We start from the raw sequence: 72,089 nt of genomic DNA on the forward strand, positions 1-72,089 counted from the left end.
TATTTATTCTTACATTAGGTTTCTATTGCTCGTAGCTTGTCTGTTCTCTACCTTGGACGTAGCTTTGGACTAAAGCTTCTGCTAAATGACTGAATGTAAATGTAAATTTGTGTCATACCTTTCCATGAACCATGACGTGGAAACGAATTCCATACACCTTAAATAAAGTCCTGTAGTCATGTCCAGTAGCATTCTTGTAATAGCGGGCATATCTGGAGATGTAATCAGCGCTTATGTTAATATCTACAATGTGCATGATACAAGGTGATGAATGGAGACAAACACTGCTAACAGTCTGAATGCCCTGAGTCAGGTCGGAGGCTCTACCTGAAATTGAAGGTAGTGATAGAGTTGACGTTGGTGTTCAAGTCCAGACGGATGAAGCTGTATTTGGGATGGCACTGGGACGAGCCAATGTCTAGATTGCAGTTCCAGTTGATCAGGATCCCAATCGCCGCACCCTGAGAGGACACACAACTTTGGTTAGCGGCCCAGAGAAGAGCTGCTCAGTTGTTGTGTTTTGGTATTACACACAAGTGTGCAGCTCGTGGGTGTGGTGGAATTTTCTACAGTGGAAAATTGTATTTAATTTCAGTGGCATGTTGTTGTTAATCAGCTATATGAGTATGTAGCTATATTATGTGTCCTATGTTTTGTGAGTTTGAGCTGTACTATGTTCTATGTATTTGAGTGTTAGAACATATCCCATCACATCGAAATCTCTGCCCATATTAATGACCACAATCATAATATGAATATAGATTCTAGATAAGGTCAGGTAGATCTTCCTCACAGAATTATTATCATATTTAGAATCAGACGTTTCTGATGTTGGACCAGCACTGAAATACTGTGGCAGCATATGTTTCCTTTTGCTTATTCTTACTTTCCGATTAAAAAGGGCCATCTCAACTATAGCGCACAGTAATGTGACACTAAATCTCACATGGATCTCACTAAATCTTTCATGGACGACCTATTATATGAGCTTGGTAACACTGTGTTGATTTGTGTTACCTCTCAAACCTAGTAAAAATGTATTTACAAGATTAAAAGGAAATTAAAAAACTAAGTCAAGTCATCAAGTTATCAGGTCATAGACAATGTCAGTGTACTTTACCTTCCACTTGTATTCAGGAGTTATTACTGCATTAGTTATTACTAGTTAAACTGATTTAAAAAAAAATTATACTCACTGCTTGAGCCATGTCCTGAAACCTGTGTCCAGTTTTCCTAATAATATCCCCCAGCCGGAAGATGGGACAGTAAGGATGAACCAACTCATCGTAGTTGCAAGTCGGTAAATAACTCTTGTCCTGTGTCTCACGGACGTTTGATCTGTAATCAATGAAGGACTTTATTTAGCCCCATATCTTATTGTGTGCTCATTCGAGAGAATAGCTTTGAGCCACTGCATCGTGCCACCAACAAGATCACATGTTCATGTTGATCATTTTTTCCCCAGAACTGACTAGACCCTTGACTTACTTTGAGAAGTTGAATCTTGGAAATCTGACGAAGTTCTTGATATAGATGGTAAAGTTTTCAAGTTTCCCTAGCACACTGACATAAAGAGAATGATGATTGTCCACAAACAGTTTTCCTTTCATGTATGTTTCTGATACAAACCATGGCATTCACTTATTCATGGACATGAGCAAACAGTCTGCTTTACAACAGTAATCATTTCATGTAAACAGGATTGTTTGATGGTCACTCTTGGTGAATTGGTCTACACATATTTCTAAGTAAAAAGTTCAGTGATGTACTGTATATTTCTACATGTATAAGTCCTCAGTGAAAGTAAGTGTTGCTGTAGTAAAAAGTGTCTCACTGGGATTTCTGATTCTCTTCACCTGGACACCAGCCATGTATTTCACATGTCCCTTTGACATTTCTTGCCTTTGTCAAGCACCGACCAGTCTTTATTCCTAAAGTATAGATATGTGTTAATTAAAATATAACACATTCACCTAAGCAGATAATGATTCTGTAGAAAATAGTATGCTATTTCATGTTTGCTGTTATTACATAAACAATAAGCGGCTGGACATTGAGCAAAAACACAACGAATGACTTTATACCCCACCAGATCCAGCCAAATACATTTTCCTTGAAGGTAAAGCACTCCTTTCATGTTCATGTAAAAGCATCTTTCTTTCCTGTTAGCAACCTATGGTGACTTGGCTTGTTTATTACGACTGAATAGCCTTATTACACTCTCATAATATGGTACATCCTTAGTCATACCATGACCAGCTCTAACTGCCTCTCCACGTGGGCAGTCAGCATCGTCCCTACAGCGGCCATCCGGAACCGTATCACTCTGAAAGGATAACAAACGTGAAGCTATTTTAACCTGTGGGGCAGTATTCTAAAGAAGAAAGCAGATAGAGTTGAATCAGCCAGGGCTTTACTGGTAAGCCATATGAGGTGTAAAGGTTGGTGTGGGAGTGTTGTTGAAGAGCTTAAACTGGCTCAGACACTAAGCAAAGGAGACACACAGGTAGATCTGCATTTAAATCTTAAACCACTATGCCTCAGCTCAGTTTGACAGTTCTCAATGTAAAATGTGTGGAACCCTACCTGTCTGCTTTATAAGAGAGACACTTACTTCTGCACAGTTGTCTAATGTCTGATTGGGTATCTCTGTGACATTGGTTGCGATGAAAAAAGTTGCTGCACCCTGCAAAGACAAAAATGGAGAAAATATCTGTCTTCAACAGGGCAATATATTTGAATTTATATATGTTAGGCCTGTAATACTATTAAGAGATAATACAGAATAAAAAGGTAGAGCAGGCAAGTGTAATAACATGTCACAAGAGAACTACATCATTGCCATATGCCTGGACTCACATGATGTGGAATTACATAGTCCTCCGGTCCCCACAAACTGAGTCCTGTGTCGATGGAATTGACTGGTACAACTCCCTTCACTTTGGTGATCACAGAGCTCTGCATGGACTCCTCTACTTTTTGATAGCCCTTCTTCATGACAAAAACCCACCTAGGCAAAAGATAAAAGACGACAAATTTATAAATCAACAACGAGAAAGATTACTTCATACCACCGCCAAGAAATATCACTTCATATTACATAGAACGTCAGTTAGCTATCCGTTATCAGTTAGTCCGTTCATCAGTTGGAACAAACCCAAACCCATTGATGAGACAACCATTACGTTCTCTCTCCGATACAAATCAGTGCAACTCACGCAAAAAGTAGTGTTACATTAATAGATCTATTGTGTTACTATTTGACCAAAGGAAAAAAAAACAGATGTTAAACGCGTCGACTATCACCCTGCAGGTAAGTTTACCGCGTGTATGTGCTTACCCGATTATGTATCCGATGATACACAGCTGAATAACTCTGTATAATATGCCAACTTTGTTTCTTTGCAGAATGACATATTTTTCAGTTTTATAATCAAACCCAGTGAAAAAGAATTTCGTACACCTTGACTCAGGCATGCTCGGCGATGGGATTGCATTGACATTCGTTGTATATTCGATTTTGAACTTTCGATTTGATGTCGACAAGCATCTTTTATTCAGTCAGTCCGTAGTTTACGTAGTTTGCGGTTGTGGTGTCATCAGAGCGTCAGCAAACTCAACATGCAGCTGAAATGGAAATGGAGAAGACAGAAATAAACTAACGTTATATTTTTCGCTTTATCGGTAAGGCTATGTAATCGTTTAACTCAACTATCTGATTAACAGCTACGTGCAGCAGGTCTATGTCCTTTACTGAAGACTTGGTAGTGTGAGCATGAAATGGAGATAGCTCTTGTAGGCAAGAATGTAAGTGATGAATATTGACACCATGGTCCTCCTTACCTTCCTTGTGATGCGCCTGCTATTTGTCTCATGCACGGAAGACAAATGTTTTTATTCATGGCTAAACTTCAACCATAACCACTTGGTTGTGTTGCAGTGCTTTCTGTATTTGTGGATAAAAAAAAAAACCCAATTTAGTGTTTTAATTGCTGCATATTTGTGGATCATAATAGGCTACGTGCATTTACAAATTATTTTGAGAATAAACGCACCCATATAATCCTATGGTTTGGGTGGTTGCCAGAAGCCGCATGGTTCCCCTCCTCAAACTTTGCTTTGTACTCAAATAAAAAAAATAATACTAAGGCAAGTGGAACTCCATTCTCCTTCTTTTTTTTTTTTTTTTTTACAAAGTGGGGACACATTTTTCAAAGGTTTTTCTGTATTCTTTAGCCATGTGTATAGTTCAGACAACCTTCAGACACACTGCTTGGGGAGCAGTCATGGCAGACTGCCATGGAAGGAGGGTATGGAAGGAGCCCACGGAAAGGAAGAGGGTAAAGTACTCTGACCTGGTTGCGGAGTGCAGGGAGAACGGTTGGAGTACGCAACCCTTCCCAGTGGATGTTGGCATGTGGGAGTTTGTGGGAAGCTCAATGACTCGCCTATTGAAAGCCACCAGAGCGCTGTCTGAGGAAGCAGAGAAGGAAAGTTTTTGGCTTTGGTTGAGGAGGCGATAGAAGTCATGGGAAGCCAGCAACTCCTGAGGAAGGCTAGCTGCGGGGGGTGACCGGGAGACGTCCCTGTCTGCAGCTGATGACTCCACAGCTAGCCTAATGGGCACCGGCCGAGGTGCGGCAGGCCTAGAGCCTAGCAGGTGTTACCACCTACCTGTTCACACAAATTACTTACCAACAGAAAGCAATATATTCCACAACAGTAAACATAATCTGATCATAATTTGCATATGGTAATAATATCTTATCTTCCTAGAGAGGTTGCTGGCTCACATGTGTGGAATTTTTGAAGGATCACCCCCCATTGTTATAGTAATTCTGTATACATGTATGTTTTCATGAAACTTGGTGGAGGAGTGAAAATGGGCCAAGAAAGAACTCATTACATGCTTGAGCGGATCGGGTTCAAGGGGCCGATCCAGGATTTAATTTTCCACTTTCTGTAACATTGTGAGATGGGGCCTTTGGCCTTGGTGGAGTTCTGTGCTCTCCTAATCCCCTTCAAGTATTGATTATTCAGTGCTATTGAATATGAAACTCTGAGAGATTTGGTGAGAGGCGTGTGACTTTTAGTGTCACTTACGTGAGACATTTTGCAAATCTGAATCTCACGGATGAAACGTGAGACTTGACAGATATGCCAAAGGTTTGTGGTTGTCATGCTCACAACAACATCCTTTCACACATAGTTGAGATGGCCCTTTGGACACAATTGTGAAAGTAGACAATGTATGTGAAAGCAGACAATGTATGTGAATCTCTCTCCTGTGAGGGGAGAAGAGGTTTCAGAAGTGTAAGGCGCTTGGGTTTTAGATTTGTCTTTCATGTGGGTTGTTAAAAGCTTTGTGGAAGTCTAGTTGTTAAGATCACTGCTCATTATTGTGTTTAATTTAGACCACACCTTTATGGCTCTCTTTGAAGCATGGCCCTTTTTGTGCAAATAAGCACATGCACTGCCGTTTCCGCCGTCCTCAAACTAGGACAACTAGGCTGTTAAAGCAAAGCGCTGAATGGTGAAAACTCTGATACTGAACAATAAATTGTGTCCACATTTTCTCACTTGGTAGAGTTTTGAATTTTAGTCTTTTGTTTCAACCCTGTTGATAACCCGGATGACATTGTTGTTGATGCAAATGGGTTTTTATGTAACATTGTTATGTTACCTCATAGTATTCATAGTTTATTGTTTATCGCAAAGTGTAGCTGTTATTGCAGGGCTTTCTCTAAAACACACATGGATAAAGAAATACATGCCCTTAACTTGAACTTTATAATGTTCACCACAACTTCCTTTCACACATCACTGCACGCGTCAAGTGAGAGTTGAGCTGTACATCTGGCAGAGTAGGTGCAACGTATGACCAACTGTGAAAGTTGTAGGTTTCTCTTTCATTTAACAAAGGGCTATTTAAAGCTGTGTGTAAGTGTGTAATTGTTACAGAATCACTGCTTATATTGCTTGTGCATCAACTTCACAGCAACAGCCTCACAGTTTTGCAATTTCTTTTTAATTGTGTAAATATATTTTTACTAAGTTTTAAAGGTAACTCTAATGAGCACTCAAATCAACACAGTGTTACCAAGCTAAAGGTTCATTTAAAGTTTGTGATTAAACTAATTATATATTTCACAAATGTTTTCTACGGCCTGCATTCTATCAACGAATGTTACGAGATGAGGTTACTAAAATATTCTGCATGTCTACTCAGTTTTACAGTGCTTCCCAAGTAAAGGTTTGAAAAGAACTTCAAGCTTCAGACTTTCTGTTATATTAGGGAACCTGTTATCTATCTGCAGAGCAAATGTCAGGCTCATACAAAAACATTAACATGAATTACTTGATGCTAATACCTAGCGCGTACCTGGCTGAGGTTTGTAAAAGACCATAAGGATTGAACCAAAGCGGACTGGAGGGTCTTCTAGTTCGTCTTCTCTGATGAGTGCAATTTTCAGCTTTGCCCAACACATGGTCGTCTGATGGTTAGACTGAGACCTGGAGAGGCCTACAAGCCACAGAGTCTTGCACCTACTGTGAAATTGGACTCATTAGAGAAGACGAACTTAGGGACCTCCAGTCAGCTTTGGTTCAATCCTTATGGTCTTTTACAAACCTCAGCCAGGCAAAGTACAACGTTGTCCCGGAAGAAAAACTTGCTTCCTTTTGCTCTGACAATGTTCCCCAACTCTGAGAAGTGTTTTTTTCCAGCAGGGTAATGCTCCATGCCACACAGCCAGGCCAGTAAAGGTGTGGATGGAGTACCACCAGATCAGGACCCTGTCATTGCCAGCCCAATTTCGAGACCTGAATCCCATTAAAAAAACTCTGAAATGTGATCAAGAGGAAGATGGATGGTCACAAGCCATGAAAAGAAGCCGAGCTGCTTGAATTCTTGCGCCAGGAGTAGCATAAAGTCACCCGACGGCAATGTGAAAGACTGGTGGAGAGCATGCCAAGACACATGAAAGTTGTGATTTTAAATCAAGGTTATTCCACCAAATATTGATTTCTGAACTCTTCTTAAGTTAAAGCATTAGTATTGTGTAGTTTAAAAATGAATATGAGCTTGTTTTCTTTGCATTATTCGAGATCTGAAGACACTGCATCTTTTTTGCTATTTTGACCAATTGTCATTTTTCTGCAAATAAATGATCTAAATGACAATATTTTTATTTGAAATTTGGTAGGAATGTTGCCAGTAGGTTATAGAATAAAACAAAAATGTACATTTTACTTTAACACATACCAATAAATAGTAAAACCAGAGAAACTGATAATTTTGAAGTGGTCTCTTAATTTTTTCCGCGGCTGTATATATACAGCCGCGGAAAAAATTAAGAGACCACTTCAAAATTATCAGTTTCTCTGGTTTTACTATTTAACGTTGTACTTTGCCTTGTACTTTGCCTGGCTGAGGTTTGTAAAAGACCATAAGGATTGAACCAAAGCGGACTGGAAGGTCTCCTAGTTCGTCTTCTCTGATGAGTCCAATTTTCAGCTTTGCCCAACACATGGTCGTCTGATGGTTAGAGGGAGACCTGGAGAGGCCTACAAGCCACAGAGTCTTGCACCTACTGTGAAATTGGACTCATCAGAGAAGACGAACTAGGAGACCCTCCAGTAGGCTTTGGTTCAATCCTTATGGTCTTTTACAAACCTCAGCCAGGCAAAGTACAACGTTGTCCCAGAAGAAAAACTTGCTTCCTTTTGCTCTGACAATGTTCCCCAACTCTGAGAAGTGTTTTTTTCCAGCAGGGCAATGCTCCATGCCACACAGCCAGGCCAGTAAAGGTGTGGATGGAGTATCACCAGATCAGGACCCTGTCATGGCCAGCCCAATTTCGAGACCTGAATCCCATAAAAAAAACTCTGAAATGTGATCAAGAGGAAGATGGATGGTCACAAGCCATGAAAAGAAGCCGAGCTGCTTGAATTCTTGCGCCAGGAGTAGCATAAAGTCACCCAACGGCAATGTGAAAGACTGGTGGAGAGCATGCCAAGACACATGAAAGTTGTGATTTTAAATCAAGGTTATTCCACCAAATATTGATTTCTGAACTCTTCCTAAGTTAAAGCATTAGTATTGTGTAGTTTAAAAATGAATATGAGCTTGTTTTTTTTGCATTATTCGAGATCTGAAGACACTGCATCTTTTTTGCTATTTTGACCAATTGTCATTTTTCTGCAAATAAATGATCTAAATGACAATATTTTTATTTGAAATTTGGTAGGAATGTTGCCAGTAGGTTATAGAATAAAACTAAAATGTACATTTTACTTTAACACATACCAATAAATAGTAAAACCAGAGAAACTGATAATTTTGAAGTGGTCTCTTAATTTTTTCCGCGGCTGTATACTACCAACAATGTGTTGGATTTTACCGTCAAAATTACTTACTTCGGCTATTTTATTGGAAAAGTAGACAGGTCAAAGAAAAAGCTATCAGAACTTGGATATCACTCTGTGTTTGTTAGTTTGTCAGCAGGATTATGCTAAAACTATCTGACTGATTTTCATGAAACTTGATGGAGGAGTGGAGCATGGGCCCAGGGAAAACCAATTGAATTCTTGAGCGGATTGGGATTAAGTTTGTACTTTCACAGAATAAATTCAAAAGTTCAGAACATCCAGGAAAAAAGAAGGTCTGCCAGGGGAAAAAATCCATGGATTTTTAACACAAAACAATTCAAGCAAACAGCTCAAGCAGTTTAAGGCTAACATGCACAAAATAAAAAAAATCACAGGCAGGAGCAATAAGTAACTCCAGCTTGCTAAATGACTAGTCCACAACATACTCAGTGATGAGATTTCCAGAAGGATTATTAAGGTAATTAGTAATGTGACTGTCTGATTTTACTTGTCACACTAAATCACTTGTCACACTAAATCACACACTACTGATTTTACTTGTTACACTTAATCACTTGTCACACTAAATCACACAATACTGATTTAAATTGTCACATTAAATCCTTTGTCACTAAATCACACAATACTGATTTTACTAGTTACACTAAATCTTCCCCAGCCCTTCTCTAATTGTTGATTGTCTTCAAATAAAGATTATTGAGTTTTCATTCACATGTTTTCGACCACAGTATCACATTGCAGCTGCAATACAAAGTCCTTGAGAAGCATGAAGCGGCCATGTTGCATTGACGCCTGTTATTCAGGCTGAAGCCTCCGCGTCTTTTGAGGAGTCTGCCTGTCGCTTCAGTTTACGTGATTCTTCCTCTTGAACTCCATCTTGTGTACTAGTATCATTCATAAAATGCATAAGAAGAACAGGATATTTTCTTCAAGTACAGGTCAATACCAGTAATGTGATTATATTAGGGAAAGGTTATTTGTGCTGCTCAGCATTTGACTATTTGTATTCCTTGTTAGAAAATGAAAAGAAAAGGCAATTACATGTTCCTGCCTGATTTAAACCTCTTAACCCTGGAATGTTCACAGCATTATGTTGCCTATGTTAACACACATTCACACATGACAGTGACACATTGGGCTTAGCAAAGGAAGTATACTCTGTTATATTGTATGATTTGAAAATAAGGACAGTACCTGGGGGGATCAGCTAATTTTCCAATTTTCATGATTTTCTGAATGGAAATCCAAAGTTCACAGAGGAAACCCGCCTAGAGAATATAAGTGATGTGCATCTGTTAATATCATTGTTAGGCATAATCACAGTTTCCACACTAATATAAGTACAGAGTGCATTTTGAGGGCTATACCATGAGGCAGTACAATAACGGAAACACGTGAGCCCCCCCGCAGAATAACCCTGAGAGACCCCCCCCCCCCCCCCCCCCTAATATAGGCAAGATATCAAAACTCAAGCTCCCTATTTGCAGCGGGCGCGCCCGTCTGTGACCTTCTTACCTATGTCGTCACGTCACTAACCTAGCTAACAAAGAAAGCACAATTAAATATATTTTTCTTTATTTCTATATCAACGCTAGTGTGCATCCAATGTAATTAAAAAAATAAGGGGCGGGGGCTGTGGGGTAATCTCTACGGGTCTGCTGTGAGGGTAGTGAGTCCAAAACTCTAACTACTGGTACTGCTGACCTCTACTGGTTATTCAGTCACATTACATCTGGCATCCTGAAACAGTGACATCATGATTTCATACTTACTGCACCCAGTAGACCAATTCCTGATCCAAAGTTAACAAAGGTGGGGATGATACTGAACTTTCCTGCCTATGGAAACAAGAACACCAGTGTAATCAATTTGCACCAGTGTTCCCTGCTTTACAACAGAAAAAAAGTATTTATGTCTTACCTTTCCATGAACCATGACATGGAAACGAATCCCATACACCTTAAATAAAGTCCTGTAGTCATATCCAGTAGCATTCTTGTAATAGCGGGCATATCTGGAGATCAGCACTTATGTTAAAATGTACAATGTTCATGACTGAAGGTGATGTCAGTTCTGCTGAATGGAGGCAAACTGCTAACAGTCTGAATGCCCTGAGCCTGTCCTGAGTCAGGCAGGAGGCCTACCTCAAATTGAAGGTAGTGGTAGAGTTGACGGTGGTGTTCAAGTCCAGACGGATGAAGCTGTACTTGGGATCGCACTGGAATGTCAAAGTGTCCAGATCGCAGTTCCAGTTGATCAGGATCCCAATCGCTGCACCCTGAGAGGACACACAACTGTCTTGGTTAGCATCCAAGAAAAGAGCTGCTCTGTTGTTGTGTTTTGATATTACACACAAGTATGCATCTGGAATGTGTGGTGGAATTTTTCATGGTGGAAAATTATATTTATTTCAGTGGCATGTTATTGTAATCAGCTGTATGAGTATGTATCTACAGCCGCGGAAAAAATTAAGAGACCACTTCAAAATTATCAGTTTCTCTGGTTTTACTATTTATTGGTATGTGTTGAAGTAAAATGTACATTTTTGTTTTATTCTATAACCTACTGGCAACATTCCTACCAAATTTCAAATAAAAATATTGTCATTTAGATCATTTATTTGCATAAAAATGACAATTGGTCAAAATAGCAAAAAAGATGCAGTGTCTTCAGATCTCGAATAATGCAAAGAAAACAAGCTCATATTCATTTTTAAACTACACAATACTAATGCTTACACTTAGGAAGAGTTCAGAAATCAATATTTGGTGAAATAACCTTGATTTAAAATCACAACTTTCATGTGTCTTGGCATGCTCTCCACCAGTCTTTCACATTGCCGTTGGGTGACTTTATGCTACTCCTGGCGCAAGAGTTCAAGCAGCTCGGCTTCTTTTCATGGCTTGTGACCATCCATCTTCCTCTTGATCACATTTCAGAGGTTTTTTATGGGATTCAGGTCTCGAAATTGGGCTGGCCATGACAGGGTCCTGATCTGGTGGTACTCCATCCACACCTTTACTGGCCTGGCTGTGTGGCATGGAGCATTGCCCTGCTGGAAAAAACATTTCTCAGAGTTGGGGAACATTGTCAGAGCTAAAGGAAGCAAGTTTTTCTTCCGGGACAACGTTGTACTTTGCCTGGCTGTTTGTAAAAGACCATAAGGATTGAAAAAAGCGGACTGGAGGGTCTTCTAGTTCGTCTTCTCTGATGAGTCCAATTTTCAGCTTTGCCCAACACATGGTCGTCTGATGGTTAGACGGAGACCTGGAGAGGCCTACAAGCCAGAGAGTCTTGCACCTTCTGTGAAATCGGACTCATCAGAGAAGACGAACTTAGAAGAACCTCCAGTCCGCTTTTTCAAACCTTATGGTCTTTTACAAACCTCAGCCAGGCAAAGTACAACGTTGTCCAGGAAGAAAAACTTGCTTCCTTTTGCTCTGACAATGTTCCCCAACTCTGAGAAGTGTTTTTTCCAGCAGGGCAATGCTCCATGCCACACAGCCAGGCCAGTAAAGGTGTGGATGGAGTACCACCAGATCAGGACCCTGTCATGGCCAGCCCAATTTCGAGACCTGAATCCCATAAAAAACCTCTGAAATGTGATCAAGAGGAAGATGGATGGTCACAAGCCATGAAAAGAAGCCGAGCTGCTTGAACTCTTGCGCCAGGAGTAGCATAAAGTCACCCAACGGCAATGTGAAAGACTGGTGGAGAGCATGCCAAGACACATGAAAGTTGTGATTTTAAATCAAGGTTATTCCACCAAATATTGATTTCTGAACTCTTCCTAAGTGTAAGCATTAGTATTGTGTAGTTTAAAAATGAATATGAGCTTGTTTTCTTTGCATTATTCGAGATCTGAAGACACTGCATCATTTTTGCTATTTTGACCAATTGTCATTTTTCTGCAAATAAATGATCTAAATGACAATATTTTTATTTGAAATTTGGTAGGAATGTTGCCAGTAGGTTATAGAATAAAACTAAAATGTACATTTTACTTTAACACATACCAATAAATAGTAAAACCAGAGAAACTGATAATTTTGAAGTGGTCTCTTAATTTTTTCCGCGGCTGTATATTATGTGGCCTATGTTGTGTGAGTATGTATTATGTGGCCTATGTTGTGTGAGTATGTATCTATATTATGTGGCCTATGTTGTGTGAGTATGTATCTATATTATGTGGCCTATGTTGTGTGAGTATGTATATAATGTGGCCTTTGTTGTGTGAGTATGTTGCTGTACTATGTAGTATGTATTTGAGTGTTAGAGCACATCCATATTGGAATATGATTATGAGTGATTCTGTAACAATAACACAAATACACACAGCTTTTAACAGTCCTGTGTTACGTGCAGGGGTGTAACTATAAGGGGTGCAGCAGGTGCGGTTGCACCTGGGCCCGTGGGTCTTGGGAGCACGTAGCCGGGTCCCATTAACATATTTATGTCAATCTAAATAGTCATGTTATATTGCCAAAAATTCCGATGTGTACCCATATTCAGTGAAATAATTATACTGCCAAAAATAGATACAGGTAGGTTTGTGACCTACCATGAAAGTTTCAAGTGTTAAAGGCTGATTATGTAAGTGGGGGGAGGGGGCGTGGCAGCGGTGGTTAGTGACCTACCTTGACAATTTCCCTTCAGTGTTATAGGCTGAATATGTGCGCGGGGGGAGGGGGTGTGGCGGATACAACCTACTATAAGTCTACTTTACCTCCCACCTGTATTCAGTAGTTTATCACTGCATATTACACTTGTCAAACTGATACGAAACGTATACTCACTGCTTGAGCCATGTCCTGAAACCTGTGTCCAGTTTTCCGAATAATATCCCCCAGACGGAAGATGGGACAGTAAGGATGAACCAACTCATCGTAGGTGCACTTTGGTAAATAATTCTTGTCTTGTGTCTGAAGGATGTTTGATCTGGAATCGAGAGGGGAGTTTTGAGCCACGGCATCATGCCACCAACAAGATCACATGACTCCATTCTTTCCCAGAACTGACCAGACCCTTGACTTACTTTGAGAAGCTGAATTTTGGAAATCTGATGAAGTTCTTGATGAAGATGGTAAAGTTTTCAGCTTTTTCTAGCACACTGACATAAAAAGAATGATGATAGTAGCACAAACAGTTTTACTATCACGCATGTTTCTGATACAAACCATGGAATTCACCTATTAATGGACATGAATAAACAGTCTGCTTTACAACAATAATAATTTCATATAAACTGCATTGTTTGATGGAAGCTCCTGGTCTATTGGTCAAAGACCATTTCTTAATTTACCAAGAAAAAGTTTAGTGATGTATATTCTCACATGTATAAGTCCTCAGTGAAAGTAAGTGTGGTTGTACTTAAAAGTGTCTCACTGGGATTTCTGTCTCTCTCCACCTGGACACCAGCCATGTATTTCACATGTCCCTTTGACATTTCTGTCCTTTTTCAAGCACCGACCAGTCTTTATTCCTAAAGATATCACATGTAAATAAAAGAACTTTCACCAAATCAGACAATGATTCTGTTGATAATAGTATGCTATTTCGTGTTTGCTGTTATCACATAAACAATAAGCAACTGGACATTGAGTAAAAGCACATCAAATTACACTATACCCCATCACATCCAGCCAAATAAACCTTCCTTAAAGGTACATCACTAATTTATCTAATCTAATTACACTCTCATAATATGGTACTTCCTTAGTCATACCATGACCAGCTCTAACTGCCTCTCCTGGTGGGCAGTCAGCATGTTCACTACAGCGGCCATCTGGAACCGTATCACCCTGAAAGGATAACAAACATGAAGCTATTTTAACCTTGGGGGTAAGTATTCTTAAGAAAAAAGCAGATAGATTTCAGTCAGTCAGGGCTTTACTCGCTAGCCATATGAGGTGTAAAGGATGGTGTGGTACTGCTGTTGAAGAGCTTAAAGTGGCTCAGACGCTGAATCACAGGGAAAGGTGGCCATCACGGTACATAGTTATTAGGGCTGGGCAAGTTAACTCGTTTTATAGCGTTAACTCATCAATTATTTAACGCCAACTATTATTTTATCGCGCATTAGCGCAGGCTTTATTATTTATTGTACTATTGTAAAAGTCTGTTGCTCACAGGCTTTTGTTTTTTTTAAAGTCTGTTGCTGACTGCTGCGGAACCGAAGAGAAAATAATTGGCGAATAAAAAAGCATGGAGAAGGGTACGGAGCTTTTACATGGCCATTTTCATTTTAAAGTTCTTCCAGACGGCAGAGTCGACAGAACCAAAGTTATTTGTAACCACTGCCAAGTTGAATTTTCTTAACTTCCAGTCTAAAATATCACCTAAATGCAAAACACACAGTTGATACCAGTAAATAATTCAACGAAACAGACAGTGGAGTGCAGCAGAGTAACTGCAGTAAACCTTTTGGTGCTACTACACTCGAACATTAATGCCCTGGCAATGGCAATTTTTTTTGATAACATTATTTAAGTTGAGATTTACACAAAGTATTTATTTTATTTAACTGCTACTATATAAAAATGCTGATGTTAAGTGATTTCAAAACAGATTTTATGGCACTTTAGTTCATACGGCAGTACATTTTAAATAACAGTGTCAAGTTCTAGGAATTGACAAACTGCACTGAAAGTTTTTTCTGGTTTCTCACTCTAACAGGGACATTTGGTACTGAACATAGACTGGTTATGCATTGTTGCCAAGCCCTAATAATTATATTTGTTTAGTAACTACCTCAGTGGACATTCAATATGTTTTCATTTATCAGAAAAAATCTCTTGTTATGTATGTGTTAAAGGTGCAGTGTGTAGGATTTAGGGGGTCTATTAGCAGAAAATAAACGTATGATTGTCTTTTTAAATGTGTAAAATCACCGGAAATTATTTTGTTAGCTAAGAACAAGCCATTCATATCTACATAGGGACAGATCATATTCCATTAAAGCCACCATGTTGTGCCACCATGTTTCTACAGTAGCCCAGACAAAACTGGCTTAAGAGAGGGATTTTCACTTTTTTACAAGTGGTTGAAGAAGAAGATGAAGAAGAGGATGAAGAAGATGAAGAAGAAGAAGAAGAAGAAGAAGAAGAAGAAGAAGAAGAAGAAGAAGAAGAAAAAGAAGAAGAAGAAAAAGAGATTTCAGTGGTTGCTGGTACTGATTAACCATTTTGTTTTATGAGAAATTTCAGAACACAAAGTTTGACAAAAGAAGGATCATTTAGTGCAGGGGTTTTCAACTGGTTTTGTCCCAGGGACAACCATTCTGACTAGAAAGTAATCCGCGGCCCACAGATGTAGAGGGAGGGGAGACGTGTCAGTGTGATATCTGGGTATGGTAAAGTCCACACAGCCTGTCTATTCGTGGCGAAATGGTAGACAGCGACAGTATAATATCATTCTCTGAATCAAGCCTTGCCCTGTACTTATTCTTCAAGTACGTCAGTGTAGAAAAAAACACTCTCACACAGGTAGATAGTTGGAAAGGGCAAAAGACACCTCATTACTTTTGCAGCAAGTTCTGGAATTTCTGTCTGGCAACTTATCCAGAACTTAAGATATATGAAAATCACGCAACATCTGTTGCATGAACTCTTGGTGCGTTTCCATATACCGCAATAGGGCTGAAACACACCAAACGCGTTTCTAAAAACGTGACGGTAGCAAAACCATTGTTTCCCATGGTGCGGCGCGCCTCTCAATCATTTTTAGGTGCGCTTAAATGTTGAAATATTCTCAACTTTTCAGCGCAAGGCACGAAGGCGCACCGCTCATCAATGTTACACTCGGCCAGGCAGGTTGCGCAAGCAGCTCTGCTTCATAGGTGCAGGGCAAAACAGCCTGGTGCGCCTGCGGCTGTTTTGGCTGTTGCACTTTGCCAAGAAGTTTTTGAAGTGTCTACGTTTTTAGAAACGCGTTTGGTTTGTTTCAGCCCATAGTTTCAAAGGCTTCATGGTTTAATTTGACAGTAATGTTGAACACACAAAACCCAGTGGTACCTCCTGTCCTGCTGTCTGCCGTCACTGTTAATCTGATTTGATTGTATTCCTCATTGTATTTTCTTTTTCTTTTTCGACTCTGTTTCCCTGTATCCTGTGACGGTGTATTGTTGGAAGCCTGTCCTTGTCCCTATATCGTGGCGTTAGGGACGCCATGGATTAACATTAGCCAAGCACAGGCTACCATAGACTGGATAGGTGCAGTGAATCTACATTCTGTCTGCGTGAATCTCCTTCAGACATATTTTAATTTTTTTAGATATTTTTCACGATATTCATAAGTCATATGGAAATGTGTTGAAATATCAAATAGAATTCATAAAAATAAATCAATGGTAAACTGATCAACATAGGCTCATGTTGCGGACCCCCTGCAATGCCGTCGCGGACCCCCGTTTGAAAACCCCTGATTTAGTGCAAAATGCCAAAAGTTTCACAAATATTTAGAATTCAATACTAATGTAATTCAGAATTCAGAGAGATATACAGGGGATGTTGAAATGTGTTGCACCCTACCTGTCTGCTTGTAAACACTGTAAGAGAGGCACTTACTTCTGCACATTTGTCTAATGTCTGATTGGGTATTTCTGTGACATTGGTTGCGATGAAAAAAATAGCTTCACCCTGCAAGACCAAAATGGAGAAAAATATCTGTCTACAACAGGGCAATATATTTTTATGTATATATACAGTATGTTAAGCCTGTGATGCCATTCAGAGATAAAAACAAATACATGACAAGTTAGAGAAGGCAAGTATAATAACATTTCACTAGAACTACATCATTGTCATGCGTCTGGACTTACATGAGGTGGAATTACATAGTCCTCCGGTCCCCACAAACTGAGTCCTGTGTCGCTGGAATTGATTGGTACAACTCCCTTCACTTTGGTGATGACAGAGCTCTGTATGGACTCCTCTTCTTCTTGGTAGCCCTTCATGACAAAAACCCCCCTAAGCAAAAGATAAAAGACGACAAATGTATAAGTCAACAACGAGAAATAGCATTTCATACTACCAAGAAAGATCACTTCATATTACCAAAACAGTCAGTTATCCGTTATCAGTTAGTCCGTTCATCAGTTGGAACAAACCCCACATTGATGAGTGAGAACAACCATTACCTTCTCTCTCCGCTACAAATCAGTACAACTCATCCAAGAAATACTCTTAAATCAATAGATATAGGCTATAGTGTTATTATTTGACCAAACAACACAAAAAAAGATGTTAAACGTCGTGTATCAACGCTGCAGGTAATTCTACCGCGGGTATGTGCTTACCAGATTAGGTATCCGATGATACACAACTGAGTAACTCTGTAAAATATGCCAACTTTATAACAGTTTACAGTGTCATAATTTTCTGTTTTGTAATAAATCGCAGAGAGAAAGTTATCCTTAAACGTTGACATCTTCACGCTAGGACTGCTTCCAGGCACTGTCACTGAAGGTCTGCACCGCTATTAAGATAGTGTGACATTTGACATTCACTGAATATTAGATTTTAAACTTTCGATTTGATCTCGACAAGACTCATTTATTCAGGCAGGCCGTAGTGTACGTAGCTTGCGGTTGTGGTGTCATCAAAGCGTCAACCTGATAGTCCTCCTAGCAGAACTCAACAAACGGAATATTTTTCGTTTTATTTGTAAAGTCAAGCAGATAATAGTGCCACTCTTATTTAACCGTCTTATTTAACAGTTTAACTCAACTATGAGAATGACATGGAGATACTGGATACTCTTAGGCATGAATGTAAAGCGTTACGAATATTGGCATCCTGGTTCTTCTAACCTTCCTTGTGATCATCCTGCTATATGTCTCATGCACTGAAGACAAAATATTTCCATTCATGGCTACACTTCAACCATAACCATATTAATGCAACACCACTCGCTGTGCAGTCTTTCCCTGTCTGTATTTGTAGATAGAAATAGTTGAATATTTGAGGATCATAATAGCACGGTTCCTAGAGAGAATACTTTCCCCTCCTCGAACTTTGCTTTGTTCTTTAAATGCAAAAAAAGATATAATACTAAAAGCAATTGATACTTTTTAAAGTGGGGACAAGTGAACCATCTTTTAAGGTCTTGTTGTATCTTTGTTCTTAGCCATGTGTATAGTTCAGCAGCATCAGATATATCTTTTGGAGAGTCCATCCATTTTCCTGCATTAGCAATACAGATAGCTCAAACACTGTTTCATCACAAGGAAATTGACCCTTATCATAATTTGCATATAATTATGATAATAATATCTTATCTTCCTAGAGAGGTGGCTGGCTAACATGTTTCGATTTCTGAAGAGTAGTAAACCTTTTAAAAGAAACTTGAAATAACAGTTTGGACAAAATTAATCGATGCAGGTTTAATACTAATGTGATATGTGCCTGGTGATATGTGTTCACACACAATAATAGATCATCAACCGTAAAATAAAAAAAATATCATAATGGGCAACCTCTCCCTCTCCTCCTACCTATTCCCCCCTCTCTTTATCATAATGTACTGTCATTGATGATGAGGAGGCCATACTACTTGGGTGCCAAAGGTTACCAGAGTTTAGTATCCCAGTTTTGTCCTTTACCCTAATCAAGGACTTGGAAGAAGCAGGGAGGAGAAGGAGCCAAAGAGGCCGGAATCTGAACGGGGTACGGCGTCTCAGTCCCAGACGACCAAGGAAGGTCAGACGGACTGACAGACCGACATGCAAGCCACTGAACAGAGCTCACAGAACGGCATACTGCCGGAGCTGGACAGAAACCGGCATTGTGCCGAGCTGAACGGTTAATCTGCCCTGTACTGTTCTCGAGGACGCTACCTTTTGTCTCCTGCTGCGTTAGCTTTACCCCTGCTCTCCTGAAATACATTGGTGCACCAGCCAGCCAGCCTGTGAAGCTTATTGCCCGGACTGTTCCTTTTTGCTTAGTCACGTGAGTTCACTGTGTTCAGTGCCACTTTTGGAGTGATGTTACTGAGTTACATGTAAGAGTGATGGTTACAAGGTTCCACCAAGTTCCTGCACTGTTGTTCTACTACAGTTCCGGGTGACTGGCTACACATATACATGCATATAACTTCTTTTATGTGTCATGGAATCATCAATACTGTATCATGTACTGTACATATCCAGTATGTGCTTTAGGGACTGACCCGCACTCTCTAGACATAATCTGTTACCTGCACAAGGTTGGGAAGCAGAACTGGATGAGAGTTTTATGCGAGAAATCACTAGTTAAATGACCATTATCTTGAAATGTTTTGCAAATATTTCAGAACAGAAACAGAATTGAGCACATTGTTCTAAGTATTCCTCACCAGGACTTGATTCCTTGATTTGCAGTGCTGTGACCATACAGAAAACGTTTCTCTTTTCTCTTTTTTGTGGCACTGATCCCTATTATGGTTTGACTCGATCTGCCATTTGAGTTTGTGAAAATTCGTGTTTCAGATAGATACGTATAAATGGTTCACTTGTATGCATGAATGCATTTCATATGTATGTGTATAGGACAATATATGTATGCGTTTGTGTTTCTCATATATACTATGTGTAAGTGTTTCAGACGAGTATGTATAATATTTTATATATGATCGTGCATAGGTTTACAGAATATGTATGTATGTGTGAGTGTTTCAGTAGTGAGTGTGAGAGCGTTTCAAAAGTGAATGTAAGAGTGTTTCATTAGTATGCGTAAGAGTGTCTCAGTAGTGAGCGTGAAAGTGTCTCAATAGTTATGTCCTAAACGGCCCCTCATAGTTTGTGGTTGTCATGCTCACCACGACATCCTTTCACACGTGTGGCTTTAGTTGAGATGGCCCTATGGGCCAAAATTGAAAGTTGAGTATGTGAACCTGTCTCCTGTAAGAGAAGAAGAGGTTTCAGAAGTGTAAGGCGCTTGGGTTGTGGGTTTGTCTTTCATGTGTGCCGTTATAAGCCTTGTGTAAGTGTGTTATTGTTACAGACTGCTCATCATAGTGATTTCTTTTGTTGCACACTTTTCCAGGACTGCAACAACTGTGTCTTCACTTTATTTTCAAACGTTAACAGAATAACACCACAATTTCAATTATCTTTTTCTCACATCTTCCTTGGCCCTTCCCTAATTGCTGATTGTCTTCACATACAGATTATCGAGTTTTCATTCACATTTTTCCCACCAGAGTATAACACTGCAGCTGCAATACAAAGTCTTTGAGAAGCGTAAAGCGGCCATGTTGCATTGATGCCTATTAGTCAGGCTGAGGCGTCTGCATCCTTTGAGGAGTCTGCCTGTAGCTTCAGACTGGTGAGTTGTTGCAGCTCATGTGAATCTCCTTTTGAGCTTCATCTTGTGTACAGGTATCATTCCTAGGAAAAGCACAGAATATTTTCCTTCTTTCTGAAATGCTCACTAATTTAATTGCTCTCCATTGACATACAACACAGCTGCAACAGGTACAGGTGTCAAATTACTGCTGCGCCTCGCTCCGGCCACGCCCCCTTCAGCCCTCAAACTCACTCCCAGCTGCAAGTCATCAGCACTCTCACCTGCACCGCATTCGCATCACCGGAATACTGATCACTCACACCTGTGTCTTAAAGGCACCCAGTGGAACTTTCGAGGCTTAAAAATAAACATTCAATTTCTAGTCTTTTTTACACGTAGTAAGTTTCAATAACTCCATACCATTACATACCGACATTCAAGCAGCAAAGATGAGACGTCGTTGTGTGGTGAGAACTGATAGAAAATCGATAACAACAACAATCGCCGCCATTTTCTTTATTTTTGGGTAACCTACAATAAATAAAGCAGGTTCCAGTCAATGGAAAAATGGCTTCTCCCCACCGGCGATTGTTGTTGTTTACGATTTTCTATCAGTTCTCACCACACAACGACGTCTCATCTTTGCTCATTGAATGTCGATATGTAATGGTATGGAGTTATTGAAACTTACTACGTGTAAAAAAGACTAGAAATTGAATGTTTATTTTTCATTGAATGTTTACATAAAGTTGCACTGGGTGCCTTTAATCACTCACACCTGTGCTACATATGCCATGCACTCCCTTCACTCAGTGTCCGGTATCACACTATACAGAGTAGGCCTACACTGATTCTCTTGCATCCTGACGTTGATGAGTATCACTTTCATTCAAGTCCAAGTTTGTTATAGTTTATGTCATAGCCTTTGTTACAGTTTGTTTCTAGTCTTGTCGAGTTTGACTTGTGGTTTGTTTTCCACTTCGGCTTTGTAGTTTGTAGAGTTAACAAGTTCGGTTTTATTTATTTCTGCGCATATATCGCCAGTTTCCTGAGTTTCGGTAAGAGCTTCGAGCCTGCGCCCCTCCGTGGGCTCTGCCTGCATGTAAGAGGATTTACTTCCTCGTCATCTGTGTTTCAACAACCTGTGGCCTTTCCTGTTCGTTCCTGGCTGTCTCTGCTCGCAATTTATTCTGTAACTCAAGATTCCTATCTCTGAGCCTGTTCATTCCGTGACAACAGGTCAATGTCAATAATGTGATTATATATGGGAAAGGTTATTTGTGCTGCTCAGCATTTGCCAGTGGTGGAATGTAACGAAGTATTTTTACTTCGTTACTGTACTTCGTTACATTTTTACGTATCTGTACTTTACTTAAGTAAAAATAATAGTGCATACTTTTTACTTTTACTTCGTTACATTTTGCAGCTATTATCTATACTTTTACTCCGCTACATTTCTACAATATGTGTCGTTATTCGTTACATTTTATGAACACAGTTTTGCCAAAATGTTGCCTACACAAAAATATGGATTGCGTTGCTTAAGGACGTTTCAGCCAATCAGGTGGCTCTATCAGCTCCAATGACAGCAGAGTGTGTATTTGGCAGCAGCAGCAGCACTACGGTAGACTTGCCTGTTTTGCTTAAACATTCGACAAACAGCCTGACTAACAAACAACTTTTCAGCATGGATCCAGAGTCAGCCTCATCTGAGGACATGTTCAAGTTCAGAGGCCCCAAGAATAACCCGTGGAGGTTTCAGTGCGTTTCTTGTCTACCTAAAAAAAATCGCCTTCAAATTTGGAGAAACAGGTCAAATTATGCGGAGTTCTTGCTATGCTAAGTTAATGACTTTTGCATATCGTATGCGGTTACTGACATGATTTTATACTGTTATCTAGCAAAAATACATGTTGACATACAGCATTAGCATCAAAATAACACGATTGTACCTTGATTATTTATTTAACGTAGTGGTAAGATAAAGCTGGTAGTTTAGCAATGTCAAGCTAACGTGAAGATTTGCCTTTTGTATTGACTGGTTATTGCCTGGCATGCAATGCCTAGTCTTGGGTTACTCAATGTTTTTTTTTTTTTCTTTTCTGCAATCAATAGAGCATAAAACTCTGCATTGACCAGTTTAACAACTCCATTTGTTTTTCATGTTTCATATTTCCATTTTTTACACGTTTACAATTAAATAAAAGATTAAAAGATATTTTTATTGGTTTGGCTTAATGGTATTAACTTTGCAAATAATCCCTGGTAGATAACTTGTCATCTGCAGAATTGTAAGATAGAGTGTGAACAGTATTACAGACAATAGGCCCAATAAGTACACCAACCTTTCCAATTAACAAATGTTGTTGCTTATAATTATTACTAGTAGTGACATCTGTAGAGGCATTTATTACCAGTCGCTATTTCTTTATCAAAATGGGACAGCCTAGACATTGAGACAACCCATTGCGTGAGTACTTTTACTTTTACTTTAAAAGTAAATTTAAAAGTGAGTACTTTTTACTTTTTACTTAAGTAGGATTGTTGATGTAGTACTTTTACTTTTACTTTTACTTTCATTTGCCTGTTTACTTGTACTTTTACTTAAGTAAGAAACTGTAGTACTTCTTCCACCACTGGCATTTGCCTATTTCTATTCCCTGTCAGAAAATGACAAGAAATATGAAATGACACTTTCCACAGTCCAGAGTTCTATCTTGCCTGATTTAAACCTCTTAACTCTGGAATGGACATAAGGTTGCCTATGTTAACACCCATATACACCTGACAGAGACACATTGGGCTTAGCAAAGGGTCAATTCTGTTCTATTGTTTGATTGTGGTTTGAAAGCTCTCACAAAATTAGGACAGTACCTTGGGCGGTCAGCCTTTATAGACTCATACTTTCTCTTTCTGTATTCGTCTCTATATTTGATGATGTAAAGCAAAACCAAGTCACAGAAGTAACTCCCCTAGAGAAAACCAATGATGTGCATCTATTAATATCATTGTTCTGTCCTGCCTGATTTAAACTTCTCAAACCTGAAATAATAGCCTTCATAGACCCATACTTTCTCTTTCTGTATTCTTCTCTTTTTTTTGTGTCTACTTTCTCTCTTTTTAGTATGCTCTGTTTTCCATGATGTAAAGCAAAACCATGTCACAGAGAAAACTCCCCTAAAGAAAATACATGATGTGCATCTGTTAATATCATTGATAGGCATAATCACAGTATCCACACTAAGAACAGAGAGCATTTTCTGTCCTGATCCAATGTTCTGATCCATGTCCTGATCCAACGTTAATTGGGTTGGGGATGATACTGAACTTGGAAACAAGTGCACCACTGTAATCAATTTGCATCAGTGTTCCCTGCTTTACTTGTCTTACCTCTCCATGAACCATGACGTGAAAACACATTCCTTAAATAAAGTCCTGTAGTCATGTCTAGTAGCATTCTTGTAATAGCGACATATCTGGAGATGTAATCAGCGCTAATGTTAATATCTACTATGACACAAGGTGATGTCAGTTCTGCTGAATGGAGACAAACACTGCTAACAGTCTGAATGTCCTTAGTCAGGCAGGAGGCTCTACCTGAAATTGTAGCTATAGCTAGAGTTGACAGAGTTGTCCAAGTCCAGACGGGTGAAGCTGTATTTGGGATGGCACTGGGACGAGCCAATGTCTAGATTACAGTTCCAGTTGATCAGGATCCCAATCGCCCCACCCTGAGAGGACACACAACTGTCTTGGTTAGCGGCCCAGAAAAGAGCTGCTCTGTTGTTGTTTTCTGATATTACACACAAGTGTGCGGATGGTGGCATGGACGTATTATGAAACCATGGACCCCTGGGCCTGTACATGTACAAGCCCCCTACTCTTCGCGTTTGCTTCCGCACACACACACCGTTAGGCGTATATGTATATATATTACCAACAATGTGTTGGATCTTACAGTCAAATTACTTACTTCGGATATTTTATTGGAAAAGTAGACAGGTCAAAGAAAAAGCTATCAGAAACATGGATATCACTCTGACAAACTGTAACGTAAACAGACCATCAAAGTGCTGAAGCGTTCTTAAAAACGCTGATGAAAGGCAAGATTTTGCATTTAATTTTGAATTATTGAAATGTGTGACATCAGTAATTGAAATCCGATTAGTCATTCCCACCACCCACAAACACACAAACAAAACGGCAACATGTGCAAACATTGTTACATTACATTATTCATTGGTAAACAGGTTCAGTGATGATAGTGAATATTACTAGTAGGCTATAACTTCTATGCAGACATAGTGAGCCGCACAGTGCAAACATGACAGTTTCATTCCCACTGCACAGCAGTTGGTCTTTGAACTTGTTACCTCCGCCGAGATTGATATTTTCTGTTTGTTTGTTTGTCAGCAGGATTATGCTAAAACTATCTGACTCATTTTCATGAAACCTGTTGGAGGAGTGGAGCATGGGCCAAGTAAGAACTAATTCAATTCTTGAGCGGATCGGGGATTTGTACTTTTTATTTTTCAAAATCAAGAAAAAATACAAAAGTTCAGAACATCCAGACAAAAACAGAAGGTATGTCAGGGAAAAAACAGGGCCGATAATTCCATGGAATTTTAAACACATAACAATTCAAGAAAATGGCTCAAGCAGCTAAAGGCTAACATGCAAAACCAAAACCAATAATAACAACAAAAGAAAAAAAATCACAGGCAGGAGCAAAAAGTAACTCCAGTTTACTAAATGACTCGTAATGTGTGATGTAGTGTGACAAGTTCTGCTCACCTTGTATCATGCACATTGTAGACTACATCACACAATGTAATGTGACTGATGAACAGGTGAGTGCAGAAAAATGGAAGGAAATCAAACAAAGGCAGGAAGTAAATAGTGAGAGGTCAGGTCTGAAGCACATGGATGACAAAAAATGAACACAGAGCCCATGGGCTAAACAGAGGAGTAAAGGAGCGAATGGCAATACAATACTGATTTTACTTGTTACACTAAATCACTTGTCACACTAAATCACACAAAAAAAAAGATTTTACTTGTCACGCTTAATCACTTTTCACACTGAATCACACAATACTGACTTAACTTGTCACACGAAATCTCTTTGTCACACAATCCTGATTTGACTTGTCACACTATATCACACAATACTGATTTGACTTGTCACACTATATCACACAATACTGATTTGACTTGTCACACTACATCACACAATACTGATTTGACTTGTCACACTATATCACACAATACTGATTTGACTTGTCACACTACATCACACAATACTGATTTGACTTGTCACACTACACAATACTGATTTGACTTGTCACACTACATCACACAATACTGATTTGACTTGTCACACTAAATCACTTGTCACACTAAAACACACAATACTGAATTTACTTGTCAAACTAAATCTTCCTTGGTCCTTCCTTGATTGTCTTCACATACAGTTTATTGAGTTTTAATGCACATGTTTTCCACTACAGTATCACATTGCAGCTGCAATACTAAGTCCTTGAAAAGCGTGAAGCGCACGTTGCATTGATGCCTGTTAGTCAGGCTGAAGCCTCTGCGGCCTTCGAGGAGTCTGCCTGTAGCTTCAGTTGTTGCAGCTCATGTGAATCTTCTTCATGAGTTTCATCTCGTGTACTGGTATCCTTCCTAGGAAAAGCACAGGATATTCTCTTTCTTTCTGATATGCTCATTTATTCAATTGCTCTCAATTTATATAAAGCACAGCTGCAACAAGTACAACTCAATGTCAGTAATGTGATTATATTAGGGAAAGATTATTTGTACTGCTCAGGATTTGCTTATTTTTAGTCTGTGTTAGAAAATGACAAGAAAAATGAATGACACTTTCCACAGTCTAGAGTTCTATCCTGCATGATACGAATCTTCTAACCCTGGAATGTTTACATTATGTTGCCTATGTTAACACATATAAACACGTGACAGTGACACATTGGGCTTAGCGAAAGAAGTATATTCAGTTCTATTGAATGATCGTGATTTGAAAATAAGGACGGTACCTGGAGGGCTCAGCAAATTCTTTAATTTTAATGAAGTAAAACAAAACTTCACAGAGGAAACTCACCTAGAGAAAATAAGTGATGTGCACCCGTTAATATCATTTTTAGGCATAATCACAGTGTCCACACTTAGTACAGAGAGCATTTTGAGGGCTAAACTGTGACGGTAGTGAGTCCAAAACTGTAACTACTGGTACTACTGATCTCTACTGGTTATTTAGCCACATTGCGTCTGGCATCCTAAAAATGTCAACAGTGACATCATGATTTCATACTTACAACACCCAGTAGACCAACTCCTGATCCAAAGTTAACTAATGTGGGGATGATATTGAACTTCCCTGCCTATGGAAACAAGAACACCAGTGTAATCAATTTGGATCAGTGTTCACTGCTTTACAACAGACAAACAACAAACATTTTTGTCCTACCTTTCCATGAACCATGATGTGGAAGCGAATTCCATACACCTTAAATAAAGTCCTGTAGTCATGTCCAGTAGCATTCTTGTAATAGCGGGCATATCTGGAGATGTTATCAGTGCTAATGTTAATATCTACAATGAACACGACACAAGGTGATGTCAGTTCTGTTGAATGGAGACAAACACTGCTCACAGCCTGAATGTCCCGAGTCAGGCAGGAGGCTCTACCTGAAATTGAAGGTAGTGATAGAGTTGACGGTGGTGTTCAAGTCCAGACGGATGAAGCTGTATTTGGGATGACACTGGGAAGAGCCAATGTCCAGATTGCAGTCCCAGTTGATCAGAATCCCAATCGCCCCACCCTGAGAGGACACACAACTGTCTTGGTTAGTGGCACAGAAAAGAGCTGCTCTGTTGTTGTGTCCTGATATAACACACAAGTGTACGGCTGGAGGGTGTGGTGGAATTTTCCATGGTGTAAAATTATATGTAATTTCAGTGGTTATTGGAATCAGCTATGTAGCTATATTATGTGGCCTATGTTGTGTGAGTATGTAGCTATATTATGTGGCCTATGTTGTGTGAGTATGTAGCTATACTATGTGGGCTATGTTGTGTGAGTATGTAGCTATATTATGTGGCCTATGTTGTGTGAGTATGTAGCTATATTATGTGGCCTATGTTGTGTGAGTATGTAGCTATATTATGTGGCCTATGTTGTGTGAGTATGTAGCTATATTATGTGGCCTATGTTGTGTGAGTATGTAGCTATATTATGTGGCCTATGTTGTGTGAGTATGTAGCTATATTATGTGGCCTATGTTGTGTGAGTATGTAGCTATATTATGTGGCCTATGTTGTGTGAGTATGTAGCTATATTATGTGGCCTATGTTGTGTGAGTATGTAGCTATATTATGTGGCCTATGTTGTGTGAGTATGTAGCTATATTATGTGTCCTATGTTGTGTGAGTATGCATCTATATTATGTGGCCTATGTTGTGTGAGTATGTAGCTATATTATGTGTCCTATGTTGTGTGAGTATGCATCTATATTATGTGGCCTATGTTGTGTGAATATGTATCTATATTATGTGTCCTATGTTGTGTGAGTATGTAGCTATATTATGTGGCCTATGTTGTGTGAGTATGTAGCTATATTATGTGTCCTATGTTGTGTGAATATGTAGCTATACTATGTAGTATGTATTTGAGTGTTAGAACACATACATAGAAATCTCTGCCCATATTAATGAACACAATCAGAATCTGAATAAAGATCCCAGAAAAGGTCAGGTAGATCTTCATCACAGCCTTATCGTCATATTCAGCATCAGACGTTTCTCATGTTAGACCAGCACTGAAATACTGTGGCGGCAGATGTTTCCTGTTGTTTATTTTATAATGCTTCATTGCTTAGCGTATTCAGCTTATGAAAAAAACTAAAACTCATAATGGCTTTCAGGATGCCTGGTGTCAGCAGAGTGAAGACACCTTTAAATTAGAAGGAGCTGGCGGAGGGTTTCTGTATGATAATTCAGGTGCACGTGCATTCAATTTAAGGATCAGTGCACAGCTACTGACACTTTGGCGGTTTAAGAAAACATTTCCAGGAGTTCATGAATCCGGCGGAGACCTTTTCTTACGAAGTCCGTTAGGAGATATTTAAGAAGACACTTGTTCGAGAATGAGGCCAAAGATATTAAAGAAGACACTCAAGAAAATGTTCGAGAATTAGGTCAAATATGTGTGCTGTTTAGAGCTACCACGTACAAATATATTTACAAAACAAAGCAACCAACCATAAAAAATATTTAAAAAAACATACAAAAGATTTCACACTTAAACACAGCTTTTAACAGCCCTGTGTTACATGAAAGACAAACCCACAACCCAAGCGCCTAACACTCCTGAAACCTCTTCTCCTCTCACAGGAGACACACAATGTGTGACTCACTGCATCTGTGTAGCAATTTCACACTCAATAGCACTGAATAATAATTACTAGAAAGGAACTAGTGAAGTACAGTACTTGTCAAGTCTTGTGTTTTATGCCACGTACGTACAATTTCTAGTAATTATTATTCTGTGCTATTGCGTGTGAAACTCTGTGAGACTACTAAGTCTCACAGAGTTTCACACGCAATAGCACAGAATAATAATTACTAGAAAGGAACTAGGAGAGCACAGACCTCCACCAAGGCCATGGTTTGTCTTCTTCAAGAACTTATGTTACAGTGTTAAAAAAATGATACAAGGTGCTACAATGCACCGAGCTAGTAGCTACCCCAGAGAATGTTCGTCAAATATATCTAGTTTAATCACAAACGTTGAATAAACCTCTTGTAGTCCTGAGATCAATTAGCGTTAGCTGTATTTGCATGCAGGGATGACCTATTATATGAGCTTGGTAACACTGTGTTGAATTGTGTTGCCTCTCAAACCTAGCAAAAATATATTTACACAATTAAAAATAAATTTAGAAACTAACTAAAGTCATGATGTTATCAGTTCATAGACAATAATGTTAGCCTACTTTACCTCACACCTGTATTCAGTAGTTTATCACTGCATATTACACTTGTCAAACTGATACGAAATGTATACTCACTGCTTGAGCTATGTCTTGAAATCTGTGTCCAGTTTTGTTAATAATATCCCCGAGACGGAAGATGGGACAGTAAGGATGAACCAACTCATCGTATTTGCACTTCTTTAAATAAGTTTTGTCCTGTGTCTCACGGATGTTTGACCTGGAATCGAGAGGGTAGCTTTGAGCCATCACGGCATCATGCCACTAACAAGATCACATTACTTCAATCCTGACCAGAGCTTTGACTTACTTTGAGAAGCTGAATCTTGGAAATCTTATGAAGTTCTTGATATAGATGGTAAAGTTTTCAGCTTTTTCTAGCACACTGACATAAAAAGAGAGATAATTTTTCCACAAACTGTTTTACTCTCATGTGTTTCTAATGCAAACCCTGGCATTCACCTATTCATGGACATGGACAAACAGTCTGCTTTACAACAGTAATAATTTCATGCAAAACGGATTGTTTGATGGAAGCTCTTGGTGAATTGGTCTACAGACCATCTATTTCTTAATTTAGTTCAGTGATGTATATTTCCACATGTATAAGACCTCAGTAAAAGCACATGTTGCTGTAGTAAAAAGTGTCTCACTCGGATTTCTGACCCTCTTCACATGGACACCAGCCATGTATTTCACAGGTCCCAGTGTCATTTCTGTTCTTTTTCAAGCACCGGCCAGTCTTTATTCCTTAAGTATAGATATTAGACAGGGTCAATTTTCACAAAATCAGAACCCCGAAGGCATTTTGTGAATATGTGTATTATACAACATTTTAAAGGGTATTAAGGGGTACTGAATAAAGATATCACATGTTAAAAAAAAAACTTTCACCAAAGCAGATAATGATCCTGTTGAAAATAGTATGCTATTTTTTATGTTTGCTGTTATCACATAAACAATAAGCAGCTGGACATTGATTAAAAGCACAACAAATGCCACTACACCCCATCACATCCAGCCAAATAAACCTTCCTTGAAGCTATAGCACTCATTTTGACTTGTGCAGACTTTGGGTCTCTGAAAAGCGCATTATAAAATAAAGGTATTATTATTATTATTATTTCATGTTAATGTAAGAAGCAAAGCATGTATCTTTCCTGTAAATACCCCATTGTGATCTGGCTTGTTTATTACGACTGAATAGCTTAATTACAGTCTCATAATATGGTACTTCCTTAATCATACCATGACCAGCAGTAACTGTCTCTCCAGGTGGGCAGTCGTCATGGTCACTACAGCGGCCATCCAGAACTGTATCACTCTAAAAGGATAATAATCATAAAGCTATTTTAACCTGTGGGGCAGTATTCTAAAGAAAAAATGCTGATAGAGTTGAATCAGTAAGGGCTTTACTGGTTAGCCATATGAGGTGTAAAGGTTGGTGTGTGATTGCTGTTGAAGAGCTTAAAGTGGCTCAGATGCTGAATCACTGGTAAAAGGTGGACATCACCAGTACATCATTAAGAAGAAGAAGACAAATCAGTGGTTGCTGGTACTGGTTAACTATTTTGTGTTGCGAGAAATGTCAGAACCCAAAGTTTGACAAAAGGCGGATCATACTTATAATTTAGTGCAAAATGCCAAATGTTTCACAAATATTTAGATTTCAATAATAATGCAATTCAGAATTCAGAGAGGTATACAGGGCATGTTGAAATGTGTGGCACCCTACCTGTCTGTAGTAAACACTGTAAGAGAGACACTTACTTCTGCACATTTGGTTAATGTCTGATTGGGTATTTCTGTGACACTGGTTGTGATGAAAAAATTAGCTTCACCCTGCAAAGACAAAAATGGAGAAAAAATATCTCTACAACAGTGCAATATATTTTAATGTATATATACGTTAGGCCTGTGATACCATTCAAAGATAAAACATAAATAAATGATTAGATAGAGCAGGCAAGTTTAATAACATTTCGGAAGAACTACATCATTGCCATACGTCTGGACTCACATGAGGTGGAATTACATAGTCCTCCGGTCCCCACAAACTGAGTCCTGTGGTGCTGGAATTGATTGATACAACTCCCTTCACTTTGGTGATTACAGAGCTCTGTATGGACTCCTCTACTGCTTGATAGCCCTTCTCAATGACAAAAACCCACCTAGGCAAAAGATAAAAGACGACAAATGTATAAATCAACAACGAGAAATATCACTTCATACCACCACCACCAAGAAAGATCCCTTCATGTTACCAAAACATTCAGTTACTTATCCGTTATCAGTTAGTCCGTTCATGATGTTGGAACACACCCAAAATTGATTAGTGAGAACAACCATTATCTTCTCTCTACGATAAAAATCAGTAGGCTACAACTCATCCGAGAAATAATCTTAAATCAACAGATATATGGTGTTATCATTACACCAAAGAACAAAAAACAGATGTTAAACACAAACGTCGCCTATCACCGCTGCAGGTAAGTCTTCCGCGGGTATGTGCTTACCCGATTAGGTATCCGATGAGACACAGCTGAATAACTGTATAATATGCCAACTTTCGTACTTTCCGGAATGTCTAACTTTGCAGTTTTATAAACAAACGCAGAGAGAAAGATATTCTTAAACGTTGACATCCCCATGCTGGGACTGCTTCCAGGCACTGTCACTGAAGGTGATACTTTCGATTCTGCAGCCCCCCCATAAAAAAAAAAACGTTTTATTACATGGTATGTAGGCCTATATGGTTAAATATTAACATTTATGTAGTCTACTAACTCGTGGAACTTTGAACTGATTTTAACACAATAAGAATAATAAAATCTTAGTTTAAATACAACACAGTATGCCTATTCTGCACTGAAAATAAATATTAATAAATAAATGAATAGAAAGCGTTCTCCACATTTTTGGCAAGTATTAACATCACTTATTTTTGTTGTTCTTTTTTGGATATCCTAAACATATGTTTGGGCATCCCAATTGATAGCTCCTTTTTACTACCTACAACATTTATTCTCAAAATAACCAGTGTGTGTTATCAGTGATAACATTTCAATGATAACATTGGGTAACATTGAACAGAGCCGTAGCTCTGCTTTCACGTGCTGAGAACGTGATCCTTTTCAACCAATTCAATGACAGCATCTTGTCTCTCAGGCTCTAGGGCCCATTGGAAAACTTGGAAATGTATTTTTCGCTCTTCTGGGCGATAAACATAGTGTAGATAAAAACAAGAATGAGTTTGCAAAGATATTGTGTCAAATATTTTTGTTCTAACAGGCAATTGAAATTAACTAAATATTGGTGGGGACAATTGTGTCTTTCCCAAACTTTGGTCGCAGGATGCTTTATTTTCGTGCGTGAGTGATCTTCTGAAAGTTTCGTTCACCTGAGGAAACCACTGGAGCTCCGAGCATCAGTCTTCGCTCAATGGTGTTTTGAGCCCTCAACTTCGACTGCCAGGCAGCGGCTGCCTGGAAGGTGGTTCCGCCCCCAAAACTCTTATCCAATCAATGTGCTTCCCACCTCCAAACCTCTGGTTCCGCCCCCAAACCTCTGGTCCAATCTAAACACTTGAAGCCCAAATTCAAACTTTCTGTATAGTGCTCTCATTCCAGCTCCAACTTCATTCCACCTCTCAGCAACCAGTGAAAGCTCCAACTTTACAAAGGTATGTAGCTAATATATTTCTATTTTAAACATGAAATGGCTAATTGTGTTTGCTTTAGGGCTGTACATGTAAGACATGTAAGATGGGCCAGCTAATGTTATGTTTAGCATGCAATATGTTGCAATATATGCAATATAGCTGTGGTAATGTCATTTCAACCTGCTAGCTAGCTAAATCTGGTTAAAACATTAGGTAACAGTAAGCCTACGAAGTAAGATTTATTACTGTAGATTAATCACTGTATAAAATGGGCCGGCTAATGTTATCTTTACCATGCAATATGTTAACATAAAGATAGATTATGCTCATTTTAGCTGTGGTAATTTCATGTCAACCTGCTAGCTAGCTAAATCTAATTTTAGCTGTGGTAATGTTATTTCAACCTGCTAGCTAGCTAAATCTGGTTAAAACATTAGGTAACAGTAAGCCTATAAAGTAAGATTAATTACTGTAGATATGTATTTAAGTGATAAATTACTGTAGATATGTATTTTAGTGATTGTTAATGGTTAGTGGTTATCTTTCAAATGACGTTGAGACTGGTTGACTTCCAGGCTGCTTACTAACACTGGGTAACTCTCAGGCAGCCAATTGGCTTTGGGTACCTGTGAGGCACTCGATGTTGAGACTGGTTGACTTCCAGACTGCTTTGGAATAAGGGTAACTCTCAGGCAGCCAATTGGCTTTGGGTGCCTGTGAGGCACTCGATGTTGAGACTGGTTGACTTCCAGGCTGCTTTGGAATAACGGTAACTCTCAGGCAGACAATTGGCTTTAGGTGCCTGTGAGGTGACTCTCAGGCAGCCAATTGGCTTTGGGTGCCTGTGAGGCACTTGATGTTGAGACTGGTTGACTTCCAGGCTGCTTACTAACACTGGGTAACTCTCAGGCAGCCAATTGGCTTTGGGTGCCTATGAGGCACTCGATGTTGAGACTGGTTGACTTCCAGGCTGCTTTGGAATAAGGGTGACACTCAGGCAGCCAATTGGCTTTGCGTGCCTGTGAGGCACTTGATGTTGAGACTGGTTGACTTCCAGGCTGCTTACTTACACTGGGTAACTCTCAGGCAGCCAATTGGCTTTGGGTGCCTGTGAGGCACTTGATGTTGAGACTGGTTGACTTCCAGGCTGCTTACTAACACTGGGTAACTCTCAGGCAGCCAATTGGCTTTGGGTGCCTGTGAGGCACTCGATGTTGAGACTGGTTGACTTCCAGGCTGCTTTGGAATAAGGGTAACTCTCAGGCAGCCAATTGGTTTTAGATACCTGTATTGTTCATGATATCCCTTAGTGATAAAGTTAAATTGTCCTCATGCCTCCTCATACAGATAGGCCTCCTGAATAATTCTGCCAGATTATTTTTAACATTGCATATGCCTAACATTATGTGATAATACTAATCACACTCATATTGCCTTTCTCTTTCAGTTTATGAAGAAATGGCGCCCAGGAAGGGTAAGGTTCAACCTAGACCTACTTTAATGACTAAAAAAAAGCTTGCTCTCACACACTGACATTTAACAATGACTACAATAATTCCCCCAAAAATACTGTTAATTGCAATGTCTTTATACAGTAGGACGGAAGCGTAAGGCCCTGCAGGTGGCAAAAGGTGGTAAGTTATTCTTTATCTTGCCATGTACTGGCGGAACAGCAATCCATGCCCTCTCTATGGGGGAAGTCATATATCAACCCACTTCCTTTGTCCATCTATTGATTTCCAAAAACTATGAATTTATTCACTGACTTAAGGCAAAGTGTTTGTATAGTACCATGGGATGTCATTTTCAAATAATGCCAATCAACATTTTGCTATGTTTTTTATTTTATTTAAATTGATTTTTAATGATGGATAATGGATAATTGGATATATGTTAACTTGAACTTAAAATCAAATCTGTTGGTCTCGAGGACTCGCTCTGAAAATACGAGTCCTTCTTGAGACCAAGACAAGACCAAGTCTTTTGAAGGTTCCAGTCAGAGACGAGACAGAGAAAGCAGAAAATGGTCTCTAGACTGGATTCGAGTACTACAACACTAGTTCATCTACGTCCATCTACTCACATAGCAAATTTGGTTACTTCTTGTGACTTTATAGGGCCATCTGCAAAATCATTAATTTTCCACCAGTCACCACTGGTTGGTGGAGCCTCCGCCCCAGCCCCAACCCCATCCAGCCCTCCTGCCCCACCCAGCCCTGCTACTCCACCAAGCCCTACTGCCCCATCCAGCCCTGATGCTCCATTTGTGATGGAATCTGGGAAAACCAGTCACATATGTAAAGAAGATGAAATCCTAATATGATTGTTACAAATTATATTGTTGAAACTTTGAAACCTTCTTTGAGTGTGAATCTCAAAAATTATATTTACAAAGATACCAGATAACGGTGGAGGAGATCAGGAGGAGGACTGTTCCTCCTGAGAGCATGTCCATTAACACCCTCACTGCTCTCCTGAGGATTGATAAGAATAAGAAGAGGGACCTCAGGCAGCAGCTGCAGGAGGTCGGGGTGACTCCGTCCCAGTGACCAGAGTCACCTCACTTTGCTCAAAGCTGTCAGAGGGTACAGTTCAATTCTACACACTACTCTTGTAATGGCACTTTTTACATACATTGATATCAAGAAAGAACTTCAGAAAGCCAGCTCCAAACTATTACACCCCAGTGTCAATAAGTGTTGCACTGTCACATTGGTATGTGCATCAAATCTGAATTTAATACTGTGTTCGTGTCATGATATGTCTTTCCCATTTTTGTTAAGGCGAAGCCAAGGACCTGTGCTCCTCTGTCGGTGCTCTGGCTGCCGGGAGCATTGATTTTAAAGAAGTGGTCATGCTGCCTGCTCTAGACCCCACTGTGTTCACAGGGAGAGCCACGGAGTTCAAGTAATTTGCAATATTCCACATCCTTTATCTGGGCTCTGACAGGTATAATAGACATTATTTATCCTTAATTTATGTTTTTATCTTTTCCTCCAGACAACAGCTCCAGCACCTCGCCAACCAGGTGTGCTCAAATGAGGATTTTGGACTCCTTACACACACCTTGGGGCCAGGAATAGTAGAGGTGGTAGTTGACGTTTGAAAAGTGTGTTGACACACACATCGCAAATATTAAAAATAAAAAATAAAAATCCTTTGTTTGTTGTTGTTAATTAATAAAATAACTAGATGTTCTACATCACTGTGTATGTGTATTGAATTGGAAGTGTATTGAACTTGGCATCTTGATTGAACTAGTCTGATAATTTAGCTAGCTGGGCCTGAAATGAAATAAATTAATTTCAACACTTATTTCTACAGCTTCACATAAGGGTTTATTCCAGTAGAGTGTTACAAGTTAATGAAACCCCAACTTACATTAATTATTTTAAAAAAATGCATCATCAGAGGACACACATGATGGAGGAGAGACAAGACTGATGGGGTGTGACATATTCTTTATTGAAAATAAAGGCCAAGTACAACCCTCATACACACAGTAACCAAGATGATACAGAATAATGTGAAAATGGTCAAAATCAAATGTCCTCAAGAGAACATCCTCAGGAATATTCCCTTCAAGGATTTCAAAGGATTGCTCGATTCTAGGGTCCCTTTCCTTCTTTAAGCCATCTTCGATTGACTTCAGCCAAGCCAATTCTTCTCCATTGCCTGAAACGGGGAAAAAGTATGAAAACATAAGCCTATGACTCCCTGAGACACACATACTAAACTATTTTATCTTGTGATGACCTGAACTGTAGGCTACATGGTCAGTGTTAAACAGTCTGGAGCACAACGTTAATCCACCATGCATAGATTCCTCTCCACTGGCTGTCACAAAGTCACCTGTAGTCTATTATGAAGTCTATTAAAAAGCCTATTACAAAAACTGGTGGCTGCCTCAGAGTTATCCTTATTCCAAAGCAGCCTGGAAGTCAACCAGTCTCAACATCGAGTGCCTCACAGGCACCCAAAGCCAATTGGCTGCCTGAGAGTTACCCAGTGTTAGTAAGCAGCCTGGAAGTCAACCAGTCTCAACATCAAGTGCCTCACAGGCACCCAAAGCCAATTGGCTGCCTGAGAGTCACCTCACAGGCACCCAAAGCCAATTGTCTGCCTGAGAGTTACCCTTATTCCAAAGCAGCCTGGAAGTCAACCAGTCTCAACATCGAGTGCCTCACAGGCACCCAAAGCAAATTGGCTGCCTGAGAGTTACCCTTATTCCAAAGCAGCCTGGAAGTCAACCAGTCTCAACATCGAGTGCCTCACAGGCACCCAAAGCCAATTGGCTGCCCGAGAGTTACCCTTATTCCAAAGCAGCCTGGAAGTCAACCAGTCTCAACATCGAGTGCCTCACAGGCACCCAAAGCCAATTGGCTGCCTGAGAGTTACCCAGTGTTAGTAAGCAGCCTGGAAGTCAACCAGTCTCAACGTCATTTGAAAGATAACCACTAACCATTAACAATCACTAAAATACATATCTACAGTAATTAATCACTTAAATACATATCTACAGTAATTATCTTTACTTTATAGGCTCACTGTTACCTAATGTTTTAACCAGATTTAGCTAGCTAGCAGGTTGAGATAACATTACCACAGCTTAAATTAGATTTAGCTAGCTAGCAGGTTGAAATGAAATTACCACAGCTAAGATTAGCATAATCTATCTTTATGTTAACATATTGCATGGTAAAGATAACATTAGCCGGCCCATTTTATACAGTGATTAATCTACAGTAATAAATCTTACTTCGTAGGCTTACTGTTACCTAATGTTTTAACCAGATTTAGCTAGCTAGCAGGTTGAAATGACATTACCACTGCTAAGATTAGCACAATCTATCTTTAAATATGGTTAACATATTGCATGCTAAACATAACATTAGCTGGCCCATCTTACATGTACAGCCCTAAAGCAAACACAATTAGCCATTTCATGTTTAAAATAGAAATATATTAGCTACATACCTTTGTAAAGTTGGAGCTTTCACTCGTTGCTGAGAGGTTGGAGCTGGAATGAGAGCACTATACAGAAAGTTTGAATTTGGGCTTCAAGTGTTTGGATTGGACCAGAGGTTTGGGGGCGGAACCAGAGGTTTGGAGGTGGGAAGCACATTGATTGGATAAGAGTTTTGGGGGCGGAACCACCTTCCAGGCAGCCGCTGCCTGGCAGTCGAAGTTGAGGGCTCAAAACACCATTGAGCTCAGTCTTCTACAAGGAGTAAGTCGTCTCCTGTTGCTCCTCCTTTCTGGCTGTATAAAAATAAAGACTAATGAATGAAAAGCAAAAAAACATTAAATTGTATGCAATTTATATAGTAGGGGGTCCCTGCTCATCTCGCCATCAGTTTGGGGGTCCCTGGCCTGAAAATCGTTGAAGACCCCTGGGCTAGACAGTGGAGTAAAGGAGTCCATGGCTGCCTCTAGTTTCTTTAAGATCGCAAGATGGGTTTCAGAAGTGTAAGGTGCTTGGGTTGTTGGTTTGTCTTTTCTGTGGGCTGTTAAAAGCTTTGTGTAAGTGTGTAATTGGTTCAGAATCACTGGTCAACATAGTGATTTCGTTAGCAGCACACTTATCCAAGACTGCCACAACTGTGTTTTCACTCTGTGTTAACAGAATAACAACACAATTTGCATTTTTCTTTTTTTAAATAAGAATGTGAAAAACTAAAAAACATCAGCATAACGTGCAACCATTTTGCGGTTGACGAACTGCTTTCTGTCTCTTTGGCTTTATTAGGGAGTATTGTTGTGACTGATTTGTAGGTTTGTGATAAAGTAAACACTCTTATTTTCAGATCTGGATAAAACTCTTTGTTCTTGGTTGTTCAGGGAAAAGAATCTTTATTTTCCTAGTAAAATTCCAACAGCATAAACCTGAGCAAGTCTCGAAAACAATACTGATTTTACTTGTCACACTAAATCACACAATACTGATTTAACTTGTCAAACTAAATCACTTGTCACACTAAATCACACAATACTGATTTCACTTGTTACTCTAAATCACTAGTCATACTAAATCACTTGTCATAATAAATCACACAATACTGATTTGACTTATCACACTAAATCACTTGTCACACTTAATCCCACAATACTGATTTTACTTGTCACAGTAAATCTTCCTTGGCCCTTCCCAACTTGTGATTTTCTTCATATACAGATTATTGAGTTTTCATGCACATATTTTCCACCACAGTGTCACAAAGCAGCTGCAATACTAAGTCCTTGAAAAGCGTGAAGCGGCCATGTTGCATTGATGACTGTAATTCAGGCTGAAGCCTCTGCCTGCTTTGGGGAGTCTGCCTGTAGCTTCAGTTGTTGCAGCTCATGTGAATCTTCCTCTTTAGCTTCATCTCGTGTGCTGGTATCCTTCCTAGGAAAAGCACAGGATATTCTCTTTCTTTCTGATATGCTCATTTATTCAATTGCTCTCAATTTATATAAAGCACAGCTGCAACAAGTACAACTCAATGTCAGTAATGTGATTATATAAGGGAAAGGTTATTTGTACTGCTCAGCATTTGCTTATTTTTAGTCCGTGTTAGAAAATGACAAGAAAAATGAACGACACTTTCCACAGTCTAGAGTTCTATCCTATCTGGAATGAATCTTCTAACCCTGGAATGTTTACATTATGTTGTCTATGTTAACACATATAAACAGGTGACAGTGACACGTTGGGCTTAGCGAAAGAAGTATATTCAGTTCTATTGAATGATTGTGATTTGAAAATAAGGACGGTACCTGGAGAGGTCAGCAAATTCTTTAATTTTAATGAAGTAAAACAAAACTTCACAGAGGAAACTCACCTAGAGAAAATAAGTGATGTGCATCTGTTAGGTATAATCGCACTATCCACACACATATAAGTACAGATAGCATTTTGAAGGCTAAACCGTGACGGTAGTGAGTCCAAAACTGTAACTGCTGGTACTACTGACCTCTACTGGTTATTTAGCCACATTACGTCTGGAATCTTGAAAATGTCAACAGTGACATCATGATTTCATACTTACAACACCCAGTAGACCAACTCCTGATCCAAAGTTAACTAAAGTAGGGATGATGCTGAACTTCCCTGCCTATGAAAACAAGTACACCAGTGTAATCAATTTCAAATTGCATCAGGGTTCCCTTGTTTTACAACAGACAAACAACAAGCATTTTTGTCGTACCTTTCCATGAACCATGATGTGGAAGCGAATTCCATACACCTTAAATAAAGTCCTGTAGTTATGTCCAGTAGCATTCTTGTAATAGCGGGCATATCTGGAGATGTAATCAGCGCTAATGTTAATATCTCCTATCTACCTTGACCCAAGGTGATGTCAGTTCTGCTGAATGGAGACAAACACTGCTAACAGTCTGAATGCCCTGAGTCAGGCAGGAGGCTCTACCTGAAATTGAAGGTAGTGATAGAGTTGACGGTGGTGTTCAAGTCCAGACGGATGAAGCTATATTTGGGATGGCACTGGGACGAGTCAAGGTCCAGATTGCAGTCCCAGTTGATCAGGATCCCAATCGCCGCACCCTGAGAGGACACACAACTGTCCTGATTAGTGGCCCAGAAAAGAGCTGCTCTGTTGTTGTGTTCTGATATAACACACAAGTGTACGGCTGGAGGGTGTGGTTGAATTTTCTATGGTGTAAAATTATATTTCATTTCAGTGGTTATTTGAATTAGCTGTGTGAGTATGAAGCTATATTATTCCAGGAGTTCATGTATCCGGCGGAGATCTTTTCTTACAAAGTCCGTAAGGAGATATTTAAGAAGACACTTAAGAAAATGTTCGAGTAAGATTAAAAAATAAATAAATAAAAGATTACACACTTAAACACAGCTTTAAACAGCCCACATGAAAGACAAACCTACAACCCAAGCGCCTTACACTTCTGAAACCTCGTCTCCTCTCACAGGAGACACATAGTGTGTGACTCACTACATCTGTGTAGCAGTTTCACACTCAATAGCACTGAATAATAATTACTAGAAAGGAACTAGGAGAGCACAGACCTCCACCAAGGACAAATGCACCATCTCACAATGTTGCAATATTAATTTCTTGGTGCATTCCATGCATTAGCTGGTTTGTCTTCTTCAAGAACTTGTGTTACAGTGTTAAAAAAAAATTATACAAGGTGCTACAATGTACCTAGCTACCCCGGAGAATATCTGTCATATATAATAAGTTTAATCACAAACTTTAAATAAACCTCTTGTAGGCCTGAGATCAATTAGCGTTACCTGTATTTGCATGCAGGGATGACCTATTATATGAGCTTGGTAACACTGTGTTGATTTGTGTTACCTCTAAAACCTAGTAAAAAATATATTTACACAATTAAAAAGAAATTAAGTAAAGTAATGACGTTATCAGGTCATATACAATAATGTTATTCTACTTTACCTTCTACCTGTGTTCAGTAGTTTATTACTGCATATATCACTTGTCGCACAAAATGTATACTCACTGCTTGAGCTATGTCTTGAAACCTGTGTCCAGTTTTGTTAATAATATCCCCGAGACGGAAGATGGGACAGTAAGGATGAACCGACTCATCGTAGTTGCACTTCGGTAAATAACTCTTGTCCTGTGTCTCAAGGATGTTTGATCTGTAATAGAGAGGGGAGCTTTGAGCCACGGCATCATGCCACCAACAAGATCACATGACTCCATTCATTCCCCAGAACTGATCCTTTGACTTACTTTGAGAAGCTGAATCTGGGAAATCTGATGAAGTTCTTGATATAGATGGTAAAGTTTTCAGCTTTCTCTAGCACACTGACATAAAGGAAAAAAAAGAGAGATCATTTTTCCACAAACTGTTTTACTCTCATTTATTATACGGCTCTTCAGAATGTTCCAAAAAGTACCGTTGATTTGAATGGGCCATCCCTACGTCATACCCATACATTAATTCCTGCTAACAGACCTCTGCGAAAGATAATCACCGCTGTCATTGGCAACGGGTTTTGTACTTCTAATTCACATCTTTCATATCATTCCGCCAGAAGTCCAGTCATTTTAACGCAACAGTAGAGAGTAATTTGAAGTCAGCAAGTAATGGGTTGCTATGCAACACCTGAAACTTCAAAGTTCTATTTGCTTGAAGAACTATTTATTTCTAAACGGGACACATGAAACGGCACCTAAATCATTAAAAAGAGATATGTTGGAGGAATGTCTTCTATCGTTTTTGGCAAGTACCCGTATAATAAGCGGGATAATGTATTGTCCGTCGGTCATTCTACAAAAATAATTCCCTTCGGTACAAAACAACACCCTCCGCTGCGCGTCGGGGTGTTGTTCGCCCCGTCGGGAATTATTTTTGTAGAATGACCTCCGGACAATACATTATCCCTTACGTATGATTCTAAAACAAACCATGGCATTCACCTATTAATGGACATGGACTAACAGTCTGCTTTACAACAGCAATAATTTCATGTAAACCGGATTGTTTGATGGAAGCTCTTGGTGAATTGGTCTACAGACCATCTATTTCTTAATTTACAAAGAAAAAAGCTCAGTAATGTATATTTCCACATGTATAAGACCTCAGTGAATGTAAATGCTGCTGTAGTAAAAAATGTCTCACTCGTATTTCTGACCCTCTTCACCTGGACACCAGCCATGTATTTCACATGTCCCTCTGTCATTTCTGTCCTTTTTCAAGCACCGACCAGTCTTTATTCCTGAAGTATAGATATCACATGTAAATAAAAAAAACTTTCACCAAAGCAGATAATGATTTTGTTGAAAATAGTATGCTATTTCATGTTTGCTGTTATCACATAAACAATAAGCAGCTGGACATCGATTAAAAGCACAACAAAGGCCACTACACCCCATCACATCCAGCCAAATAAACCTTCATTAAAGGTATAGCACTCATTTCATGTTTATGTACGGAGCAAAGCATATTTTTTCCTGTTAGTACCCCATGGTGACTTGTCTTTTTTATTACGAATGAATAGCCTAATTTCACTCTCATAATATGGTACTTCCTTAGTCATACCATGACCAGCTCTAACTGCCTCTCCAGATGGGCAGTCATCATCGCCCCTACAGCGGCCCTCCGGAACTGTATCACTCTAAAAGGATAACAATCATAAAGAATAAAGTTCTACAGAAAAAAGCACATAGGGTTGAGTCAGCCAGTCCTTTACTGGTTATCCATATGAGGTGTAAAGGTTAGTGTGTGACTGCTGTTGAAGTGAAAGTGAAAGTGGCTCAGATGCTGAATCACTGGTAAAAGGTGGAAATCACCACTACATCATTATATTTGTTTAGTAACTACCTCAGTGGACCTTCAATATGTTTTATTTTTTCAGGAAACGCCTCTTGCACAGGCTATGTATGTGGTAAAGGTGCAGTGTGTGGAATGTAGCGGGTCTATTAGCAGAAAAGGAACATAATGATTGTCTTTTTAAATGTATATAATCAACGGAATTACGAATTGCTGGGAAATTTGTTAGCTTAGAACAAGCCTTTCATATCTATATGTGGGGCAGATCATATTCCATATTGTGGCCCATAATGGACAAAACAGGCTCAAGAGAGGGATTTTCACTTTTTTACATTGTAGTGGTTGAAGAATACGAAGAAGATGATGAAGAAGAAGAAGAAGAAGAAGAAGAAGAGAAAGAAAAAGAAGAAGAAGATACATCAGTGATTGCTGGTACTGGTTAACCATTTTGTGTTACGAGAACTGTCAGAACCCAAAGTTTGACAAAAGGAGGATCATACTTATTATTTAGTGCAAAGTGCCAAATGTTTCACAAATATTTAGAATTCAATAATAATGCGATTCAGAATTCAGAGAGGTATACAGGGCATGTTGAAATGTGTGGCAACCTACGTGTCTGCTTGTAAACACTGTAAGAGAGGCACTTACTTCTGCACAGTTGGTTAATGTCTGATTGGGTATTTCTGTGACACTGGTTGTGATGAAAAAATTAGCTTCACCCTGCAAAGACAAAAATGGAGAAAAAATATCTCTACAACATTGCAATATATTTTAATGTATATATAAATATATGTTAGGCCTGTGATACCATTCAAAGATCAAAATAAATAAATGATAAGATAGAGCAGGCAAGTTTTATAACATTTCGCAAGAACTACATCATTGCCATACGTCTGGACTCACATGAGCTGGAATTACATAGTCCTCCGGTCCCCACAAACTGAGTCCTGTGGTGCTGGAATTGACTGGTACAACTCCCTTCACTTTGGTGACTACAGAGCTCTGTATGGATTCCTCTTCTACTTGATAGCCCTTCTCGATGACAAAAACCCACCTAGGCAAAAGATAAAATACGACAAATGTATAAATCACCAGCGAGAAATATCACTTCATAGCCTACAACCACCAAGAAAGAACACTTCATATTACCAAAACGGGTCAGTTAATTATCCGTTATCAGTTCATGATGTTGGAACACACCCAAAAAGGATGATTGAGAACAACCATTATCTTCTCTCTGCGATACAAATCAGTCCACAACTCACCCAAGAAATTCTCTTAAATCAATAGCTATATAGTGTTATAATTTGACCAAAGAGTAAAAAAAAAAAAAAAAAAAGATGTTAAACACAAACGTCGTCTATCAACGCTGCAAGTAAATCTACCGTGGGTATGTGCTTACCCGATTAGGTATCCGATGAGACACAGCTGAATAACTCTGTATAATATGCCAACTTTCTTACTTTCCGGAATGTCTAACTTTGCAGTTTGATAAACAAACGCAGAGCGAAACACATTCTTAAACGTTGACATCCCCATGGTGGGACTGCTTCCAGGCACTGTCACTGAAGGTCTGCACCGCGATTTAGCTAGTTTGAGATTTGACATTCGCTGAATATTATATTTTGGACTTTCGATTCAGCAGCCCCCCATAAAAGATACATTTTTATTATATGGTTATTATATTGTTTCATTATATGGTTAAATATTAACATTTAGACCTAATTAACAATTCATTTTCTCCATGACAAAAACCCCCCTTGGCAAAAGATAAAAGACGACAAATGTATTTGAACAACGAGAGATAGGCTATCACTTCATACCACCACCAAGAAAGAACACTTCATATTACCAAAACGGTCAATTATTTATCCGTTATCTGGAATACACCCAACATTGATGAGTGAGAACAACCATTATCTTCTCTCTCCGATACAAATCAGTCCACAACTCACCAAAGAAATAGGCCTACTCTTAAATCAAAAGCTATATAATGTTATAATTTGACCAAAGAACAAAAAAAAGATGTTAAACACAAACGTCGTTTATCACCGCTGCAGGTAAATCTACCGCGGGCTATGTGTTTACCCGATTACGTATCCGATGACACACAGCTGAACAACTCTGTATAATATGCCAACTTTCTTACTTTCCGGAATGTCTAACTTTGCAGTTTTATAAACAAATTTAGAGAGAAAGATATTCTTAAACGTTGACATCCCCATGCTGGCACTTCTTCAAGGCACTGCCACTGAATGCCTGCACCGCGGTTTAACTCGTGCTAAACTCATGCCAAGGATTATCCCAGAACAACCCAACGACGGGGACTTTTCACAGCTAATAATAAATCACTCCGCGATGAAGCGCATTGATGATGACAGGTAATTCAAAGTTTCCCAAACCAAGACCTTGACAATGGAACTATTTATTTTGTTGCGGAGAAACAATGGCAAAATAAACGTTTTTTTAATCAATAACTTCGTGTTTAAATGTGAATTCGTTGACTGTAGAATTGTTTTATGTAGGCAATATAGTAGGCTATCGTGAGCGTGGGGTAGGTAAGGGATATCCCAACGGGTGTTGTTGCCTAAACCTCCGGCCTCGGTGGCTACGGCCGAACACCACCCGTGGGAATATCCCTTATCCCACTCGCACTCGTAATAGCTATAGCCTATTGCTTAAATATATTTTGAACTTTCGATTCAGCAGCCCCCCCCATAAAAAAAATATTTTTATTACACGGTATTTATATGGTTTTATTATATGGTTAAATATTTACATTTGTGTACAAACATGTGGAACTTTGAACTGATTTTAACATAATAAGAATCATAAAATCTTAGGCCTATTCTGCACTGGAAATAAATATGAATAAATAAATGAATAGCGTTCTCCACATATTTGGCAAGTATTAACATCACTTGTTTTTGTTGTCCTTTTTTGGATATCCCAAACATATGTTTGGGCATCCCAATTGATAGCTCCTTTTGATTACCTACAACATTTATTCTCAAAATAACCAGTGTGAATGAGCCTGAGGATGTCATACTCATAATTCTAGTCAGAATATGAGTCTGATACTGCTCCATTGAGCTGTGATTATGGGGCGTGTTTCAACGAACCAGGAAAGAAATGCCTCTTCGCTCAATTGGATACCTTGAACCAATCAGAGCAATGTAGTATGACCATCTGATACATTAAACTTTTACTGGATGCCGTAGGAAGGACAGCAAAAACATCTTTTCGATTGAGAAATGCCTTGATCGCGTTTCTCTGTTCCTCGTTCAAAATTAATGTGCTGTCAATATCTGTGAGATATGCACGCTCAAGTAATACTTATTAGCAGCGAGGCTGGCTAGCTAATATGTGTTTCAATGGATTTTTGGTCTAATCGTTAGCAGTAACCTAACAATAATGGTCTAGGAAGTGGTTCTCAACCCTTGGGTCGCGACTCAAATTTGGGAGTTTCTGAAAGGGTTGCGAGACGAATTCTAAATGTATTTTTTGTTTTTACCAACAAGCAATATATTCCACAACAGTAAACATAATCTTATCATAATTTGTGTATTATTATGATAATAATAACTTATCTTCCCAGAGAGGTAGCTTGCTAACATGTTTGGATTTCTGAAAAGTAGTAACCTTTTAAAGGAAAACTGACATAACAGTTTGGACAAAATGAATCGATGCTGGTAATACTAATGTGCTATGCCTGGTGATATGTGTTCACACACAATAACAGATGTCCATTATCCAACCACATCAACCGTAGCTAAAATAAAAAATGATCATCCCGGGCAACCTATCCCTCTCCTCCTACCTATTCACCCCTCTCTATATCATAATGTTCTGTCATTGAAACTGACGATGTGGCCATATTACTTATCGTCCCCGTTACCAGAGTTTGTATCCCAGTTGCTTCCCTTACCCTAATCCAGGTTTGGGATCACCCCCAATTTCTATATCTGTTGTGTATTCATATTGCCACTACAGCTCCCATGATCCTTCATGTTATGGGGGAACTATAAAGGGGCTGCACTCCCCACTTTCACCCTCTTGAACTCTGGCTCTGCCTTCACTCCACTCTGCGCTCCTGATGAGCCAGGGCTACCTGTAATTACTAGTCAATGAATGGCAGTTACATTAACGGCATTTCCAACGCCTCTTACTTCTTTAATCGTACCCCCAATCTCGTGGTCCGGTGACAAATATAAATAAACTTTCTGCCCATTGATAAAACTTTATCACAATACATACTTACATACAAACTACATATACGTTGAAGTTCTCAACATTCATTACATTTTCTAATTTGAAAGTTTATGAATTGTGAGGGGCGTTTTGTACTACCTACTACCTACCCCAGACAGGCATACCACTTATTTCTATGGCAATACCACATGAATATAACCTGCAGTACACTACATATTCAAAGGTGGCCTAAAATACCAACACTGACTAAACTTGCTCAATTATGGCGAAACTCATATTATTGTCAACCAAATGTACAGTTACAGTAGCGCACCGTGAAAATATTTACGAAAATGTATATGGCCCAATTTTTGGCTGGCCCTAAGGCACGTGTCTTGTCTGCCCAATGGTTAATCTGGCTACAGTGCTTGGTCTGTGCATATTAGGCAAGTGTTATTTATGCAAACCAATGTGTACGTAATTTCCTTTCGCCGCAAACATTTTGGCATTTTGACTCCAGACTTCTTGCAGACACACCAGGGCGACACCACCATACCAGAGCCTCAGTCTTTTTTCAGTCCTTCTTGGTAATTTTCCAGTTTTTTTTTTTGAAGATCCAGACAAAAACAGAAGGTTTCTCGAGGGAAAAACAGGGTAATTTAATAATTTGAGGGAATTTTAACACAAAACAATTCAAGAAAACGACTGAAGCAGCTAACGGCTAACAAGCAAAAGACAAAACCAAGAATATCCTCACAATTTTTTTTTTAAATAAATAGAATAGAAAAAAATCACAGGCAGGAGCAAAAAGTAACATATAGTCACAAGACATGTCTGATAAATAGGTGAATGCAGAAATATTGCGGGAAATCTAACAAAGGCAGGAAGTAATCACAAAAGGTAAGAGGTCAGGTCTGAAGCACATGGACGACAAAAAAAAACACAAAGCCCATGTGGGCTAAAGGAGTCCTTGGCTGCCCCTAGAGACCGAAAAATGTCCCAACTCATGACAGTTACAGGATTTTCTTTTCACTTTCTGTAACATTGTCAGATTGGTTTCGGAACTGCAGTGTGTAATGGTTACAGAATCACTGCTCATCATAGTGCTTTATTTTGTAGCACACTTATCCAAGACTGCCACAACTGTGTTTTCACTTTTAATTCAAACGTAAAAAGACTAACAACACAATTTTCATTTATTTTTCCAACATAAGATTGTGAAAAACGAAAATACATCAGCATAATGACTGGCCATTTTGCGGTTGCCTAACTGCTTTCTGTCTCTTTGGCTTTATTAAGGAGTATTTTCGTGACTGATTAGTAGGTTTGTGGCAAAGTAAACACTCTTCTTTTCAGATCTGGATAAAACTCTGGTTCTTGGTCGTTGAGGACATTTTATTTTATTTTGCTAGAACAAAACCAAAAGCTTTAACCTGAGCAAGTCTCAAACAGTAGTGATTTTACTTGTCACACTAAATCACTTGCTACATTAAATCACACAATACTAATCTTACTTGTCAAACTAAATCTTCCTTGGCCTTTCCCTAATTGTTGATTGTCTTTACATACAGATTATTGAGTTTTCATGCACAGTTTTCCACCACAGTATCACATTGCAGCTGCAAAACAAAGTCCTTGAGAAGCGTGAAGCGGCCATGTTGCATTGATGCCTGTTAGTCAGGCTGAGGCCTCCGCGTCCTTTGAGGAGTCTGCCTGTAGCTTCAGACTGGTGAGTAGTTGCAGCTCATGTGAATCTCCTCTTGAGTTTCAGTTTGTGTACTGGTATCTTCCCTAGGAAAAGCATTGTTTCTGATATGCTCACTTATTGCACAATTGCACTCCATTGACATACAACACAGCTACAACAAGTACAGGTCAATGTCAATAATGTGATTGTATTAGGGAAAGGCTATTTTTACTGCTCAGCATTTGCCTTTTTCTATTCCTTGTTACAAAATGAAGAAAATTTTGAAAAATGAAATTACACTTTTCACAGTCCAGAGTATCCTGCCTGATTTGAAACCCTTAACCCTGGAATGTTCACAGCATTATGTTGCCAATGTTAACACTTATACACAAGTGACAGTGACACATTGTGGTTTAAAAATAAGGACAGTACCTGGAGGGGTCAGACCGACCCTTAATGATGCAAAGCAAACCGTCACAGAAGAAACTCCCCTAGAGAAAATAAGTGATGTGCATCTGTTAATATCATTGTAAGGCATAATCACAGTATCCACACTAAGTACAGAGAGCATTTTGAGGGCTAAACCGTGAGGGTAGTGAGTCCAAAACTGTAACTACTGGTACTACTGACCTCTACTGGTTATTCAGCCAAATTACATCTGGCATCCTGAAAATGCTGATCATGATTTTATACTTACAGCACCCAGTAGAGCAAGTCCTGATCCAATGTTAATTAAGGTGGGGATAATACGAAATTCGCCTGCCTTTGGAAACAAGTACAACAGTGTAATCAAATTGGATCATTGTTCCCTGCTTTATAAGAGAAACACAAGTATTTATGTCATACCTTTCCGTGAACCATGATGTAGAGACGAATTCCATACACCTTATATAAAGTCCTGTAGGTCTGTCCAGCTGCATTCTTGTAATAGCGGGCATATCTGGAGATGTTATCAGCGCTAATGTTAATATCTACTTTCTACTGTGACCCAAGTTGATGTCAGTTCTGCTGATTGGAGACAAACATTGCTAACTGAATGCCCTGAGTCAGGCAAAAGGCTCTACCTGAAATTGAAGGTAGTGATAGAGCTGTAAAAGTCCAGACGGATGAAGCTGTATTTGGGATGGCACTGGGACGAGCCAATGTCCAGATTGCAGTCCCAGTTGATTAGGATCCCAATCGCCCCACCCTGAGAGGACACACAACTGTCCTGGTTAGTGGCACAGAAAAGAGCTGCTCTGTTGTTGTGTTCTGATATAACACACAAGTGTGGCTGGTGGGTGTGTTGGAATTGTCCATGGTGGAAAATGATATGTTATTTCAGTGACATGTTGTTGATCAGCTGTATGAGTATGTAGCTATATTATGTGGCCTATGTTGTGTGAGTATGTATCTATATTATGTGGCCTATGTTGTGTGAGTATGTATCTATATTATGTGGCCTATGTTGTGTGAGTATGTATCTATATTATGTGGCCTATGTTGTCTGAGTATGTATCTATATTATGTGGCCTATGTTGTCTGAGTATATATCTATATTATGTGGCCTATTTTGTGTGAGTTTTAAGCTATACAAGAGATATTTGTGGTAAATGCTCTGGTGCAGTGCTGCATTTCTTATATATGAGAAGGGAAATGATAAGAAATGTCATTATTGTGTATTAACATCATGGATATTATATGTTTCATATCATTCAAGTTGGACCTCTTTCCAGACGTCTCTCAAGGGGTTAAACTTTTTAAAAGCCTGCAAGGATAGTTGTTAACTTCAAGGATGTTTGAGACATGAATTGCATTAGCCTATAACACATTTCCTACCTTGCTAATACGTAAATATATAGGCATAACGCACCACTTTTCTAATAAAGGGAATGTGATATTGTATTGACAGAGATTGGTGCACAACATAGCATTCTGATTACGGCAACTGTCAAGTTCCCCTTCTGAGTTGCAGTAAATGGCTTAGTTTGCTCAGCGATGTTAACTATCCTTATTTAACTGAAAAAATTAACGGTGAATAATGGCAGACTTTAAGACTTCACAGACCTTAATAACTTCAAACTGGTTAAGAGAGAACATATTTTTATCAAAGGCATATTTTAAACTTTCCCCTGCTACTCCAAAAGCTTCAAACTGATTATTGCAGAGAGCCTAAACAATCATTTACCAGCATGAGACATGACAGCATGCTCCAACCTCCAGCTTTGCTTTCAAGTAACATCATCAGGTCATATACAATAATGTTAGTCTACTTTACCTCCCACCTGTATTCAGGAGTTTATCACTGCATACAGTATATCTAGTCAAACTGATACAAATAGTGTACTCACTGCTTGAGCTATGTCCTGAAACCTGTGTCCAGTTTTGTTAATAATATCCCCCAGCCGGAAGATGGGACAGTAAGGATGAGCCAACTCATCGTAGTTGCACGTTTGTAAATACCCTCTGTCCTGTGTCTCACGGACGTTTGATCTGGAATCAATGGAGGCTTACAATTAGCCCCATAACTTCATGTGTGCTCATTCTAAAGGGGAGCTTTGAATCACTGTATCGTGCCACCAACAAGATCACATTACTCCATTCTTTCCCAGAACTGACCAGAGTTTGACTTACTTTGAGAAGCTAAATCTTGGAAATCTGATGAAGTTCTTGATAAAGATGGTAAAGTTTTCAGCTTTTCCTAGCCACTGCACACTGCCAAAAACAGGTTGATGATTTTTACACAAACAGTTTTTCTCTCATGTATGTTTCTGAAACAAAGCATGGCATTCACCTATTCATGGACATGGACGAACAGTCTGGTTTAAAACAGTAATCATTTTATCTAAACAGGATTGTTTGATGGAAGCTCTCTGTGAATTGGTCTACAGACCATTTATTTCTTAATTTAGAAAGAAAAAAGTTCAGTGATGTATATTTCCATCATGTATAAGTCCTCAGTGAAAGTAATGGTTGCTGTAGTAAAAGGTGTCTCACTGGGATTTCTGACTCGTTTCAACTGGACACCAGCCATATATTTCACAGGTCCCAGTGTCATTTATGTCCTTTTTCAAGCACCGACCAGTCTTTATTCCTGAAGTATAGATAGCACATTATTCAAAATGTAAAAATGACACTAACACCAAAGCAGACAAGGATTCTGTTGTAGAAATAGTATGCTATTTCATGTTGGCTGTTATCACATTAACAATAAGCAGCTGGACATTGAGTAAAAGCACAAGAAATGATACTACACCCCATCACATCCAGCCAAATATGTAAACCTTCATTAAAGGTATAGCACTCATTTTTCCTGTTAGCACTTCATGGGGACTTCGCTTGTTTATTACGACTGAAAAGCCTAATTGCACTCTCATAATATGGTACTTCCTTAGTCATACCATGACCAGCTCTAACGGCCTCATCAGGTGGGCAGTCGTCATCGTCACTACAGCGACCATCCGGAACCCTATCACTCTAAAAGGATAACAATCATAAAATTATTTTAACCTGCGGGACAATCTTAATTCATCTTCATAAACACATGGGGGCAGATTATATTCCGTGGAAGCCACCATGTTGTGCCACCATGTTTTTAAAGTGGCCCAGAACCATTTTTGGGGAATTTAATAATAATGTAATTCAGAATTCAGAGAGATATACAGGGAATGGGAAAATGTGTGGCACCCTACCTGTCTGCTTGTAAACACTTTGAGATAGGCACTTACTTCAGCACAGTTGTCTAATGTCTGATTTGGTGTTTCTATGAAATTGGTTTTGATGAAAAGATTAGCTCCACCCTGCAAAGACAACCATTGAGAAAATATCTGTCTACAACAGTTATTGTAATTTATTTTATTATCTAACTAGAAATGCTAAACCTGTGATACCAACCAGAGATACAATTAATAATAAGATAGAGCAGGCCAACTTTAATGACATTTCACAAGAACTACATCATTGCCATACGTCTGGACTCACATGAGGTGGAATTACATAGTCCTCCGGTCCCCACAAACTGAATCCCGTGTCGCTGGAATTGATTGGTACAACTCCTTTCACTTTGGTGACTACAGAGCTCTGTATGGACTCCTCTACTGCTTGATAGCTCTTCTTCGTTACAAAAACCCACCTTGGTAAAAGATTAAAGACAAATGTATGAATCAACAACGAGAAATATTACTTCATATATGACCAAGAACAACCACAATATTACCAAGAAAGTAAGTTACCGGTAGTTATCCTTTAGCAGTTAGTCCGTTCAAAATCTACAGGTAAGTGTACAGCTGGTGTGTGCTTACCCGATTAAGTATCCGATGATACACAGCTGAATAACTCCATATAATATGCCAAGTTTCCTACTGTTCTTATACTTAAGCATATTGGGGAAGCCTTTTTTTCTTAAACGTTGACATCCTCGGGCGATGGGACTACATCCAGACATGACATTCGCTGGATATTCGAACTTCAGATTTGATGACGATAAGCCCGTTTTATTCAGGCAGGCGCTGGTATACGTAATAGCTTTCGGTTGTGGCATCAACAAACCCACCATGCAGCTGAAATTGGCACTCCTGACAGAAGTCAACAAACGGAATATGTATCGGTTTGTCAAATAGTGCTACTCTTATAAAACCGTCTAACTCAACTATCTAACACGTGCAGCAGTTCTGTAATTCCTTTACTGAACACATGGCAGTGTGAGCATTTAATGGAGATAGCTACTGGAAGCCCTTTGCATGAATGTAAAGCGTTAAGAATATTGACATCATAGTTCTCCTAGCCTTCCTTGTGATCAGCTTGCTATATGTAGCAAGACAATGAATGAATGCAACGCCACTCGCTGTGCTCTCTCTCTCTCTCTCTCTCTCTCTCTCTGTATTTATGGATAGAATATTTTTTTAATTGTTGCATATTTGTGGTTCATAATTTACAATAATTATCATAAATAATTAGCATTTACAAATCATTGTGACTTTCTCTCATTTTTAAGACATTATTAAGGCATTTAAGACGTGTACTTTTAAACCAGATGGATTAGTTCATTTATTTTGAGCTATAATGAACAACTCTTATGGTGATGATGCTCCATAATTATTCGAGGGCACCTTCACTATTGTAAACAACAGGACTTTGGCTGTGACACCAAGCAGTCTTAATTGGCACGGTGGTACTCTTACTTGCACTATTCATCCCCTGAAATTCAACTGTGTGTGTAAGAAAATATAGGTTGACACTAAAACTACATAGTAAAATGCAAAATTACCCAATTGAATGTGACATTTGTGTCAGGGTTTGCTATTGAGGAACCATTGCGTACCCATTTGAACAGTGAATATGTTCACATTCTATTGTCAGCAGCTGTTCCCATACAGTATCTCATCTTTGTCTTATTCTCCTGCCAGCCGCACTTAAAAGAAACATTATATTTGTCTTGGAGGCTGCCTGGAATGGTCGACCTGCTCATCAATTATGCAGTGCACAGGCTAACAAGACGGAGTGCTGCATGGCTTCATACTGTAGGCTTAGCTGAGCTACTGAGTGTAACAAGATGTATAGATAAGACGCATATTTTCAGAATCTATCAGCACAGAATGCATGAAAAAAGACATTTCTATCATATATTTGTTGTAAATCAGAAGATGTGTAGTTGCTGGTAGTCTTTCCCCTGATAAATCTAGACAGGTAGTTACTCTCATTAAATTGCATATGATTTACCATTACTGATATGTTGAAGTCTGACATTTTACTACGTTTACATTTTTAGGGAAATTCATTCCTATTTACGACTGTATTTGTTTCACAAGTGCAGCTCTGTGCTTGCACAATTAGAGGCATAGAACAGACACACATCTGTGTACCTTTCTAAGAGTGTGGTACAAGATAACTTTAATAACTTAGCCTTACTTTCATAATATCTCAAAATGTGTGTTTTCTTCTCCACTGCAATGCCCACAAAGCTCTCATATTATCTCACGCTTCATCCAGTTGATTAAATAGTGGGTGCATCAAATTGAAATGCAAAAAAGAAATCTCAACATATTGAACCGTCTGGTTGCATTTTGTTCGGAAACACATAAAAATGACTTTTGCAAAGTGGGAAAATTCATTGAGTTTTATAGGTGGAACGCAGCATGTGGAAAATATGAAAATTGGCCTTTTTAAATTAATTTTTTCTTAATTTTGCATTTTTTGCACTGGTATTTCCTTCAGGACATGCATATTCTAGTTCTTCTTGAAAGCAAAGCCCAAAGTGGCACCAGAGAACGATATCAAAAATGTTCCGATTTATCATGGCTCCCCCAATGGGTAAAAGCTGATGTGCCGTTCCACCTCTAGAACACCACGTATCGCAAAAACATTTTGCATTTATTGTTTTTGCATGGATGGTAACACTTTGAGCACCCAGACAGATCAATATGCTGGACCTGTGTATTTTGATGCACTCCACTGTAGAACCATTTTATCACTGATGTTGCCCCACCTATCCCCTCAGCTTTAAATACACAAGCGCAACAACAAGGCACACCCCAAGCTCTCACCCTTAACCAAACTGGATTACATTTTTTATGCCCCCCAATTATGAGCAAGCCTTCATGACAAATTATAATTACAAATTGCGATTTGTCTACCATTCATCCGTAGTTTAGTGTCTTATGATGATCTCTGCACACATCTGTTCCTGTTTGTGTATAACCCTGTCTCAGAAAATGAAGGGAAAGGCTATAGGAAGCATCCTCTAGGCAAAGGAGCCTTTCTGTATAGCACCTATTGCTGGGCCAAGGGTATTAACATCACCATTAAGGTTTATTGTGATGACGGATGGAAAAGCTTTTAAGCAATACATTAATCCCATTAAAAATGATCTGTGGTCTGTATTAAAAGGGGAAAGAGACTGCATAGGATCAATACAGAGCAGAGACGAGCAGTCGCAGAGTTAATTTGTTTGGGTGTTTTTGGAGATTTCTTCAGCCTTCATGTCTCCAAATTGATTTTTAATGTGATAAACAGCAATTACTCATCAGCAAAGGCTATTGTATTGTTAACATCTTAGTACTCAGCAGAAGACATCTTTTAAAATCTAACAGTGACAGATTTTTCAAGAAAGTTTGAAGGGCCTCTTCTGCTTATATTTCTTCTTCTGTTGGAGCCATTTATATCCACCTTTTAGTAAGGGTTATTTTAGTGTTACTTATTTTAGCCACTTGGGGGAGTACTGCACTGGGTGTGGCACGTCACTGGGAATTAGGTATACAGTATATACAGGTGTGGTAAATCAATTAGGGAAAGGTGTGAATGGCGGGGAACACACGGTTCTTACTGTAGCCGTGAAACCCACTTCACTGACAGAATCTTGCTTATTAATCAAACAGCACTGGGTGAAAGGACCAATTTTATGTATACTTTTATATCTTTATAATAAACGGGAACACCACCCAAAGAGAGCTCATGCCTGGACAAGGATCATTCGCTACGCGTTGGGAACACTTTGCCATCCACGCTGAGGCTTATAGGATAGCCTCCACATCTTCAGTCAGATCTTCTGCAGATGTCATGTTGTAAAATGTTGTGACATTACCTTGACAAATACATTTATGAAATCTAACAAGGTCCAGCATGTAGTCATAGCAAATATTACATTCTGTCACCCCTCTTGGGAGATAAAGATAAAGTACGTTCTGCAGAGAAGAGAGAGGCTTTGGGCCAAAACGTGACCTAGTTTTAATTGAATTGTCTAATGGTACAGATGTGCTTGGTCCAGGTTTAAATATAGGGATTGCAGATGTGTGTGAGGTGCCTTAGGTGACTTGTATTAATTTGTCTCTAAGTCAGTAAGCATGACTGGAGAAAGTGAGGTATAAAGTGACAAGCCTGGAGAAGTCGTCAATTAAATCTGTTAAAGCTGTATTTTCCTTGACTTGATTAATTTAATAAATTGGGTGATTAAGCCACCAAAAACAAATAGACTGCATTGGCATTTGAGTTCACTGCAATCTGCCCGATGGACGAAAACTAGATGCAGAACTGCTGCTAAACAGTGATGGTGGCCAAGGGCTCTCTGCTCTCGTGAGGCACAGTAGTGAACAGTGTGAAACTCTCTGCTCTCGTGAGGCTCAGTAGTGAACAGTGTGAAACTCTCTGCTCCCGTGAGGCACAGTAGTGAACAGTGGGAAACTCTCTGCTCTAGTGAGGCTCAGTAGTGAACAGTGTGAAACTCTCTGCTCTCGTGAGGCACAGTAGTGAACAGTGTGAAACTCTCTGCTCCCGTGAGGCACAGTAGTGAACAGTGTGAAACTCTCTGCTCCCGTGAGGCTCAGTAGTGAACAGTGTGAAACTCTCTGCTCTTGTGAGGCTCAGTAGTGAACAGTGTGAAACTCTCTGCTCTTGTGAGGCACAGTAGTACACAGTGTGAATCTAAAGACTGAATTAATGTTCTATCATATCTACATGGAACCCACTGATCATTTTGATGAATTGCATAGCAAGCTCTAGTTGTTCTGGACAGAAAGTTTTCTGTATGATAGATATATACAAAGGTACTGGCACTTGTAAACTGATGGAAGATGCAAATGAAGCGTTCATAGCAAGTGTGATCAGACATAGCACTGGTTAACTAAGGAGAAATCATCATTTCAGTTCAAAGAGGTTAAAGTTCCTCTCCGTCGTTGATTAAATCCCTAACAACTCATCTCTGTTCCTCAAATTACATATTCAGAAGTTATTTTTTTCATGACAAAAATCTCCTAAAAGTAACGTGTAAAGTAACATATAAAAAATACCATATGAACATGTCAGCAAGGATGGAGGGGGTCTTTAAATAGTTTAGACAGGACATTCTTAATAATCATGGCTGCAACACATCCACACACCTTGATTATCTCCACGAGGCCAGCTCATCGCATTACACATTTTAAAAGCTTTGTGTAAGTGGGGTGTGTGTAAAACAAAAAAAAGAATGTGTAAAACAAAAAAAACATCAGCATAACAAACAGCTATTTTGCTGCTGTCTCTTTGGCTTTATTATGGAGTATTCTCGTGACTGATTTGTAGGCCTGTGATTAAGTAAACACTCTCCTTTTTTTTTTAGATCTGAATAAAACTATTTTTTCTTGGTCGTTCAGGAAACAAATATTTATTTTCCTAGTAAAATACCAACAGCATAAACCTGAGCAAGTCTCGAGACAAATCACATAGTACTGATTATACTTGTCACACTAAATCACACAATACTGATTTAACTTGTCACACTAAATATTCCTTGGCCCTTCTCTAACTGTTGATTGTCTTCACATACAGATTATTGAGTTTTAATTTTAATTTGTTCCAACACAGTATCACATTGCAACTTGAAATACAAAGTCCTTGAGAAGCATAAGGTGGCCATGTTGCATTGACGCCTGTTAGTCAGGCTGAAGCCTCCGCGTCCTTTGAGGGGTCTGCCTGTAGCGTCAGACTGGTGATTTGTCGCAGCTCACGTGAACTTCCTTCAACGTCATTTTCTGTACTTGTGTCCTTCCTAGGAAAAGCAGAGTATATTTTTCTTTCTTTCTGATATGCTCATTATTTCAATAATTAAATAATTCAACTAATTTGCACTCCATTGGCATACAACACAGCTGCAACGAGTACAAGTCAATGTCAATAATGTGATTATATAAGGGAAAGGTTATTTGTACCACTCAGTATTTACTTATTTGAATCCCTTGTTAGAAAATGATAGGAAAAAAGAAATGCACCTTCCACAGTCCAGTTCTATCCTGCTGGATTTAAACGTATTAACCCCGGGATGTTCACAGCAATATGTTGCCTATGTTAACACTCATACACATGGGCTCAGTGAAGGAAGTATATTCTGTTCTATTGATCGAATGATTGTGGTTTGAAAATTAGGACAGTACCTTCTCATGAGCAAAATCAAGTCACAAAGGATTTTCCCCTAGAGAAAATCAATGATGTGCATCTGTTAATATCATTGATAGGCATAATCGCAGTATCCACACTAAGTACAGAGAGCATCTTGAATGCTAAACCGTCAGGGTAGTGAATCCAAATATGTAACTAATGGAACTACTGACCTCTACTGGTTATTTAGACAAATTACATCTGGCATCCTGAAAATATCAACAGTGACATCATGATTTCATACTTACAACGCCTAGTAGAGCAAGTCCTGATCCAATGTTAACTAAGGTAGGGATGATACTGAACTTCCCTGCCTATGGAAACAAGTACACCAGTGTAATCAACTTGGATCAGTGTTCACTGCTTTACAACAGAAAAACAACTAGCATATTTGTCTAACCTTTCCATGAACCATGACGTGGAAGCGAATTCCGTACACCTTAAATAAAGTCCTGTAGTCATGTCCAGTAGCATTCTTGTAATAGCGGGCATATCTGGAGATGTAATCAGCGCTTATGTTAATATCTACAATGTGCATGACACAAGGTGATGTCAGTTCTCCTGAATGGTGTAGTCCAGGGTATACGCAGGTATAAGGAGTATACCCACTTATTTTTCAGTCAGCATTGCATATACCCACTTCTCAAAACAGGGCGTTTATCATGTGCTGTATCCGCTGCTTAAAAAAATTAAGAGTATACCCACTTCTCCAGGGACCACTACACCACTGGTTCTACTCAATGGACACAAAAACTGCTAACAGTCTGAATTCCCCGAGTCAGACAGGAGGCTCTACCTGAAATTGAAGGTAGTGATAGAGTTGACGTTGGTGTTCAAGTCCAGACGGATGAAGCTGTATCTGGGATGGCACTGGGACGAGCCAAGGTCCAGATTGCAGTCCCAGTTGATCAGGATCCCAATCGCTGCACCCTGAGAGGACACACAACTGTCTTGGTTAGTGCGACTGGTGGGTGTGGTGGAAAATTGTATTTAATTTCAGTGGCATATAATTGGAATCAGCTGTATGAGTATGTAGCTATATTATGTGGCCTATGTTGTGTGAGTATGTAGCTATAATATGTAGTATTTGAGTGTTAGAACACATCCATTTAATACATCTCTGCGCGTATTAATGAACACAATCATAATCTGAAAAAAGAATCCCAGATAAGGTCACATAGATCTTCATCACAGCCTTATCGTCATATTCAGCATCAGACATTTCTGATGTTGGACCAGCACTGAAATACTGTGGCAGCAGATGTTTCCTGTTGTTTATTTTATAAGGCTTCATTCCTTAGTGCACATGTGTCAAACTCAAGGCCCGGGGTCCTGATCAGGCCCGACAAGCCATTTAATCTGGCCCACCAGCTCCTCAGAATGTTGCAAAAAGCTCCATTGATTTGAATGAGCAACAGTGACATTTAATTGGGTTTGCTTAAATTTCTATCTATTTCTAAATCTATTTATCTATCAGAGCTTGTCTGGTATGTCGAAGGCACCACAAATACTGCAATTCCCATAATGCACTGTCCCCGCGTTGGTAGCATACGTCAATTAGGGAGCACTTGCCCCACTGTCCGGCCCTCGATTTACACCCATTTTTTTTATTTCGGCCCGCTGTGTATTTGAGTTTGACACCCCTGCCTTAGAGACACCTTTAAATTCACACACTCTAAATATACCTCTTGAAGTACTAAAATCAATTAGCTTCATCTGTATTTGTGTGTAGGAGTGAGCTATTTTATAAGCTTGGTAACACTGTGTGTATTTGTGTGCTGTTTAGAGTTACCTTGTAAAACATATATAGTGATTCTGTAACAAGTAAGTACTTCCACACAGCTTTTGACAGCACTGAGTTACATGAAAGACAAACCTACAACCCCAAGCGCCTTACACTTCTGAAACCTCTTCTCCTCACAGGAGACACATAGTGTGTGGCTCACTACACCTGTGTAGCAATTTCACACTCAATAGCACTGAATAATAATTACTAGAAAGGAACTAGGAGAGCACAGACCTCCACTAAGACCAAATGCACCATCTCACAATGTTGCAATATTTATTGCATTCAATGCTTGAGCTGGTGTGTCTTCTCCAATAACTTATGTTAAAGTGATATAAAAAGTTATAAAAGTTAATGATACAAGGTGCTACAATCCACCTAGCACATCTGTCATATATCATTCGTTTCATCACAAACTTTAAATAAACCTCCTGTAGTTCTGAGATCAATAAGCTTTACCTGTATTTGCATGCACTAATGACCTATTGTATGAGCTTGGTGTGAAGGACCGAGCCTCGGTTGCCGTCAAAATGTATGGGTTTGGGACCGTCACACTTGGTAACACTGTTGATTTGTGTTACCTTTAAAACCTAGTCAAAATATATTTACACAATTAAAAGAAATTAAGAAACTAAGTCAAATTATGACGTTATCAGGTCATATACAATAATGTTAGTCTACTTTACCTTCCACATGTATTCAGGAGTTTATCACTGCATATATCACTAGTCAAACTGATACAAAACTTATACTCACTGCTTGAGCTATGTCTTGAAATCTGTGTCCAGTTTTCCTAATAATATCCCCCAGACGGAAAATGGGACAGTAAGGATGAACCGACTCATCGTAGTTGCATGTCGGTAAATAATTCTTGTCTTGTGTCTCACGGATGTTTGATCTGGAATCAATGAAGGATTAAAATTTGCCCCATAACTTCTTGTGTGCTCATTCAAGAGGGTAGCTTTGAATCACTGTATTATGCCACTAACAAGATCACATTACTCCATTCTTTCCCCAGAACTGACCAGAGCTTAGACCTACTTTGAGAAGCTGAATCTTGGAAATCTGATGAAGTTCTTGATATAGATGGTAAAGTTTTCAGCTTTCCCTAGCACACTGACATAAAGAGAATGATGATAGTAGCACAAACAGTTTTACTATCACGCATGTTTCTGATACAAACCATGGCATTCACCTATTCATGGACATGGACAAACAGTCTGCTTTACAACAGTAATAATTAAATGTAAACAGGATTGTTTGATGGAAGCTCTTGGTGAATTTTAGCCTGGATACCAGCCTGAACTCCGCCCACAAAATTTTTGGTCTGGGAGATTCAGTCTGGACTTGAGCTAGTTGGGAGAGATCACTCGGAAAAGTGATCTGACCAATCAAATTGTAAGGGCGGGCTTTATACGTTGATGGACAGATGACCAACCAACGCTTGAGTTGATTAGATAGATAGAATATACAGCGAACAAAGATGGCGCCGTCTCGGGAGCTTAGTGGGACATATTTTATATGATTTAAGCTATCTACACGACTTTTTTATGTCTACATTGACTCGGTTAGTTAGTTGTGTATGTGCAACACGAATGTTGCCGAGGATTGTAGGTCTTAACTGAAGCACTCTAGACCATTATTGATAGGTTATGCTAACGCGTAGACAAAAAAAACATTGAAACAAATGGTAGCTAGCTATAGCATTGCTGCTAATAAGTACGTGAGCAGGCATATCTCACAGATATTGATAGCGCATTCATTTTGAAAGAGGAACAGAGAAACGCGATCAAGGCATTTGTCGATCGAAAATATGTTTTTGCCGTCCTTCTTACGGGATCCGGTAAAAGTTTTAATGTATCAGATGGTCATACTATGTTGCTCTGATTAGTTGTAGGTATCCAATTGAGCAAAGAGGCATTTTTTTTCTTGGTTCGTTGAAACACGCCCCATAATCACAGCCCAACCTAGCATCAGACTCATATTCTGACTAGAATTATGAGTATGACATCGTCAGGCTAGGTGAATTTGTCTACAGACCATCTATTTCTTAATTTACAAAGAAAATAGTTCAGTGATGTATATTTCCACATGTATAAATCCTCAGTGAAAGTACATGTTGCTGTAGTAAAAAGGGTCTCACTGTGATTTCTGACTCCCTTCATCTGGACACCAGCCATGGATTTCACATGTCCCTTTCAAGCACCGACCAGTCTTTATTCCTAAAGTATAGATATCATATGTAAATTTAAAAAAATACACAAAATGATTCTGTTGAAAAAAGTATGCAACAATTAGCAGCTGGACATTGAGCAAAAACACAACAAATGACATTATACCAGCTGACCAGATCCAGCCAAATAAGCTTTCCTTGAAGGTATAGCACTCCTTTCATGATTATGTAAAAGCATCTTTCTTTCCTGTTAGCAACCTATGGTGACTTGGCTTGTTTATTGCGACTCAATAGCCTAATTCCACTCTCATAATATGGTGCTTCCTTAGTCATACCATGACCAGCTCTAACGGCCTCTCCACGTGGGCAGTCAGCATCGTCCCTACAGCGGCCATCCGGAACCGTATCGCTCTGAAAGGATAACAAACAAACAAAGTGTTCGAAACTAAATAGTGAAAGGATATATGCAGATGGAGGTGAGCCAGGCAGGGCTTTACTAGTTAGCCATATTAGCAGGGCTTTACTGGTTAGCCATACTAGGTGCAAAGGTTGGTTTGAAACTGCTATTGAAGCAGAGGAGACACATGTAGATCTGCATTTAAATCTTACTCCACTATGCCTCAGTTTGAGATGTTACAGTCCTCCCTGTGGTATTAAATCACTGGGAAAGGGTGGCAATCAGTGGTTGCTGGTACTGGTTAACCATTTTCTGTTATGAGAAATGTCAAACCCCAAAGTTTGACAAAAGGACGATCATACTTATAATGAGGTGCAACATGCCAAATGTTTAACAAATATTTAGAATGTAATGATAATGCGATTCAGAATTCAGAGAGATATGGAATATTGAAATGTGTGGCACCCTACCTGTCTGCTTTTAAACACTGTAAGAGAGGCACTTACTTCTGCACAGTTGTCTAATGTCTGATTGGGTATTTCTTTGACATTGGTTGCGATGAAAAAATTTGCTTCACCCTGCACAAACAAAAATGGAGCAAAAATATGCAAAACAGTGCAATATATGTTTAATGTATATATATATAGCCGCGGAAAAAATTAAGAGACCACTTCAAAATGATCAGTTTCTCTGGTTTTACTATTTATTGGTATGTGTTAAAGTAAAATGTACATTTTTGTTTTATTCTATAACCTACTGGCAACATTCCTACCAAATTTCAAATAAAAATATTGTCATTTAGATCATTTATTTACAGAAAAATGACAATTGGTCAAAATAGCAAAAATGATGCAGTGTCTTCAGATCTCGAATAATGCAAAGAAAACAAGCTCATATTCATTTTTAAACTACACAATACTAATGCTTACACTTAGGAAGAGTTCAGAAATCAATATTTGGTGGAATAACCTTGATTTAAAATCACAACTTTCATGTGTCTTGGCATGCTCTCCACCAGTCTTTCACATTGCCGTTGGGTGACTTTATGCTACTCCTGGCGCAAGAATTCAAGCAGCTCGGCTTCTTTTCATGGCTTGTGACCATCCATCTTCCTCTTGATCACATTTCAGAGGTTTTTTATGGGATTCAGGTCTCGAAATTGGGCTGGCCATGACAGGGTCCTGATCTGGTGATACTCCATCCACACCTTTACTGGCCTGGCTGTGTGGCATGGAGCATTGCCCTGCCGGAAAAAACATTTCTCAGAGTTGGGGAACATTGTCAGAGCTAAAGGAAGCAAGTTTTTCTTCCGGGACAACGTTGTACTTTGCCTGGCTGAGGTTTGTAAAAGACCATAAGGATTGAAAAAAGCGGACTGGAGGGTCTTCTAGTTCGTCTTCTCTGATGAGTCCAATTTTCAGCTTTGCCCAACACATGGTCGTCTGATGGTTAGACGTAGACCTGGAGAGGCCTACAAGCCAGAGAGTCTTGCACCTACTGTGAAATCAGACTCATCAGAGAAGACGAACTTAGAAGAACCTCCAGTCCGCTTTTTCAATCCTTATGGTCTTTTACAAACCACAGCCAGGCAAAGTACAACGTTGTCCCGGAAGAAAAACTTGCTTCCTTTTGCTCTGACAATGTTCCCCAACTCTGAGAAATGTTTTTTCCAGCAGGGCAATGCTCCATGCCACACAGCCAGGCCAGTAAAGGTGTGGATGGAGTACCACCAGATCAGGACCCTGTCATGGCCAGCCCAATTTCGAGACCTGAATCCCATAAAAAACCTCTGAAATGTGATCAAGAGGAAGATGGATGGTCACAAGCCATGAAAAGAAGCCGAGCTGCTTGAATTCTTGCGCCAGGAGTAGCATAAAGTCACCCAACGGCAATGTGAAAGACTGGTGGAGAGCATGCCAAGGCACATGAAAGTTGTGATTTTAAGTCAAGGTTATTCCACCAAATATTGATTTCTGAACTCTTCCTAAGTGTAAGCATTAGTATTGTGTAGTTTAAAAATGAATATGAGCTTGTTTTCTTTGCATTATTCGAGATCTGAAGACACTGCATCATTTTTGCTATTTTGACCAATTGTCATTTTTCTGCAAATAAATGATCTAAATGACAATATTTTTATTTGAAATTTGGTAGGAATGTTGCCAGTAGGTTATAGAATAAAACTAAAATGTACATTTTACTTTAACACATACCAATAAATAGTAAAACCAGAGAAACTGATAATTTTGAAGTGGTCTCTTAATTTTTTCCGCGGCTGTATATATATTTGTTAGGCCTGTGATACCACTAAGAGATTAAACAAAAATGGTAAGATAGAGCAGGTTCTATAACATTTCGGAAGAACTACATCATTGCCATACGTCTGGACTCACATGAGCTGGAACTACATAGTCCTCCGGTCCCCACAAACTGAATCCCGTGTCGCTGGAATTGATTGATACAACTCCCTTCACTTTGGTGATTACAGAGCTCTGTACGGACTCCTCTACTGCTTGATAGCCCTTATTTGTTATAAAAACCCACCTACGCAGAAGATGAAAGTGAACAAATATATAAATCAACAACGAGAACAATAATTTTATATCACCAAGAAAGATCACTTCATATTACCGAGACAGTAGTAGTTATCCGTTAGTCCGTTCATCATTTAGAACAAACCCAAAATTGATGAGAGAGAACAACCATTGCTGTCTCTCTCCGATACAAATCAGTGCAACTCATAGAAGAAAAAATGAATAGATATATAGGCTAGTGTAAATATTTGAGCAAAGAACAGAAAAACAGATATGTCGACTATCACTGCTGCAGGTAGGCTAAGTCTACCGCGTGTATGTGCTTACCCGATTAGGTATCCAATGAGACACAGCTGAGTAACTCTGTATAATATGCCAACTTTATTATTTTCCACAATGTCATACTTTTCGGTTTTATAATTAAACGCAGAGAGAAATATATTCTTAAACGTTGACATCCCCATGGTGGGACTGCTTCCAGGCACTGTCACTGAAGGTCTGCACCGCCACCGCGATTAAGCAAGTTTGAGGTTTGACATTCGCTTAATATCCGATTTTTAACTTTCGATTTAATCAAGTCAAGCATCTTTTATTCAGGCAGGCCGAAGTGTACATAGCTTACGGTTGTAGTGTCATCGCAGGGTCAACAAACTCACCATGCAGCTGAAATGGGTTTTCCTGACAGAATTCAACAAACGGAATATTTTCCCCTTTACCTGTAAAGCTATGCAGATAATAGTGCTACTAACGCCACATCGCTCGCTGTGCTGTCCATCCCTGACTGTATTTGTGGATAGAATTTCTTTTTTTAAATTGTTGAATATTTTTGGATCATAATTTACAATAATTATTACGACCGCCGCAGCGGCGGTCATAGAGCTTTAGTCGGAGTTTTTTTTCTGGTTATTTTTCTTTCTTTTTTCCTGTTTGCCGATTTTCTGTCAACGATTCCCGGGACACTGAAACACCGAGGTGCACGAAATTTGGTGGGCATGTAGATTTTCGTTTTGATCCGTTGCACCCCCGTCGGACTGGACCCGTTTTAAAGAGCGTGGGGCGATTCAGTTTTCTGTGAATAAGTCGAAAACCGTAGGGCTAAGGAGGACCAAATTGTTTTTGTATGTTGGTCTTAAGAGGCCACGTCAACCATTCCACTACCACTTATTTCATGTAGCCTATAGCGCCACCTAGTTGCAAATGAAAAAAGCAAAAATGGAGTGTTGTAAAACACTTTAATTGTAAGTTAACAAGGTCAGAACTGCACGAAATCGGAGGTGTGGGATCATTATGACACCTTCTGACTGCACATTAAGTTTCGTGGAATTCCGTTCAGGGGGGTCATGCAATAAATTGATTTATATGATTATACACTAACTGGCCTGTAGGTGGTGGACACAGTTTTCTTCGAATATCCCGAGAACCGTAGGGCCTTGGAGGGCCAAATTGTTCTTGTATGTTTGTGTCAAGGGGCCATGTCAACCCATAACCAGTCATTACATGTATAGCGCCACCTAGTTAAAAATTAAAAAGCAAAAATTAGGTGTTTTTATCGAATATATGTCAGAGTGCTCGAAAAATTACCAAATTTGCCAGGGACATCAAGCCTGTAACCGTCCATCTTCGGTAGAATTTTTGTCCATGGATGGAGCAAAATGGCTCTGTAGCGCCCCCTAGAACATTGCAAAAAAACCTGAGCATTGGGGTTATTTTGGCGTAGCTTGACGGAATCCGGTACACATCTTCATCATGCTTGGACGCACTTAAAAGTCTCTTGACGCCATGGTGGCAGGTTCACAGGAAGTCGGCCATTTTGAGTGGAAGATGCGTTTTGACAGCGTTTGCACACCTCGCAGCTGATTGAACTCCTCCGACAGATTTAATGGTAACGCCTTGAAATGTGGTCAGGTTACTCTTCAGCCATGGGCGACTAAAATTTATATAAGATTGTCTCATTAGTCGGAAGGTGCGGGCGTGGCAGACCCTCAAACTTTGCCAACTTGCCAGTGCTTGCCACAAAACACAAAGTCTCTTATTACTCTTGTGTACATTGTTTGATCCAGAGAAAATGTCTTAGGGTGGACGCTGGATCCAGCCCGAACGCGTACATATGCCTGACTGATATCACCTATAGCGTCACCTGTTGGTGGTTGGAAACTTCACTTTGTTTCCACACCTATTTATTTGACCTGTTTTAACAAACTACATTGCAAAAGAAAAATATACCAAAACAATCCACAAAAAAGTAGTACACAAAACATTACATAACCAAATCATCAAAATCTATCACAAATAATTCCTTTAATACATAAAAATGAAACACAAACCAATTTACACACACAAAACACATAAAAACACACAAACACACTGACAACCATGACTCATTCTGTGCCAAAACCTACTGAACAGTTCGGCGGTCATATTTTGTAACGCTTTGCGTTACGTCTAGTTGTATTTTAATCTGCTTGCTTTTCCTGTGTGCTGACAGGCTGAGGCCTTGAATACTCTCTTGCTTGGGCAAACCACCTGTTTTTGTACTGATAATCATGCACACTGCTCAACTCTCAAGGACATATTCTGAGATCATTTCTGAAGCGATGGGACGGGAGAATACTGCCCTTTGTGTGATTAAACCTGTTTTTTTTCTACTCACATAAGGCTGGCTGCGCCCAGCTCTTCTTTGGAGTTTGTTCATGATATTTGGTTGTGACACATCTCCCCCTTTTGCAAAAGATATAAAAGTACTATTCTAAATTCTGATTGCTGGTCTCTGTCTCATCAATATAAACGTTTTAATATAATTTATCTAACACCATGGCAACAAGTGAAAATATTAAACTGAAATAACTCTTCTTGCACAGACGGATGGTAATGCATGTGAACAGAGGCCATCGTTCCAACGCAGATCTCCTTCAGAGAGGGCATAAAATAAACCAAAACACCACATCACAAAGTGAACTTTTGCGCAGTATACTTCACAAAAATAATGGGCTGATATGAGCAACTTTAAATAACTTAATGTAATTCACCTGCATAGTTCATATGTAGACAGTGTTCAGCACCGTTATTGTTATTAGGTTCCCCTGTGTTCCAGTGGAGGAATGATCCAAATCGGGATCCATCACTCCAGAGCCAGAGTCCTTCCTGCACAGAGGAAGAGAAACCAGAGGTCAGAGCTCCTTATTATCACCACCTGCTGGTGAATCTAGCCTAGGGCCTCATTTATAAAACGTACTTACGCACAGAACTGATCTTAGACTGTGCGTGCGATCAAATCCACGTCTAAGTACAGATTTATAAAAACCATCTTAGACGTAGAAAAGGACGTATCTCTACGTCTGGTTTCAGTTCGCCAACAGCTGATTTTCATCATCATCATCATCGTCAGCACCACCGTCACCATTTGGGCTACTTATGGTGAAGGCCAAATTAATGTTTCGCTCAATAAAATCAAATAAACTATTAGAATAATTCACACATTTCATTTCATTTCATTTCAGGAAATGTCTTAGACAAAATGTAGGATGGTTTTTACGCAACGTTTTATAAATGAGGCCCTTAGTCTAGAAGTGCAGCTGTATGACAAAAGGCCTCATTTATGAAAAGTTACGTAGAAACCATCCTACATTTTGTGTAAGTCATTTTCTGAAATGATCGTAAGTAAGATCCACAGAAAACAAATGTACACACAAAAATACACGTGTACGCCAATCCTTCCTTTATAAATCACAAATGACCGGGGAATTGTGTGCAACTGAATCTCCACCCTCAAAACGCCCCTATTTAATCTAATTAGCATATTATCGATGCACAAACAGAGCGCATCCTCAATGCACAAACTCTCTGTCAACGGCAAGCAAGAAAGAAACATTTTAATAGTAGAATTATAGTGAGGCTGACATCGACGTTCTGTTGATGGAAGAGCAGATGCTGACGATGATGATGATGAAACTGCGTGTCGGCGCTCGGAGAGTTCTGAATTCCTGCACTCCAGTATTGCCACAAGGAAATGTACTTACACAAACTGAAACCAGACGTAGAGATACGTCCTTTTCTACGTCTTAGACGGTTTTTATAAATCTGTACTTAGACGTGGATTTGATCGCACGCACAGTCTAAGATCAGTTCTGTGCGTAAGTATGTTTTATAAATGAGGCCCAAAGGATGCAAATTGTCATGTTGTCAAATTGTCATGTTCGCATGAAGTTCAAGTGACTTATGCTTGTTTACAGAGTGCTAGCTGGTTCTGCTCCCACCTACCTAAATGCTACAAATGTTACACCCAGGATGCTGTGATCATCTAGTGAGCGTCGTCTGGCACTGCCGCCTGTGCAAGCACGGCAATCCAGACTCTTTTCATTTTCAGTTCCACTGGTACGAACTGCCTACTACCAGAGCAGGGGCGTCCCTCTCTACCTTCAAGAAGCTCTTGAACACCCAACTCTTCATAGAGCACCCCCCCCCTCCCTTTTAACTTTTAACCCTTTCTACTTCTTATGAAAAGTATTTATTTTGTATTGCTCTAAGCTTGATTGTCTCTCCCTTGTACATCGCTTTTGGCAAAAGCGTCTGCTAAATGACTAAATGTAAATGTAAATGTCATGTGCGCAGAGCCAATAAAATCATGACACTGATTGAGGACAAGAATTAGACTGACCTGCTGGGCGTCTGAACCACCAATCAAAGTTGAGGGTGAACCATTAGTGAGTGTCACTATTAGTCCTTGAATAAAATAATATTCTGAAAGACTGTGCACAGATGCCAGATTACCTCCCTGCAGTAAACAGAAGCGCTGGGGGAAAAGAAATAAAGAAGAATAGTTGAAAATAAGAAATGTTACAACATATTTGGACACTTATTTTTGCTATTTGTTCACCAATTAAACCGTTGCATGCATTTGACTAAGTGTTTGTTTATTGTGAACCAACCTCTGCCTCTGCCCATGTCCTTGCAGTGTCGATAAACCTGAAGCAGCGTTCACCGTATTGTTGCCAACCCACAGGACATTTGGGGTTTCGTGAGGAAACTAGGGTTCAAAAATGGAAAAGCTGAAATGGCTGGCTTGTATTTATAGAAACAGAAAAACAGAAAAGTTCACATATCAATTTAGCCAACATCGGTTACCTTGTCCTGGGACCATCATAGATATAATATATGACACACACGGACAAATTATAAAAATTATTCCTTTTGTGATGAAACAAGGATCTTACTGATAACAGGGTTAGGAAGCAGAGGGAGAGAAATCGTTTTTTACCCTGAACATGGGGAGAATCATCAGTCCTGTTCTCTGAAGGGATAATGAGCCCTAGAATTACAACCACAGTTAAAACACACGTCACCAGAATAAGTCAGTATTGTAGAGAGTTGTAATCATAAAGTTTCCCTATTCTGTGGTTGGAATTTTTATGAAGCCTAGGCAACATGGTATAATACAACCAGTGGTAGAGATGAGGAAATACTATATTATCAATGTCATATTATCACATTATACTTTATTATAGTCTATTACAGTGATTAGTCCTCATTTACAAATGCTGAAATGTGAAAAGTGCCGAGAAGGGCAGAGGATTATTTTTTACCTGAAGCACATACGAGACCCAGAGAGAGGAGTAAACTCAATGTCACAGTCTTCATGGTGCTGGCTTCCTTGGAAAATGAGTCCAATGTGTACTTTAGTTTGGAGTAATGAGCTGCCTGCTGGAGTTGAGAGCATTATTTATATGGTGAAAGGTAGACAGTCTGATGATAAGCATCATAAACAGCTTGTGAATTGATAGGGTTATCTCAAAGTTTTAGAAAACAAGGAACAGGCACGTGCATACAGATAGGCCCCACATGCTGCTAAAGAAC

At 39.3% G+C, this 72,089-nt stretch overlaps 5 protein-coding genes and 1 pseudogene across 6 annotated transcripts in view; all 6 read right to left on the bottom strand.

Moving 5' to 3' along the window:
* LOC308370018 (uncharacterized protein) overlaps positions 1 to 17,817 on the bottom strand; it is a gene marked incomplete at both ends in the record, with an annotated part of 18,784 nt that extends 967 nt beyond the window's left edge. The window contains 19 exons of the mRNA XM_080844577.1: positions 119 to 212; positions 328 to 461; positions 1,197 to 1,338; positions 1,489 to 1,563; positions 1,835 to 1,931; positions 2,251 to 2,326; positions 2,615 to 2,686; positions 2,860 to 3,010; positions 3,341 to 3,525; positions 10,164 to 10,229; positions 10,312 to 10,405; positions 10,536 to 10,669; positions 13,188 to 13,329; positions 13,427 to 13,501; positions 13,777 to 13,873; positions 14,117 to 14,192; positions 16,956 to 17,027; positions 17,210 to 17,357; positions 17,687 to 17,817. Coding sequence (XP_080700703.1) covers positions 119 to 212; positions 328 to 461; positions 1,197 to 1,338; positions 1,489 to 1,563; positions 1,835 to 1,931; positions 2,251 to 2,326; positions 2,615 to 2,686; positions 2,860 to 3,010; positions 3,341 to 3,525; positions 10,164 to 10,229; positions 10,312 to 10,405; positions 10,536 to 10,669; positions 13,188 to 13,329; positions 13,427 to 13,501; positions 13,777 to 13,873; positions 14,117 to 14,192; positions 16,956 to 17,027; positions 17,210 to 17,357; positions 17,687 to 17,817 — 2,061 coding nt within the window. The remainder of the gene's footprint in view (positions 1 to 118; positions 213 to 327; positions 462 to 1,196; positions 1,339 to 1,488; positions 1,564 to 1,834; positions 1,932 to 2,250; positions 2,327 to 2,614; positions 2,687 to 2,859; positions 3,011 to 3,340; positions 3,526 to 10,163; positions 10,230 to 10,311; positions 10,406 to 10,535; positions 10,670 to 13,187; positions 13,330 to 13,426; positions 13,502 to 13,776; positions 13,874 to 14,116; positions 14,193 to 16,955; positions 17,028 to 17,209; positions 17,358 to 17,686) is intronic.
* Positions 17,818 to 23,416: 5,599 nt separating this feature from the next.
* LOC308370019 (P2X purinoceptor 5-like) lies at positions 23,417 to 45,817 on the bottom strand (the record flags this gene model as incomplete). The annotated part of the gene is made up of 12 exons (XM_080844578.1): positions 23,417 to 23,438; positions 23,529 to 23,626; positions 26,990 to 27,055; positions 27,142 to 27,235; positions 27,363 to 27,496; positions 29,744 to 29,885; positions 29,976 to 30,050; positions 30,319 to 30,415; positions 30,914 to 30,989; positions 31,436 to 31,507; positions 31,686 to 31,836; positions 45,681 to 45,817. The coding sequence occupies 12 exons, from the start codon at positions 45,815 to 45,817 to the stop codon at positions 23,417 to 23,419; spliced, it is 1,164 nt and encodes a 387-aa protein (XP_080700704.1).
* LOC308369921 (P2X purinoceptor 5-like) lies at positions 39,609 to 45,131 on the bottom strand (the record flags this gene model as incomplete). The annotated part of the gene is made up of 12 exons (XM_080844483.1): positions 39,609 to 39,714; positions 40,086 to 40,150; positions 40,358 to 40,423; positions 40,517 to 40,610; positions 40,739 to 40,872; positions 41,814 to 41,955; positions 42,050 to 42,124; positions 42,942 to 43,038; positions 43,362 to 43,437; positions 44,241 to 44,312; positions 44,496 to 44,646; positions 44,995 to 45,131. 12 exons carry the CDS (start codon positions 45,129 to 45,131, stop codon positions 39,609 to 39,611), a joined length of 1,215 nt encoding a protein of 404 aa, XP_080700609.1.
* A 3,991-nt stretch (positions 45,818 to 49,808) lies between the features above and the next one.
* On the bottom strand, positions 49,809 to 53,830 carry LOC308370020 (P2X purinoceptor 5-like; the record flags this gene model as incomplete). The annotated part of the gene is made up of 11 exons (XM_080844579.1): positions 49,809 to 49,814; positions 50,168 to 50,233; positions 50,317 to 50,410; positions 50,535 to 50,659; positions 51,801 to 51,942; positions 52,084 to 52,164; positions 52,447 to 52,543; positions 52,851 to 52,926; positions 53,178 to 53,249; positions 53,431 to 53,581; positions 53,751 to 53,830. 11 exons carry the CDS (start codon positions 53,828 to 53,830, stop codon positions 49,809 to 49,811), a joined length of 990 nt encoding a protein of 329 aa, XP_080700705.1.
* Positions 53,831 to 59,582: 5,752 nt separating this feature from the next.
* On the bottom strand, positions 59,583 to 66,703 carry LOC308370021 (P2X purinoceptor 5-like; the record flags this gene model as incomplete). The annotated part of the gene is made up of 10 exons (XM_080844580.1): positions 59,583 to 59,666; positions 59,753 to 59,846; positions 60,149 to 60,282; positions 61,895 to 62,036; positions 62,180 to 62,254; positions 63,282 to 63,360; positions 63,647 to 63,722; positions 64,215 to 64,286; positions 66,099 to 66,249; positions 66,567 to 66,703. The coding sequence occupies 10 exons, from the start codon at positions 66,701 to 66,703 to the stop codon at positions 59,583 to 59,585; spliced, it is 1,044 nt and encodes a 347-aa protein (XP_080700706.1).
* Positions 66,704 to 69,251: 2,548 nt separating this feature from the next.
* LOC308369849 (ladderlectin-like) lies at positions 69,252 to 71,952 on the bottom strand (annotated as a pseudogene). Its single transcript has 5 exons — positions 71,819 to 71,952; positions 71,494 to 71,544; positions 71,165 to 71,262; positions 70,894 to 71,028; positions 69,252 to 69,380 (listed from the first exon to the last, which is right to left on the bottom strand). The product of its transcript is annotated as a ladderlectin-like (transcript).
* Between the last annotated feature and the right edge of the window lie 137 nt (positions 71,953 to 72,089).

This window comes from Sprattus sprattus, assembly GCF_963457725.1.
Source record: "Sprattus sprattus genome assembly, chromosome: 9".
Lineage (NCBI taxonomy): Eukaryota > Metazoa > Chordata > Actinopteri > Clupeiformes > Clupeidae > Sprattus > Sprattus sprattus.